Source organism: Lissotriton helveticus, chromosome 9, assembly GCF_964261635.1.
Source record: "Lissotriton helveticus chromosome 9, aLisHel1.1, whole genome shotgun sequence".
In the NCBI taxonomy this organism is placed as follows: Eukaryota; Metazoa; Chordata; class Amphibia; order Caudata; family Salamandridae; genus Lissotriton; species Lissotriton helveticus.
In genome coordinates, this window is record NC_136070.1 from 304929692 (window position 1) to 305001780 (window position 72089).

The 72089-nt window shown below is 43.0% G+C and overlaps 1 pseudogene; it reads right to left on the reverse strand.

Annotated features, from left to right (window-relative positions):
* Window positions 1–15970: 15970 nt before the first annotated feature.
* On the reverse strand, window positions 15971–50639 carry LOC144783178 (small ribosomal subunit protein eS1-like; annotated as a pseudogene).
* Between the last annotated feature and the right edge of the window lie 21450 nt (window positions 50640–72089).

Consider the following 72089-nt stretch of genomic DNA (forward strand, 5'->3'; position numbering starts at 1 on the left):
AACTGTGAACCCTAAACTGGCTGTTCAAAAATGAGAATAAACTGGAACCAATGCGGGATCCAAGGTGGAGGGGACCCACGGACAGGGACCAGGGCCGGTCTTTCTCGCTTTGTACACACCTGAGGCGCTACCCCCTTCAGTTAAATGTGTAAAAGGTGGAATGCACGCAGTCTGGGGCTACATGGAAATAAGGGCAAACCCTTTGACAAATATTCCACTAGTGGAGACCAGATGTAGTCTAACCCCTTTCTTGAGCACTCTGTGATGTCCGTCAAGAGCTCCAGTGCTAACGCTCACCACAACCTGGAGTGCCACTGCGTAATGGATGGGGTCTCAGTAATTTTTCAGGCCACTGCAATAGCCATCTTAGCAGCACCCAGGAATAGCCACTTGATAGAGTGATCACCATACGTTTGTTGCTTCAGTATGGGGTCTCGGAGCCCCAGGAGGGTGTGTTCTATGGTTTCGGGGATGGGGTATCGTAGTATCAGTTTTATCTGTGAGAGGATTTCCTTCCAGAATGACTGGATGGAGGGGCAGTCCCATCAGATATGCTGGAAGTCTCCCAACAGACCACAACCCCTCCAGCATCTGTCCATTGTGTTAGGGAATACTTCTTGTAATTTCTCAGGATGCAGACACCAGTCATCCATTATGTTATAGTGCACCTCTCGTAGGTGCATAGAGCGGTTGTGTTTGGCGATGTCCTTGTACAAGCGGACTCATTGCGTCTCCTCAACTGGTCTAACAAGAGCGTAGTCCCAGAAAGTGCCTTGAAGTCGACCGTGAGCTCATTGCCCTATTAAGGGAGTATCGAAAGGAGATGGTCCCCTTAGAGAAAGCCCCTGATTGTGTGAATTTCTCGATTGGGAGCAGGTCCCTGGTAGCAGCCAGCCACACCAGGGGTTGCTGCACCCAGTGTTTGAGCTGTGTTTAGTGGAAGCTCACTGAGGGCTGTAAATTGAAGGCTTTAGCACACTCCGCAAACGTCAGGCGTTGCCCTTTTCGTATAGATGAGAAATCAGGCTTCCCCCTGATCTCCACTGCAAAAAGAGCCCATCCTGCAATGCTGGGGGGGGGGGAACTCTGGGTTGAAGTGTGCACTGGAATCGAGAGGCCCTGAAAGAGATAGAGAAGTTGCGGTAGGACGTTCATCTTAACTGCGTTTATTCTCTCTATCCAGGAGGTATAGGCAGCCTTCCACCAATTCAACTGTGCTTTGATCTGTCATAGCAAAGTCGGGAAATTGGTTTATAGAGACTGGCGATTTTTGGAGTGAGCTTGACCCCTAGGTATGTAATATATTTGCAGCAGAAAGCGGAGGTCTCCTTTGTTTGATCCATCACCTCACCCGGCAGGTTTAGTTCGAGCAAGAAAGACTTTGAGAAATTCACCCAGAAGCCTAATACTAGTTCAAAGCTATCAAGCTCCTCTTTGATAGCTGGAAGCAAGTTCAGCAGGTCGGTGATAGGGAGCAAGACGTTGTGTTAGGGAATACTTCTTGTAATTTCTCAGGATGCAGACACCAGTCATCCATTATGTTATAGTGCACCTCTCGTAGGTGCATAGAGCGGTTGTGTTTGGCGATGTCCTTGTACAAGCGGACTCATTGCGTCTCCTCAACTGGTCTAACAAGAGCGTAGTCCCAGAAAGTGCCTTGAAGTCGACCGTGAGCTCATTGCCCTATTAAGGGAGTATCGAAAGGAGATGGTCCCCTTAGAGAAAGCCCCTGATTGTGTGAATTTCTCGATTGGGAGCAGGTCCCTGGCAGCAGCCAGCCACACCAGGGGTTGCTGCACCCAGTGTTTGAGCTGTGTTTAGTGGAAGCTCACTGAGGGCTGTAAATTGAAGGCTTTAGCACACTCCGCAAACGTCAGGCGTTGCCCTTTTCGTATAGATGAGAAATCAGGCTTCCCCCTGATCTCCACTGCAAAAAGAGCCCATCCTGCAATGCTGGGGGGGGGGGGGGGAACTCTGGGTTGAAGTGTGCACTGGAATCGAGAGGCCCTGAAAGAGATAGAGAAGTTGCGGTAGGACGTTCATCTTAACTGCGTTTATTCTCTCTATCCAGGAGGTATAGGCAGCCTTCCACCAATTCAACTGTGCTTTGATCTGTCATAGCAAAGTCGGGAAATTGGTTTATAGAGACTGGCGATTTTTGGAGTGAGCTTGACCCCTAGGTATGTAATATATTTGCAGCAGAAAGCGGAGGTCTCCTTTGTTTGATCCATCACCTCACCCGGCAGGTTTAGTTCGAGCAAGAAAGACTTTGAGAAATTCACCCAGAAGCCTAATACTAGTTCAAAGCTATCAAGCTCCTCTTTGATAGCTGGAAGCAAGTTCAGCAGGTCGGTGATAGGGAGCAAGACGTTGCCAGCAAAGAGGGAGATCTTGAGGCAATCGGTTCTAAAGGTTACCCCTTTTATGTCTGGGTTTGCTCTGATCCTCTCCGCCAGGGGTTCAATTCTAAGAGCAAATAAAATGAGGTACAGGGGGCAGACCTGCCTTGTCCCGCGCAATAAAGTAAAAGCGTTGGATGCCAGCCCGTTTACTAGGACTCTCGATCTGGGAAAGAGGTAATTGGCCAGCACCATACCAATAAATGTTTTGCTAAAGCCAAATCGTTCCAAGGTTCGCAGGAGGAAGGCCCAGTCCACCCGATCAAAGGCCTTCCCTGCGTCCAATGAGAGGAGGACCGCTGGAATGCTCTTCTTCTGCACCTTCTCGATTATATGAACTTTTCTTCTTAAGTTATCATGGGTTTGCCTTCCCTTCTGTACCCCGACTGATCGGGGTCAATCAGTGTAGGGAGGAGGTTTTCTAGGCGAGTGGACAGTATTTTAGAGTACAATTTTGCATCCAGATTCAAAAGTCCAATGGGCCTGTATGAGGCGTATACTCTAGGGCCCTTCCTTGCTTTGCGAATTACTGTGACTAACGCCTCTCCCATGGTAATTGTCACCCCTCTGGGCTCTTGCTATGTCATTGAAAATGGTCACCAACTGGGGTGACAGCTCAGAAGCCAACGTACGATGGAATTGGGCATGGAGCCCATCTGGGCCTGGGGCCTTCTGCATTTTCAATGCATCAATCGGTGTCTCAACTTCTTCCTCAGTAAAGGGCCAACTAAGTTCCTCGTTGGTGAGGGCAGGAACCTGAGGTAGGTTAACTGGCGCACAATAGCTTTCCTGGGCTGGGGCCTCCACTGGGTTGGCGGTGTAGAGGTTGCTGTGAAACTTCAAGAAAGCATTTGCTTTGCTCTCCTCATCCACTATCTGATTGATATATTCTTTTTCTTGCTTTGCCCTTAATTGCTGTGCCAATAGAGTACCTATCTTACTGCTACTTTCATATCTTCGGGCCTGAAACCATAGAATGCATTTCTCTGCCCTATTGGTGTATATGGCCTTAAGTTTACCCTTGAGAGAGGTAACCGTGCGGTGAGTTTGGATCGAAGGCGACTCTGGGTAATTTTTATCCGCTGTGTGTAGTGTCTCTTCTAATAAGAGTCTCTCCTACTTTGCTGGTTTCTAAGCGTGATGGCTAATTCTATGCATTTGCACCTAATAACAGCCTTAAAGATGTCCCATTTGGTGGCATATGATGTAAGGGCGGGGTCGTTATTAATAAAGTGCTCAGCGATTGTCGTTATTAGTTCATCCCCAAGGAGTCTGTCACTGCAAAGGAAGTTGGAAAAGTACCACCTTCTGTGTTTTGCACGCGGGACTGGCTAATTTAAGAGTATCTCCATGGGGGCATGACCAGAAAGGCAAATCGGGTGAAGTCTTGTGTCCAATACTGCGAATAGAAGGGACTGACTGAGAAAAACATGGTCTAGTCTAGAGTAGGTTCTGTGGAAGTGAGAAAAAAAGGAGTAATGTCTTGACTTAGGGTGAGTTTCCCTCCAAGCGTCCATTAAGCCCAAACGCTGAAGAGAGGTTTTGAGGACCCTTTTGAATGTCCCTCCCACTGCCCTATGAGGATGGGTCGTGTCAAGAGCTGGGTCACATATAAGATTAAAGTCTCCAAGCAAAATTATGTTTCCCACAGCAAACCCTTCCAGAGTTGCTAAAAAAGCTTCCAAGAAGTCTAACTGCACCATATTAGGTGCGTAGATTATGGCGATGGTACAGGCTTGCCCCCTGATCTCCCCCGCACCATCAGGAAATGCCCTGCCGCATCTGATTTAGTAGCATATTGGTTAATGGGGACCAAAGAATGGAAGAGAAGAGCCACACCATTTTTCTTTGTGGGGGCTGAGGAGCGAAAGATTTGGGGGTACCGTTTGTGTTTCAGCCTGACTTCCTCACTCTTCTTTAAATGGGTTTCCTGCAAGGCGGCTATCAGGATCTGGTGGTCAGTTAGGTACTTCCAAAGGTACTATCTCTTGTTGGGGGGGTTAAGGCCCCTTACATTACAAGAGAGGCAATTAACTGCCATGTGTCACTGACTCAACACCCCCCTTTCATTCTTTCGTAGTTCCCCCTTTGACCTCTCCATATGCAGCCCATCACCCCACCCCACTCCACTCCCTCCACCCGCACGGCCCTGTCATCGACTTTATGATCACCATGATACAAGGAGATAGGAGTGGACGGACCTGCACTTAGTCTTTTAAAATCTTTCCTGGTCTGCCGTGCACAGAGGGTCAAGCTGGGGGATTTTCTTTCCCCTGCTAAACCTGTGCAGTGCGGGGTGCCTCAGGGTTCGTCCCTGAGCCCCACGCTCTTTAACATTTACGTTACACCCCTAGCCAGGCTTGTTAGATCTTTTGGGCTGGAAGTTCTCCCCTATGCTGATGACACTCAAATTATGGTCTCTCTTTCTCAAACCGTTGATATTACAGCCCAAAACTTTAAGAATTGCATGGAAGCGGTTGCAAACCGGATGGTGAGGAATTCCTTTAAACTGAATGGGGAAAAAACGGAGGTGCTGATCTTCGGAGGCAAGGAGGAGATCTGGTCTAAGAGCTGGTGGCCTCCCTCCCTTGGAGCCTGTCCATCGCCCTCTCAGTCTGCTCGGAACCTAGGCGTTATCTTTGATTCCAAACTCTCCTTCCAAAAACAAGTCAGCAGAACGACCTCTACCTGCTGTGGTGTCCTTAGAACCATGAGGAGATTAGTACATTATCTTTCCACCGATGCCCGTAAATTGGTTACGACGGCCCTAATCTCCTCAAGGTTAGATTACTGTAACTCGTTGTACATGGGAATCAATAAATCCCAGATACAGCGTCTGCAAACAGTTCAAAACGCAGCAGCTCGGTTTGTTACTGATGCCCCGAAACTCGCCTCAGCCACCTTTATTAGGAAGGACCTTCACTGGCTTCCTATTCAGGCCAGAATAGAGTTCAAGGTTCTATGTCTCACCCATCGTGCCTTGCACGGGCTCGGCTCTGAAGACATCAAACCCCTGGTGACCCCGTATGCCCCCGGCAGGGCACTTCGTTCAGCTAACAAACATCTTTTGTCTGTTCCTAAAACCAGCAAAGCCAGATGGGGCGACAGAGCTTTCAGCTCCTGCGCTCCTAAAATCTGGAATACTCTTCCGGCTGAGATTAAGGAACTCACCTCCCACCCCCTCTTCCGAAAGGCTCTGAAGACTTGGCTCTTCAGGGAGGCCTATCACTGACCTTCCCCCTGCCTATCCACTATACAGCTTTTCATTCCATCTTTAGCGCCTTGACGCCCTTGGGCATAGTAGCGCTCTACAAATTCTTACTCAACTCAACTCATACACAACTGATCAAACAGGAAAAAATGATAACTGAGAGTTGTGGGGTCTTACCTCTCTGACGAAGACCTCATCATGTCCAACTCTAGGAGCAAGCCCACTTCCGCTCCCAGAAGCCCCTTTACCAATTAGTTAGGGTACTGTCATGCTTACTAGTGTATTCAGTTTGGATACCCTCAAACCCTCGTCATATGAGGACCAAAAGACTCAAAGTGTTTATCAGAATGTTAGTCTCGGCTCTTGATGTGACTAAAGGGAGCTCTTTCCCTTTGTTTCCCCAGCTGTAGCTCCTCTTACCATTACTCTAATGAAGTCCAACTATGAGCGATCTGCTGGTTCAGAACCTAGCCATAAAACCCGGTCTCCCCCAACCCCAGTCCGGAGCTGTTCTACCTCTACGTCCAGTAGCCTGCCATGGGTCACCGCCGCACTGTTCCTTCAGATGCACCGATTCATCGTTCTTTGAAGTGGATGCTCAAGTCGAGAGGGGGGGCTGATTCCCACTAAGACTGCTGCTTCTTCCATCTGTGTACAGTGGAGCTGCTTGTTATCAATTTGGAAGGCAAAACCAAAGGGGTAGGTCCATCTGTTTTTTATTTGACGTTCTCGCAGCGCTTCAGTGATCGGTCGGAAACACTGCTGATGTCCCAGAGTGGCCTGTGCCATGTCCTGGAACAGTGAGCATGAGGTGTTTTGAAAAGTTACTTTATCTGGACCTCATGCTTTTTGGAAAACCAACTATTTATTTTTGAAGGACCTGAATTTCGCCAGGACGTCTCTTAGCCTCCTGTCGGTTCCAGATAGCTGCGGGCCCCTCTCTATGCACCCGCTGTACCTGCACCTCTTGGCCTCCCTCTCCGAGGACTGTGGAGAAGAGGCCCACTATGAACGCCTCCAGGTCAGGGCCTTCGCAGCCTTCCTCCAACCCCTTGACCCATATGTTGTCTCGTCGAGAGCGATTCTCCAAGTCCTCGCACTGGAGAGCTGCAGCACGTAGCTGGTCGCAGAGCTCTGCAGAGCTCTCCTCTACCAGCCACAGGCGTTCTTCCAGAGCCTGGCATTTTGCTTCTAAGTCCATGGTGCGTGTTCCAATGGAGTCCACATCAGCCTGTAAGGCCACCAACTTCACCCTCATCTCTGCTCTTAACACGTCAAAGGAGGCATCCATGTCCACCTTGATATCTTTTCCTAGCTCCTTCCTGAAATCCCTGAGGGATGCCAGCAGATCCTCCCGGGTGAGAGCCATGGTGCCCCTCAATTGCACCTCTCCCTCCTTAGGTGATCCTGTGCCAGACTGTGTAAAGTAGTTGCAGACTTTGTTGGTGCTAGCCTTTTTGCGTGGCATTTGGGGGCAGGGGACCCGGCCAGCTCGTGGCTGCTTCTCCACAGACCAGGTCATAACAAAAGATCAGAAGATCAGACCCACTGCTGGGAATCTAGCAGTGGGCCACATGTTTGCCAGGCCTTGCCTCACCACTGCTCATTAGGAGGCTCTCTCCAGGGCTCAAGACGTCCCAGCTCCCCCACCTCCTCCTCGATGCTCCTCCAGTGGTCGGACCACCAGGTGCGGGGACTGCACACTATGCCCCCGCTGTCTACCGTAGATGGGGGCCGCACTCACTGCTCTGTGTGTTCTCCTGCGCCTAGACGATAGCGCGATGCAGACGGTTGGTGCCATCTTAAAGTCAGGCATCTTTTGATGAATGGCAGGCGTCCCGCTTGAGCCCATCTGGCTCTTCCATTAACTGGGGGGCCCAGCATCTGCCACCCCTCGCCAGTGCACCATGAGCCCTGCCTCACTGACCTTCTGCTGTTATAGACCTCCTGCCCAGGTCTGCTGCGTGGCCCTGAGGAATGTTGCCGCCCCTGGCAGTGCCTTCTGGTGAGAGTGCCCGCAGATGTTGGGTGCGCTGAGTTGTGCTCTCCCCCAGGGGGGGGGGCTCGCCTTGCGACTCCTGCTTGCTGTCCATTCCCTTAGCTACATCTCCTTTCACGATGCCTCAGTCAGCCCTCTGCTGCCATTTTGGTACGTGCTGCAGCGCTCCAGTTGCCGCTCCTCACGACCCCGTTGTCGATAAACACCAGCACCTGGGAGCTCAAACTAACATTCCTGTGCTCCCGCCATGCATGTGCTGCTGACGCTAGGTTCGACGGTGAAGTTAGTACCCTGCTTTCTGCTACATTCACGAGGCCTTGGACGGAGCTGATCGGATTCACATCTGAGCGGCCATGATGGTTGGCCATGCCTGCTACATTCTTTTGATTGGACATGGGCTCTTGTTTATCTGGAGAGAACTGCCTCTATTCACCAGATGGATATCCTTTTTGTCACTGTCGGGGTAGGCAGGCAGGGTCATCGCCCTACGGCTACTACTATGTCTCATTTGGTTAAGTTGGTCATTTCCTTTGCATTTGTTCATAAGGGGATTCCTCTTCCTCCTGTGATTCAGGGAGGTTCCACCAGGGGTGTTGCTTTCCCTTGGGCATCTCTTAAGGACGACTTGCAGCAACATTGTCTTCCCATCATACCTTCATCTGCCATTATAAATTGAGGATGGTGGAGGTATTTTGGTTCTGCTATTCTTACTGCAGTTCACTGATTGTGCACAAAGACAATAACATTTTCTTGGCATCTTTGAAGGTGTTGGTTTTCTTTTAGTTTAATCTGGTGCTTTGGTAAACACTCAGAGGTAACTGTGATGAGGAAGATGGAGGAGGAAGGTAATGACTCAGTTACTTACTGATAATCTTCACTATTCTGAGTCATAGTCTTCCTTGTCACAGTCTTGTATCCCTCCCTTCTGCCTTTGGGAGATGGGGAACAAAAAAAAAGCAAAAACGGTCCGCTCTAGTCACTGCGCAAATTGTTGGGACTTCTTTCAGTTTTCTCATTTTATATGTTTCTTTTTTTTGTTTGTTGTTCTTAATTATCTATTGGGTATTTCAAGATGTGGTGTGGGTTTGCCCCATCCTTAGAGGTCAGGGGACAGGTACTTCCTGTCTGATCACCATAATGGGTGGGGATATTTTTCTTTGTGTGAATGCTGGGCGCCACACATATAGAGCTCAGAGGGGACTGGGACGAGGAAGATATGACTGAGAAATGAAGGTTAACGGTAAGTGACAGAGTCAATATATACATCTGTGTTTATTAATGCATTGGTACTTGGTATAGACATATTAAAATATTATGATATAGGTCTTGTGAAATATGATACTTTTTGTGACACACTTATCCCTCTGATGCAAGTCGCTGTGATACTCAATCTTAGGGAGATAGAGCATTTTCTGATGAAAGCACTCATTTCATGCAATGTGGCAGGATCAAGAGTCATCGCATAAGAGCCAGGATGGAGGGTACTGTGTTTTTGACTTCTTGAATTGAGCCTGGCTGGGAAACGAATCACAGTGATGGCACCTTATTTATTTTGCCAGACATGAATTTCCATCTAGTGCAGAGTGGGACCCCCACTGTAAATCAGGGCACTCCCCCCTCCAAAGCTGCGGGTCTCCCACCTTAGAGGTAATATTATTATAAGACTTGGGATGGTGGGGACTGATAGTGGAGACTCATCTAGATTCCTCTTCAGAAAACTAATGCTTGTGGCAAATCTGCCACATGGGGGTAGGTTCAATGCATCACAATGCCCACACTATTTAGAATGATCCATTCAATGCATAACTTTCCTTTTTGGGACCAACCATCAATCATGGGGATACTGGAGGGAAAAATGATCAGTGCCCCCCACCCCCCCACGGCAATCACAAAGAGAAAACTGCCTGTAGGTCGAGATCATTATTAATTGAAAACAAACAGTGCTGTGGGTTTTTGTTCCTGAAGTACAATAAATTGCAACCACCCATAAAGACATGATGTCAAGCTACCATTAACCTTTAAAAAAAGTGTTCCTACCACCCTTGTAGAAACACTTGTGCCAAAACAATATCCACACAGCCAACAGGAATCCCTTGATTTGGTGCATTGTCTCTGCCAAGCAGGTATTGATGAAGGCCTCAACAACACGAGCCGGCTGGCAGCATTGGCGTTGATTCATTAAAATGCCAGGAGCAGCAATAGTGACATTAGGCACCCGTAGACCTTTATAACATCAAAGGAAGTTACATCATATGTCATTTGACCCTGAATTTTCCCAGAAAGTGAGGTCACATGACCGTAATCCGAATGGTACAATAATAATTGATATCACCAATGATCCATAATTACTGAATGATAAGTGTAACAGCAGAGAAAATTGTCTATTTAAGATCATTGGAAGTGGTGGAAGTGAAATACCTGCCCTGAAGTATAGCGAGCGAGTGAGACTCACGTTTTTTGGGGGTATTCAGGGATAGGTTCTTCTAGTGAGAATAGTCTGCACAAACCTGGGTCAAATAGTGCATTTTAAAACATGATTTTGAGATAAGTTTGCTAAAAAGCCAGTGGCTCAGAATGGGCACTCACAAAACAAGTCATGTACGGTGTTCCAAGCCATTGAAATCTGATGCTCCCCATAATTGACCCCATTTGTTTAAAAATGTGCCTTGGGATCCAACAAATATTAAAAATTGCCTTCATTGTGCCAGATACAGAATTTTTGAACTGGTGCATCCATACCTAAAATAACATATAATATGCCAGTGCTAAAATTGTCTCATTAAGGCCATCCACATATCATGGGTGATCCACTAGTTAAAAAAAGAAATTCTAGAGCATGTCAGGCTCAACATTTTGTCATGGTTGCCACTACCCACATGCCACAGTTTTCCTCACTTATGCCAAGAATTCCTCAAAATGTGCTTATTGCAAACTGAACTAGAATCTGCCTTGTGATGTGATATATGTACAATGAGGTTGTATTGCATATTGTCCATTTACATGGGCTGTAAAAATAAACAAACAAATCAACATTAAAAAGGCATGTTGGATTTTACAACCCCCTGCCTCTGGCAGCAAAATGCAGGGATGTTCGCTCTCAAGAGGCAGTATATCTCTAAATTGGAAGCAGATATTTTTAAGCAGTCCATATCCCTTAAAAATAGATTCCTCTTTGGAAAAACCTCAGGGGGAGCAGGCAGTTGTCCTCAGGGTCTCTACCCAAGGCCACCTAACAAGATTCCCAAAGGAGAAGCTGCCCCACTGCAATTCCCGTCAATAATCACTGACACATATCATGGCAAATCCCAGTTAGAAGAGGACATCCTTTTCATGTCCATCGAATTGCAACTCTCACACAAGAAACTGGCATCATCTCCGATGCAATGTCCACGTTACTAAGAATGGGTTAAAGAACAATTTCTTATCAGAAGACAAAAACAAACTTTCATATAATAGAAATAGTTTCAGGACAGGATGGTAAATAGAATAAGCATTTTCAACACTGATTTTGAAAGTACAGCTTCTGCAAATGCAATACAGACCATATAAGGCACAGTAGAGTTTCAAATGGCGTTACTTCTCATTCACTGCAAAGTAGACGAATGTACTTTAAAACATGAAATGCCCAACTTCTTGATTTATTTAAACCACATTTAATAACCTCATTAAATATAGCATTCTTAACTGCCTCAAAGATATTTGAAGAATCGCTTTGACAATGTACCAGTGAAAATGACCATTGTAAAAAAAATCAGATATGAAAAAATCCTAGAGTTTTCCAAAAATTACATAATTATACATTTTCTTTAGAGGGTTGGTCTCCTCCTTAATGTGGTCTTTCACATGGGAAAAATATTTGTATAAGTATGATTTGATGCTCTTACATGACTTTTATATAGTGTAAGGGTAAACGTTTGCATAAATTGCTGTTGGATGGGACTAAAAACTGCTTGGTCATGGTGGTAATGAAAAATCACTCGATTTCTGGGAGACGTGGTAAGCAGGTACAATTAGAATAATACTCCAAAAAATACTTCAAATCCATATTTGTATACCAACCTCCTACATCCTTTGAATGTCAATCCACTCCTGTTAAAGAACCTTTCAAAGCTCATTCTTTACTATTGTCAAGCACTATCAGTATTTTGTGTCCGAATCTTGATACTGCCATTGGCTCATCTGAATCCACCACCCCTTTATCCAACTTGGGGAATTCACCATAAACCTCAGGATCCTTCTACAGAAGATCATTTTCTCCTAATCACTGTCTAGTCACTTACTATTTAATACACATGTAATCAGGGAAAATCTGTTGACCTTCAAATAATTTGATTTGTACCTGCTATATATTATTTACCAGTTTTGATTGCATTTTAAGTCTCTTTTTTCTTACTTCACAGCAGTTTTTAATATGTAAAATAATAAGAGCTGGTGTCCAAAGTGCTACTCAGAAACCAGTGACTGGCACTATTAAATGTCAATGCACCAAATACCAAGGCTTCGTAGTCCCCAATCCACCTCAGACCTCTTTAACCCACTGCCAGCCACATCCTGCCCCTTTACATTACTGTTCCGCGTTCCTACTTTCTCCCTAGGTTTTGGTTTTTCTGACTTTCTCTTCCTCATTCAATCCACTTTGTGTGCCCCATCAGCAAATACCAGCTCAAATTAAGCACTGCTGCCATCCACAGCATGTGAAAAATAGAAGAAATATGCCAGATGGTTTATAATTTCATCTCCTCCACGGTTCCTTTACATAATTTAGTAGAAAAATGATTATTACTTTGTCCTTTTGAACGGGACTGCTATATGGTGTAAGTCGTTCGTCTAACATGGATTTAAATAGGATTCATTGATTTGAATAGTGTGCATTTTGGCATGTGAGCACTTTTCCTATTGACTTCTCTTATGTAAAAATACTATGAATTGTTCTTTGTATTTACTATATACCGTGATTATTTTCAATATTATTTGTATTTTAATTGTATGTTCGATGTACTCTTTTATGGTTATGGAAATAACCTAATAAATAATCTCGATGATGATGAAGCACTGCTACACAGTGAAGGAGTTGTGATAAATCATATAGATAGATGAGATACATGACATAGACAGAGTAAGGGCCCGATTATGATGTTGTTAGGAAACTCTCCCGAACTAATCGGTTCCGGACTAGTTTCCAAACAAATCGGGTCCTGCAAGTCAAGATGACTGATTACAATGCTTCCTAACATCATTCAGTTAGACCCTCTTTTACTTCAATGGGAGCCTCTGTTCAAAACGAGAACACAGGCTGCCATTGAAAAAAGGGGTGGTTGGGGAAAACCTTGCACCTTGTGACGAGCACCCCATGGTGCCTGACACATTGGGCAGGGTTAGGAAGAAGCGTCTCTTGGGTACCCCCATGAACTACATTCATACATCTCTGCATGAAGGGAGGCCCACAACGGGCCCCCAAAGACTGATTCCGGCAGCTGTTTTGTCTCAGGAAAACCGATTCGGAACTGCTTTTCGAATCAATCATCATAATTGCTAGTCCAGAACCGTGTCCATAGAGCTGTACGAATGGGCTCAGAAAAGGCTTGGACTGTCTGGATGCCTTTCGCAACCAATTCGGGCTGCTTCAATGGTTTCCGGGCATCGTAATCGGTCTTTGGGAAATCTGTATGATTCCGTCAGAAACAAGGGTTTCTTTATCGGTTTCTGCAATGCAGAATCCCCTCTGGAACCTTTCCTAGCAACATCGTAATCAGGCACTAAAATGGAGCCCTATTGCAGAGGATAAGTGCCCATTACATATGTTCTTGATTACGACCAGTGATCTATGCATGCTTCATTGACAAAGCATAGCTAAATAGTTCTGTGCTCAAGTGCTTCCTGAAGTGCTCACAATTGTGTTAATTTCTTAAGATAGTCTCTCCTCTTTTGGTAATTTCAACCGTTTTTAGGTAGATGATGAAGAAACCTTCTCCTTTTCCACCTGAAAATTCTGTCTTAAATCATGCACTCTTGAATCTCTCAGTACCATTTGTTATTGGATGGCTGTCAGGTCTCTTATGCTGAACTTCTCCAATGTGGAGGTCCCCTGCTTCCCTTCCTAACTGCTGCTACCCTCAACTCTCCACTTAGTTCTTCTCCCATCCACACCGTAATTTGACTTTATCATTCTGTACTGGAAATATCCGTGTCCATTTAATCTTTGAAGCATATGTCATAGTTTATTACTACCACTGACAAGGCAACAAAGAGTCAAGTACTAAACATATGAGAAATGTGCCAGTGTTTCTATTATATAGTACCAAGACACTATTATTGTAATAATTCTTAATACATTAAATTATTGCAATGGCCTACTTTTGGTTCCCTCAATATTCTCTCCACTGGATGAGGGTTTTAACTTTGCTACCCAATTGTAATTCAATCGGCCCAGGTAAACATCTAGTGCTCCCTTCTGTCATTAAGTCAGGTAGCTCTTAGTGCTGACAGTTGTACCAGAAGTGGTCCACAGCATTTTTTCCTGAATTATCTTAACAAGCTACTGATATAATACACTCCATACTAGAACATTCTGGCCCTACCCAAGCCATTTTATGAAGTTCCCAGACTCTCAAATCTCTGCCTTGTGGGCACAACTCACTGCAATGTACTACTTCCTGATATTTGAATCTGTCCCTTACACAGTAAGCTAAAAACCATTTCAAATTGCATTGCTGTGAGATCAAGATATGCACGCCACAAATTACAACATTAAAAACAAAATGCAAATAGGCCTTTTGTCAAACGTCTGTGAAACGTTTGTGAAACTTTAATGAAACTTGTGAGAATGTTCTTTTTTGCTCTTAGTGTCTTTCCCTTCTGGAACAGCATCCAGTACATTCCCACAATAAGTATTTTCTCCATTATGTAGATAATAAAGTAAAGGAAATTCAACTGAAGGATTCTCTTTCAGATTTGACACTTCCTCCAAAAATGTGCCGATCTTAATTTGCCACCCAAATCTTAATTAAGCCTTCAATGCCTGAAGCTGGAGACATAGCGGTTCAAACAAACAATAATGTTGATGAGAGAGGCTTCCCAGGTACTTAATGACAAGGGGACTTTTAAGGTTTCTGGGTTTTCTTCGTAATCCAAACTAGTCAGTATAGGACAATAGATATCTTGGACTCACAAAATGTCGTTACTGCTGGGTATTCATCTAGTGATGCATGGATGTTACATCATAATCAGTAGTGTGGGAGTCACTGATTGATTGCTAAATAATTGGAAAATATGTATGTCTTCCTAACTTATTGACAATCTAAAGTAATATTCCTCTGGCAAGCTATGGACCACTAGCCACCAGAGAACTAAGTGAACATAATGTAATTATGCTCTAAAAAGGTGGGTACCTGATATTGTTTCTGAATTAAAAAATAGCAAATACGAGATCAGCTTCACTTCTCATCTAATTTTCTGTGTCATTTGAAGACACTAGAGTACTTCAGTTCACATAGTTCAAAAGGATGTCAGTGCAAAACTAGGTAGCTTTACAGTGTCATTGTGCTTTAGAGCCTGGGTGAGTGTAAGTTACTTGAAAAGCGTTTATCCTTATGAAAAAAAGAATGCATGGATGTTGATGTCCACTATAAAATCAATCAGAGAATGTAGGTTGTGGTCAAAGAATTCAAAGAATTCAGAAGAGACTGGAAATTGTAAACTTCATATCAGAAGGATAATATAATATAAACTAGTGTTCTTCATATCGCACAATATGAATATGAATACAATATCATACGACAATTTAGTGACACTAACACAAGTGAGTTACATTGATAAAGAGACTTAGAAATGAAGAGGTCAATTACAAGTGTTGAAATAGTCATGATGGAGATGACAATGGTAGTTATCAGCCACCTCAGGATTCCAAGATTTACAGTAACTCCATTCATCTTGTGGATCTCAAATTGAAATACTAGCCAGAAATAAGGAAGAACCAGGGAAATCAGGACGAGCATTTCAGATTGCCCTCTTAATTCCTTATTACTAAAGGGACAATCCGATTTTCACTTTAATACCTGTTCTATCAACCCCTGGAGTTGTAGATGCCCACAGTATCAGTAACTCAGAAGGGCGAACAAAACCGCGTTGGTGCAGCAACACTTGTAATGAGGTCTACAGGGGAGCCACAATGGCCAATCCAATCATGCCTAAGATAAAAAACGGACTTATCTGCAGTTCATCCATTCAGGGTGGTAAGGCTAAAATGACCAGATATAATTTATTTGCATACATTTTGTATTTTTTTGTAGGTATTTGAACAATTTAGACTGATTCTTACATAGGGAGCTTATAGACATCAGCCCCTTCCACATTTTCACAAGTTTAATCTCCAGCAGGATTCCTCGTGACACCCCTTTTACCATGCAGCTCCATTAATTTTCCCTGTTCCAACTCTGGCTTTTTAGCCATCTTAACCTTCTGTACATAAACATTATGGCAAGTGTGGGTCGACTGGCAAGCCTTCTCAATGTCTTTGTCAACACTGTCTAGGATTAGCTTGTTGACTACTCTTTTCAAGTCATTTGTGTGCACCTCACTGGTCATAATTGCCATAATTTTCCTGTGAATCTGATGCATCTGCTGGTACAGGTCATAGGGTGCTTTTCTTGGTGAAACCAACAGAGAAGAATTGGAAAAGGTGTATTCACTTTAAAATGAGACATAATCTTAGATTAGCCATGGATCACGTTTTGTCTGGGATGAGATTTATTCAGTGGCAATTGGTGAGGCAGTTTTTGCCTTAGAAATATTCTGAAACAAGAAACTCAAATTTCCAGAAGGCCATGTCATCATTCTGGAAATCAGCAAGACTCACCTCAAAAACACAGCCTTTAAGACCCTCTGAGACAATTGTGGTCTACTGGGTTTGGGTGATTAAAGTCTTTCCAATGTTGCAGGTATTGAACATTGCTGTTGCTATGACATCATACCTATCCTTTTTAGAGAAGGGCTCCACAATTTTGTTAGCACCTTTCTTGCCTCCTGTGATCAGTTTGTTCTTGCCAACTGGTATGTTTGTGCTTAGGGAACTAAAGATATAGATAGCATAATATAAAGAATTAGTGTCCTGTGTTACAATGCGAGATCAGTTTCTCACTGGCAACCTGTGTCAAAAGCGTTATTCCTCATCCCTATATTTGCATTATCCCACAGCTTTAAATGCAATTATGATTCCATCTTTATCGTTTTGTTGTGTAGTTCCTACTAATCCGTAGGATCTATGCATTCTTTGGACAACGTAAACTAGGGGCTTGGTGACAAGACTGATTCCGGACACCACTGCAGGATATGTTGGCCTATAGACCAGCTATCTCACAGTGCGCCTCACTAACCTACCAGGAAGGAAACGGTTTCTGGCAACCACCGAACATGACAACACTGACCCCTCAGGGATCATGGAAACAGTGCAGAACCTTTCGCTCAGTCACTCATGCTCACTTATTCTCAGAGAAGTATACAGAGACTACATAGTGGGACATTTTCAATATATTTAACGTATTCTAGTATAGAATACATGTTCTGCAATGATTCATAGACAGAAGCAGATAAAAGTGATTACAAGCACCAAAAGTGTGACTAGTAGATGTAGTTCTACCACGGTGCTAAAACAATGTATATATGCTGTCATATAGAACAAGACAATAATTGAGTGTACTCCTACTATGTGAACCATATTCTAAGTGTACCTTGTGTGTAGGTGTAGAGCCAAGAATCCCTTCAAGGGACTATCCAACCCCATTACCTGGGAGAGAGAATGAACGACCCCATCTTGGTCATGAACTGGACACGTCTCATGAGATGTCAGACCGCTGTGTGGTGAATTCACAGCATGCATGGACCTCTGGTGTCAGCTGGAGTGCCCCCATGGCAAATCTATTGGGATGCTCATCTTTTATAATAGAAAGTAGCCTTGTGATGTGCATATAGATTAGAATGGTATGGATATGTAGGTAGCTCTGTCGCCCCGTGGATGAAAATAGAGATGACATTTGTACATAGTGCGAAAAGGGACTTTGTACATAATGTTAAAGGCTTTGTGTTTTGCGAAACTATATGTATAAACAAGTTTAGTTTCAGGGAAACAAATCCAACATTCTTGCACAGGCAATAATTTGCAAAAGTTCACAGCTTTAATGTTATTGTGAGGTGAGTGCAAGAAATAAGGTGCTTCGCTACATGGGCCTAACACGGTAATATAACAGTTTCATCTTGCCCAATTTTACCTGATAGTTCAATTGATTACTACTACTTCTAATTCCTGGTGAGGGCAGTATGTGGAAGCAAGTCCTTGTGCCACCTCCCCATACGAAAGCTCTCCTGTCCAGCTTGCATGCAGTCTGCGGCCCTCTGCTGCCTATCTACCTGCTTCCCTCAGTTTGTGCCCCTCTGCTTGTTTGCTGCTTTGTTTAGCTTTTTCCGTTCATTTACTGCCCTCTGTTGTGCCTTTTCAGCTTGTTTTTCTGCCCTCTGTTTGCCATCTTCTGCTCTGTTGTGCCTTTTCTGACTGTTTTTCTGCCCTCAGTGTGTGCCTCCTCTGCTCATTTCTTGCTCTGTTTTGCTGTTTCTGACAGTTTTTCTGTCCTCTGTTTTGCCTTTTCTGCTCATTTTTCTGCCGCCCGTTCTGTTTTCTGCTCATATTTATGTCCTTTATTTTGCCCTCTTCTACTCTGTTTTGCCTTTTCGGCTCTTTTTTTGGCCCTTCATTTTGCATTTCTGCTGTTTTTTCTGCCCTCTGTTTGGGCTTCTTCTGCTTGCTTCTTCCTTCTTCCCGCTGTTCCCCTCCTCCACCCTTAGCCCTCCTTCAGGCACCCAGCACCCTGCCCTTCCTGCAGGACCTATTTAATAAAGGCCGCACCGCGACCCCATTGAGAAGGTCCTCATGCCAGCTCCCTCCGCAACAGTTCTACTGTATAATTTGTCCACCTTCTGCTACTCTCTGCTGCCTGTCTACCTGCTGCCCTCTATTTTGTCTTTTCTGCACTGTTTTGCCTTTTCAACTAATTTTTCTGCCTTCGGTTTTGCCTTTTGTGCTTATTTTTCTGCCCTTGTTTTGTCTTTTTCCACTTATTCCTTCCCCCAGATTTCTTAAGACCTGACTTTTCAACGGAGACCTCACGCCACAGCACCCAGAAACCCCCAGGGGTGTCAGTGTCGTGCTCTACAAATGCTGATAGATTGATTGATACTAATCGGACACAACACGTGAAATTGAGAAACTACTTGCCATTCTTTATAGGTCACACGCGAGGGTGCCTGTTAAGAGAGCTTTGTGCAATCTCACAGTTTGAGCTGATAAAATGCCTGGAGTGTTCCAAAGGCAGCACACTAAACTCAGATGTCAAGAGCTCTGAGTCTGCTTTATTATCATGGATCCTTTGAATGCCATCAACACATCCTTTGGCATAATTTTTCACGCTCACCCACGTATCATCTTAAGCAGCTCTCCTCATGGAGGCACTCTGTGTGTCTGATTCAGATGCAGAACGATGTGAATTATCAGCTTTCCATCACAATGTAGACAGCATTCTAGACACATCGCCAAGAGCCATGGAAATACCCAAGAAATAATGATATGGAAAGGAGTATTCATTCTTGCATAATGCTTGAAGTCCCTGGAAATATAACACTGAACTTAGGGGGGAAACATTAATGCAAATCAGACAGTTGAATGTAGGAATATCACATCTTTAGTGAAAGTGATACTGATGCAAGGATATACTTTAGGAGAAAAATATATACTACTAAAATATATTTACCATACAGACTGCTATGCACTCTACAAGTCCAAGATTTAGCAGATGATTAGTGGTTATGAGACTTTTGGTTTCCACCATATTCACAAGAAACGGTGCAGAGATTTTTCTTTTTGCACTGTAATTAAAATTCTGAACTATTTCATTCAGAATTTGCAATTATAATAATTTGGTTTCCTTTCTCCCAAAAATCCATTGCCACAAGATATAGCCTGACAATGTTGTGAAGCCAGTGGAGCAGGGCGATAGCAATGCAAATACATGGACACACGGACATAGCCTCTAACCCCCATTTTCTTAACCAGGCACTTGCTAATACTGGCCCTTTGGGACTTTTGTAGGCTTTCTTAACTTTCTATCTGGCCCAGACACATCTTAAGCTGTCTCTCCAGTACTATGAGTTTATTTCATGCACCTAGGCAAGTGCTATGTAGTCTCATTTTCCTGGTTGGCTTAATCGACCAAAAACAAGTTACATTTGTCTGAAAGCCAGTATACATAGGGAAGAAGGTGCTGCATAGCCATAGATGGGCCACCTGCAGTTAGGAGTATTGATAGTATAACCATCAGTGTCGGTTCAAGGCAAACCACTATGGTTGCAGAGGCCAGTTGCCAGCGACGTGGAAAATAAGCACCATCAAGCACAAACTGGATTTCGCAAACTCTGCTAGGGCAAGGAACAACTATCCAGCAATTCACTGAATGAACTACTATCACTTAACTTGCTACATCTGCTTTTACTACTGTTGCGATTAAGGACATTAGTAGGCATAAAGTAAATGTACTCACTAACCATAATCGTTGTAAAGCAATGTCTTTAAGTATGTGGTTTCTCCCCCAAAACAGCTCTAAAATACATCCAATATGGATCGATCTCAGGCTGACCTCGTTGCCATCACAAACAAATGGCTCTAGGCTTCTTCCAGGTCTGATATTGTGTTGGCTATCCCCACAGGACACAAAATAATTGAGAACAACAGGTACTTGGGTAGTAGAAACCATGTAGCACTGAATACTTTGAAATTTCAGTTTTGGTTTTCCATTGGACAGAGAAAATAAACTGTCTTGTTATATCCCTATCCTATTGACTCAGGTAACTGGTTACTTTTTAAAAGACACTCGTGCTTAGTATGTTCTCAAATAATAGAAAAATGAGTCTTCAATATATTGCTGACTGCCCTGATAATAGGGATATGCATGTATTAATTGAGTATTGAAGGCTGTCAGTCTTGGAAACATGTGGGAAAGCTGTCACAATGACTGTGCATCTTGAATCTTGTTTCCAGCTACCCACTGGACTACCATTGCCCCTGCTTTCACCACTAGGTAGACCGCCCTATCGGTCCTGCTTTTGAAACCTTCCAAACACAAAGAGGATTCTTGGTGAAAAACGTGCACCAGCTGTACCTCCTCCAGTTGCCAAGCACTAGTGGGAAAGTTGATTTAGTGATTGGTTATTGACGTGTATATCCAGAATAAATAAAGATTTTCACTGTCCCAAAGTGATGCAAAGTCATGCAAAATGGTGCAAGTGGTTTACCTTTCAGTGTAAAAGGTATTTTGCATTTGAAGCAGCCCTTTTTTAAGAGTACGCAGAGCTTTACACAGTTTTGTGTCCATTTTACTCAAGGGAGAGTCACTAAGGCATTACAGTGCAATTACCCATAGTTTGTGATGCAAAGCCCAGTTTACTAAGAATGGCCGACTGGGATTTGCATCAAAAGCTAATTGCTCCTTCAAGCAGCTGATAACAAAGCAAAATATTTTAATTTATCAAAGAACCACACGCAGTGCATTTCTGCTGAGTTACACAGCCCACACCCGGTGTGCGGGATCCTTCGGTGCTTGTCTGGATGTAGGAGTGTACCCTGGAACAGTATACTTCTAGTATAAATCCTATGCTTGATAGTTCAAAGTGACCTCGGCACGGCTGTGAGTTACACAAGGCTGCCTTTAAGAGTACAACTGCAGAGGAACAAAACAGCAGGCCAACTCACCCTTGCTCAACACAGTGCACCAATTTGGTTGCTGCTTTGAGTTGCATTGAAATTAGAATATCTTTTGCGTAGTGTGCAAATTTAACACTGTTTACCATGGACATGGTGAAGTGAACTTTCCTCCTCTCTAAATAACTCAGAGACTTATTTGCAAGCCCCTTGCAACGCAAAAGCCTCACTTTTAATGTGTCAAAAAGTTATGTCTTACACCTGCAACTACAACTCCAATCTTGGAATTGAGTTCAACGTGAATGTTAGTATATGTTTTTCAAAGATGATCAGCATTTACCATCTGCTCCTAACACAATTATATGATTTTATGAAAGACTACATCAAAATATCTACTTATTTTGCCATTTTAGTATGGAATATGCACTGATATCATTAAACAAATCAGTCAGATGAAAAAACTTCCACAGTAGGCATCTATATTTACTACCCCATACACTGCTTCCTGTTTCCAAACCCTCAGAATGCTAAATAAGAATTTTAAATGACTCCCTACCAATGCCAGAAAAACCTTTACCAATATCCTCACCACTAGTAAACTGGACAAGGGAAACACATTCTAAGCTGGAATCACCAAGCAGCTCCCCAAAGTCTGCAAACCATCCAGAAAGCAGCAGCCAGACTCATCTTTGATCTTCCATGCAGGACTCACATGACACTACACCTAAGGCAGCTCCACTGGCTCCCGATACACAAGCATGCACAGTTCCAACTGCTCATCCACACCTTCAAAGCCCTTTCCAACACAGGACCGGTATACCTGAACAGCAGCATCTCCTTCCACCAACCTTCCAGACACCTCCGCTCTGCTGGACTTCTTCTCACAGAAATCCCATGCATACACAGGAACAGAACCAGCGGTGCATACAAAGTAACCAGTGGTGGCTACCACCAAAAAGTACAGATGAGGCGAGGTCGGAAGCGGTGTAGGAGGGTAGAAAAGTAAATCAAATGACTTACCTAGCTGCCGGCCACCACCTTCGCAGAGCTCCGTCTTCTTCAGTTCCTACAGGAAGCACACAAGGGCTCCCCTAAGCCAATCACACCGCTGCTGGCATCATGACAGCTGATACAGAAAACAGTTGGTCCCAACAGGAATTATACAAGTCATGTATCACATAGTACCCAATATCCCACATTAAAAATACTTTAAGACATTGGTAACAAATTTGTATAAATAGAATATTCATTAATCACTTCTTGACACATTAATTCATGTGACACAGAGGCTCCACAGTGAGTGGAAAGTCAGTGTAAATAAGAATGCTTGTGAATAGATAAGAAGAGAATGAGAATTACAAGTGAGAATATATATAGTGTAAGCAATGATTTCAGATAAAGACCGGCTGAGGATACATATTCTAATTAAATTATTCACAAGTCATTAGATGCACCATTAGAATAGCCCAATTCCAAGTTCGCTCCACGTGTAAAACTACAGTGGGTTCAAGGGGAGCCACTGCGCCACTTTGTATCATACCCTTTTACAGGTCTTCCAGAAGAGTTTATTGAGTTATTGATTGATGTCCTCGACCCTCTTTCAGATTGCTCCCTACCTGTCCTGAAGAAGACCCCATAGCAAGGTTCCATTTGTCCTCCCTACCTTTCGGGGATAAAACTTCAACATCTTTAACCCTATCGACCTGGATAGCAAAATTCCTCCGCGTTAAGATAAACACAGGATTCAAATGGTTTATCTAATAACTTGGGGACGCGCAAACAAACAGAGCAGCAGTTTCCCGGTTGTGGGGGCAGGACCACAGCATCCAGCAGGCTGTGCTGGTCATGGCACGTCACACTTTCTGCACCAGGAGGCGCATAAAAGCCATACCGGGCTCCCGCAGCGCGGGACGCGCAAACAAACAGAGCAGCAGTTTCCCGGTCCTGGGGGCAGGTCCACAGCATGCAGCAGGCTGTGCTGGTCGAGGCACGTCACCCTTTCCGCGCCAGGAGGCGCATAAAAGCAATACCGGGCTCCCGCAATGCGGGACGCGCGTGTGCGAAGCCCGGGCAAAGGGCGGGCCCGTCTGTGCCCGTCAGAGCCAGGAAGAGGCGGGGCGGGGCCAGGTTCTTTATCTTTCATTCCATAGCTAACTTCTGAGTGCACTTTTATTTGGTACGTGTTACCCCTAATGTTGGAAAAAAGGGGGCTTGGCTTGTAAACTCATTCACGGTGTGTACTGCACTGCTTGACCGGGGAGCAGTCGTCTTTACCTGGGAAAATGTTGCATAAACGGAAAGGAGGGGGTACAAAGGTGAACACACCGAAGCAATTAACACGTTCAACCCTGGATTGCTATTTACTTAAAGCAACGAAGGCAATCGAAAAAGAAATTGAGTCGGCCGAGTGAGGGATGTCGGTTGGAGGAAGGGTGGTAAACAATCAAGCAACCCTGGGTACTATGAACCTTACCCAATCCACTACGCCAAATGACATTGATATTGATGCCAACATTGAGAGCGAGCCATGTAATCTAAACTTGTGCCCAAAATCTTAACCTTAGATCAACTGGGCTCAAGGGTGGGGGCGACAGTAGATCACAGTGGTGGTGCTAAGAAAAAGAGGAAAGTGAAACATACTGGTCAAGCTTCCTATATCCGTACTAGATCAAGGCATAAGGCAAAAGAACTAGCATCTGATGAGGTTGACACAAGTGATGAATGTCCGGTGACAAATGGCCTACTCACCCCAGTCAACTTGGATGCCTCCGTGACTTGTATAGTGGACGTGCTAATTGTGCGCCTTGATCAATCGATGTCAAAAATGATTTTTCCAATAATTTCGTGATTGGAGAAACTTGAGGCATCTGTAGATCTAATGTATAAATGTGTCAAAGGAATTTCAGGGCATGAGGGAGGCAAGCGTAATAATGGGGGAAGTGGCATAGAGGTCAGTTCAGGTAGGGAGCAAGGTCTCCGAGCACCCCCTAAAAGGGCCAAGGGTAAAACAGGGCGGATGGATACATCAAACAGTAAGTCCATACTAGAGCAACCCACTATACCTCCCAGTGTAAATCACCCAACACAGGGAGGTCTTATCCCTAGTGGAGTACAAGACCAGGTAAATACTCTATTTAGACCAGCAGACATTAGTACCAACCTATGTAATGTATCTGGCAATAGGGGGGAAAGGTGCTCTAATGAACCACCTAAATCCAACCCACAAACCGGGCCTATTGGAAACTCCTATGGCGCTTAAACAAAACTACATCTTCCCCCTGAATGTTCCCTGTATGTGGTTATGCTTGCAAATGTCGTTCCCCCAATGGAAAACAAATGGGAATCTTTTATTGAACAAAAGAACAAAGTATGCCATTGGCTATCTCAGCACACGAACTTCTCAGGTATATTTTTTTTAGGATATCTTGTATGTAAGGCGGGTGGACTGGATTGGTGCTTCTGTGAAGTCTGTTGCTGGTGATTGCATAGTTATAAATTGCAGATCCCCACATATGGCCTCGTGGCTTCTAAGTTGGGGCTCCCAGCTGGAAGCACTCAGGGATGGAAGAGGACCTAAGTTATTACCCCTTGCTTTCTTTCATAGGCACTTTGTACAGGAAGTACGGCAGATTAAGGGAGGTAGGGCTCTCCCACAGCATGAACTTAACCCTAAGCCACCTCATGCACCTGAATTAAGAAATAGATTCCAACTGTTGTCAGGCCTGGATGATCTAGACTGACTAGATACGAGCAGAGACATTGCACCTCCTGAGTTAGAGGGCGCGAGAGGCACAGACCTGACAAAATCGATTGCTTGGCCTACAGAGGTAGCTGTCATCCCTAAATCCCCTACCATATTATGCAACCTTTTGCTGGTACAGCCAGAAGGTGGGGATGAGGGGAGGGCATCCCTCCTTGAAAGGGATCCCCGGGCCATAGGGAAAAAGGTCCAGGATCTGGAAATCATCTCCTGGAATGTGGCAGGTATTACACTGAAACTACACGATCCAGACTGGTGTTCCATGATGGATACATTTCACATTTGCCTTTTGCAAGAAACCTGGGCAGTTGAAAAAGTGTACAGGATTGGCTATACTACTTTTAGTATTGAAGCCAAAAAGGGGCAAATGGGTCGACCTGTAGGTGGCCTTCTGATTTGGATTAAAAACACAATAGCCTGCAAACTTAAAGTTCTCGATTTAGGCTCGGTGGATATTTTAGGGCTGTCATTAGGGCTTGCAAAAGGGAAACCCCAAGTAAAGTTAATAAATTCATATAATCATTGTAGTAATCCACACAAACTTTCTGACACTATAACTACACTGTCAAACCATCTAGAACTAGATAGAGGAAACCATCTATTGATAGTTGCTGGTGATTTCAATGTTTCGTTTGAGCCGGTAGATTATATCCAGGAACTAATATCTGATGAGGATGAAGCGAGAGGCAATTAGAAACTAGAAATCCCGCCAATAAAAAAGAGCACAACAGGTCATGTCCTTGACTATTCATTTTGGTTTTCGGGCCTGTAATGGCCGAACAACATCTGATAGAACTGCGTGCCATACATTCCAGAGAGGGTCAAGCAGATCCAGAATAGACTGTATTTTGGTCGATATCGATCTATGGCCAAATGTAAAGGATATGATGGTCCAGAATAGGTCTGATAGCAACCATAATGCCCTTGTATTAACAATGTCTAACCTAGTAGTGTGGCAAAGGGAAACCATTCAAAAAAGTGCTCCCGTGGCAGTAAGTAATAATGAGAAAAGGATAAGGTGGCTGATGATACTATCTGATGGGGAGTCTCTCCCTAAGATAACCAAAAGGTTGAGCTAGCTCTTTCTGATCTTATGGAGATTAATGGAGAAGTGGCAGATACCATGACAATCTTTTCACGTCTAAATGTCAACCCACTTCTCTAGGGAATATGGAAAAATTATTCCTGTAAGACACAACGCTCCCTGGTTTAGCTGGAACTGTGAACAAGCTAGAACTAATTTGATAACTGCAATTAAAAATAAATCACCACAAGCCATTAAAGAAGGCAGGAAGAGGTATAAGTCTGTGCAAAGGGAGGCAAAAAGGGAATGGGAGGGGGAAAAGTAGAGGTCACTTCTGGTGGCATCTAAAGAGAAAAATAGTCAAGTCTTTTGGCGTCTTATAGCTAAACAGACGGCAAATCCCAAAATAGTGGAAAATTTCCATCTGCAACCTCAAATTTGGGAGGAGCACTTTCGGAACCTGTACTTACATCAGAGTGACCAGCCTGTCATGCCTCTGAGGGTAAATCTATCCAGTTTGACCTCGGAGGACAATAGGTTGATCACTGTGGGTGAGAACATATTGGCTATTAAAACCCTCAAGAAAGGGAAGGCACCTGGCTTGGACAAGCTACCAGGAGACATGTATGGTGCGGAACCTGAAATAGACTTACTTCAGTCTTTAATGCCATTATGGGAGGAGGTGAGATTCCGGAGTCATGGAAAGGCGCCGATATCATCCCAATATACAAGAAAGGCAATAAGGGGTCCCCGGAAAATTATAGGCCAATTAGCCTCATAGCTGTCTCCCAGAAAATCTTTGGTAAAGTTGTCCTAGCCAGAATTCATCTATGGATCGAGGAACATAACATCCTCTCTGATCTCCAGGCAGGCTTCAGGATGTCCACGAGCACAACTGATCAGGTGTTCAGATTTCTGATGTTAGTCTCAAAAGAAGTTACCATCGCTAGAGGCCACCTGTATGTTGTGTTTGTGGACCTTAAGACTGCTTCTATTCCATTGATCGATCCATTCTGTGGTCTGTTCTGAGAGATATGGACCTACCCTCATATTTAGTTGACATCCTGATCCGTCTGCATTTTAATACCTTTGCCAGAGTTAGATGGAACAGTGATGGTGGCCTAACCGGAAAGATCCAGATCCAAAAAGATGTCAGAAAAGGGTGTGTCTTAGCCCCCACCCTATTTTCACTCTTTAATAGGATTATAGGTGATCTCTTCAACTGTGGTGGTGATCCTCCTAAATGGCGGGTAGGGTGGTACCTTGCTTGCTCTTTGCGGATGATACACTCCTAATGGCTAGATCCACAAGGGGAATTCAGAATCTACTAAGTAGTTTTGAAAGGGCTTGTCGAGCTCGGGGACTGACGATTAATTTTAAGAAAACCAAGTATATGGTGTTTAACCCATATAAACAAGACAAGGGGAAATTAATGTTGGATTCCCAAGTCCTAGAGCGGGTTAAGTTGTTCGATTATCTTGGGGTCCGTATCAGTGAGAACCTAGCACGGTCTTATCAAATTGAAAAGAGTACCATTTGCCTCCAACATATAGATAGTGCGATTGCCAAGAGATCCAGAACATCCCCGTTTAGACTCATTTCTCCGCTACCTGGTTTTTTGGATCAGGATCTGGGATAGTAATACACAAGTTCCCACAAAGGAAGCCTTGATAGAGCTCATTTCTCTTCACAAACAATCAGGACGTATAAAATGGCTAAATTTTATCAGGTATTGGTTATTCAGATTAAATCTGGCTTTCCTATGGGAGGATCCTGGCTCGATTATAAGAAGTATGGTTCCTACATTAAAACAAAGGTACTGAGAATTCCAAGATCGATCTAGTCTTGAGTGCAATGTTCATGGCTCCTTGACATCTAGCTTTTTAAATGTGAAGGCTTGTTACAAATTTGAGTTATGTTTGGATGATATCGAGCCGGCCCAAGCTAGAGTATTGTTTCTCCAATTTAGATATGGGACTTTGCCCCTTAATAGTTGGAGATCAAACTGGAGAAACACTGGCTTGACTTCACTATGCCCTGCGTGCCTTTCTGCACCTGAGTCCAACACACATTTTCTTTTTCATTGCTGTGCATACGATGACCATAGGAGACAATGGATTGTACCAGTTTGTAGGTTACTGTCTTGTAGTAGGCCAGCTGAGGCATTTAGAATATTTTCATCTGACACCACGAGGTGGTTGGCTTTTGCTTTTTCCAGATAGTTGTTATTTGCTTGGTGGAGGAGATCCAAGATAATCAAATCTGTTCTGGGGAGTAGATTATGATCTTGATATTGATTATTTAAGCCTTTATTGACGTTGATGTATTGTAACTGTTTCTTTGAATCTGACTATGCCCATATAAGAACACATTTACAGATGAATTATGACTGTTATTTGATTTGTTCATAATTAAGTTTGCTGCTAAAGTGGCTTGGGATCAAATGTTTTTTAACTAGTATTTTTAAATTGTTATTTTATGAAAAGTTTTTATTATCTTAAACTGTATTACTTGTTGCAATGATCAAGTGATTCAACTTGTGGATAATTCAATTAGAAAAAAGTATCCTCATCCGGTCTATATCTAAAATCATTGCTTACACCCTATATATTCTCACTTGTAATTCTTATCCTCTTATCTATTCACGAGCACTCTTAATCTACACTGACTTTCCACTCACTGTGGAGCAACTGTGTCCCATGAATTAATGTTTAGAAGTGATTAATGAATATTCTTTATAAATAAATTTGATACCAACGTCTTAAAGTGTTAAGTAATTTATTTTATCGGGTACTAAGTGATACGTAATTTGAATAATTCCCGTTGGGACCAACTGTTTTCTGTACCAAGTATTACCCAGGTTCTACAGCCCACTGGGTTGCCCCATTATTTTGTAATGTTGTCACCATGACAGAAGCATCGTGATTGGTCTGAGTGCTGTGGTTCAGCACTCAGACGGGGACAATAAGCCTGTGCATGTTCTCTGCAAATTTCTATACCATACAGACGGTGGAGAACAAGATGGCTGGCCAAACCATCATGCACACTTAAGTGCCCCAACCACTCCACCCTTGCTGGCTGTGACTACAGTCATACCCAGCCCCATCCCACAAACCTTCCTCACTAAGAAAAAATAAAATTATAATAACGTTGCGTCCCTATCATTCTATTTTTCCTTTTGTCACTGCTTGCTCCTCTGCCTTAGCGAAGGAGCCACTGCTTACAACAGAATCTAAGATCGATCCTTCTCTTTCATCAAACCTAATGTGTGAAATGACCTTGCAATACATATGAGAGCCTTCTAACTCTCTTTGTGAGTTTTGCAAATAGCTGAAGACATGGCTCTTCGAATAAACCATCCTGCCTTTGAGGCTATACTCCTCACTGTGCACAGCGACAGGTAACCCTCATGGTTGAAAGTGTGCTCTATAAATACAAGTAACTTAATATGATAATATATCATAACATATCATAAAATACACATGTATCTTCTGTTCAAGTTTCTTTTTTTTCACTGAAATATACAATTGATGAAATATAAAACAATCCTACAGCCTGTAATGGGTAAACATCACTTACAATGAAACTTTTACAACGCACAACCATTACAACGCGGTCATTACAACGCAAACTATTACAACGCATTGCGCTGGGGGGCGCTCTAGGATAGGGAATAGGTTAATTTACTATCCAATAACCTTCCCTAGTGTCCACGGGGACTGGAGTTGGAATAGTAAATTAAACTATTCACTATCCAACACCCAAAAGCGCTATGCGTTGTAATGGTATGCGATGTAAAAACCGCGTTGTAAAGGCAGGCGTTGTAATAGCCTGCGTTGTAACGTCATACATCCCCTGTAATGGTATGCCTGGTAGCTGCTATTCGATCACTGTGGATCAATTCCCTTCCACTTACTTCTACAATCAACCAAACAGAGAGAATACACTAAGGCCTCAAGGTCTATAAAACTGAATGATGCAGCATAGATGATGAGAGCAACACCACTACACTACTTCATATTACTTCTTCAGATAAAAACAGAGGTGAGTACATAGAACATGCCCAAATACAATAATACTCAAAATCCTTGTGATATAACCTCTGAAGGCTCACAGTGGTAGCACCAAGGAATATCTGAAAGTAGCTCTACAGAGCAGAACATTCACCTAATCTGCTACGAAAAACGAAAACGTGCAAATAAGGTAACTCATTCTTGACAGCGACGGAAAACCTGGTTCACATGAGTAGGTGAGCATATGGACATTTTTCACAATGGTGCAAAAAAAAACTAAATGCATAATATGAAAAGCCCATCTGATAAGTAGCACATTTTCATAGAATTTCGAAGCTCCCAGTACTTTTAGAAAAGCATGTTCTATGCAGGTTCTCCTGATGGAAATTAGAAACTCAGAATGTGGATGTCAGCAGATAGGGCCACTTTCCATGGTGCCCTCTAACTTCAGTGATGTTAGTAACAGGAGTTACCACCCTCACTGGAATAACGAGTCCTTTGAGAACACCACAGGTCTGTTGCATTTCACCTGGAGTGAAATACCGGAAGTCAAGCAGAATTAATGGGGGAATGAGACTGGAATCATTCTTGCACTGCTAGACCTCACTATTATTTTATTCTCCTGTATCCCTTTAAGAATACACATGCTTTTTTCAAAAGATGATCTAACATTATAACTGAACTAAAGAACCTGACTTCTTTGTGAAATGTGCTATTTCCTGAAAATTTTATTTTTATTTTGCTTCATACCATATGATTTCACTGTGTTTAGATTGTTTCCTCTGCCACATATTCATAATGAACAAGTGTATCCATGAAAGATCTACCTCCATTGGACATTGATGACATTTTCACCTGTTTTTGCAACATGTTTATTGGCCTTCTATATAGTTTGTGTTTCCAGCTAGAGTCAAGGCATTTTAGGCACTCCTGCCATGCCCTTTAGTACTTTATGGTGCTAGCTCCAATCATAATAAGCTATTGCTAACTGTGATGTTCTTCAATTGTCCTTGCTCTAAGTGAGAAGACTTCCTATCCTTATGTCAATTTAGCTACTGCTGTGGTTATTTTCTTCTCCTTGTCTTAATGCTTGCCACTGCAGCTGTTTGGAGAACTCAGCTGAGTCTCAGGAACTGCCCTTTATGGGGTTCTTCCTTTTGTAGTTATCTGACTTTGCTACAGAATTTGCTTGCTCTTTTCCAAAGGGAACTCTTTATGGGTTCTCGTTAGGATAGGATAGGTCCTTTCATTTTGAATAGGGACTACAATTCTGAATGGAACATGCTGTTATTTTCTATGCTTGTTCTAATGATATTTAATTTTGATAATTTATGTAATTGGATCTATTTTGACTAATCTCAATAAAAGAACAAAAATACCCACTAATCTCTTAAAGAGAAAATATACTTTGGAAACTTTATCAAACCTCTCTTAATTGGCTGAACATCAAATGCAAATAATGATGTCTAGTTTGTGTAATGCCCCATTCTACTACAATCTACTTAGGGAGGCATCGAAATTCCAGTTTAGAAAAGTAAGTTTTAAGGTGACGCTATTTCTAAAAAATGTTTTTAAGATTTCCGTTCTCGCAGCATAAACAAGAAGCAGTGGCCTAAGAACAATTGATGTGTGTTCAATTGAAAGCCTTTACATATTACTTTCATATCACATTGATGTTTGCTTCACACTTTGCTCAAGTGATTTTTGTGCTCACATGTAAAACAGAGTGCAATGTTGGAGATGTCACATTATTTAAAATAAAAATGCAATCTTTCAGGCGCTCGAAATAAAATAAATGATTATAAAAAAATTTGTAATTCCTAGCTTTAGGCAATGTTTATGGAGAGTAGGGATTCCAAGCTCATAGCAGAATACATAGCAGCACAAACAAAGGCTGCTTGAAGTACAAGAATGCGATGAAAGACTCTTTCAGGCAGTAGTGACGATAAAAGGTAGACAGAATATTAAAAGCGTTGTTGGCATTTCAGAAAAAACGTCACTGGTCCCAAGTTAATCATTCATCAAAGCAACTGTCAGATAATGTTTTCTATTGACATTAATATGTAAGTGTGTGCATGTAACCTTTGAAGGTTCTTTCAGGAGTCGCATATATTTACATTTCATCCATGATGTCCTACTCAACACACGATTAGCAACCTTTGTTTTTATCTGCCAAGATACAACGGTCTGCGACGTTAGCAAACTATGAACTTAAATCGTGAACAACATTTTGATTTAATGTGTTATGAAGATTGATAAGACACTGTACCTTGAACAAACAGGAGGATTCCTTATGTTGAGAACATACAGCCTGATTCATGAAGCAAAATTGCACTCGCAAAGGGCAAGATTCTCAGAATCTTGCCTTTTGCGAGTGCAATTTTGGCATTTGGGATTCACAATCCCAAATGCAAAAAGAGCTAATGAGGAATTAGCAAATATGCGAGGATTAGCATTTAAGGAATCTCTATTAGAGATTCCTTAAATGCTATTCATGACACTTGCAAAAATTGCGATTTAGCAAAATTGGGCCGCTATTTACCGAGAGGTCAGACCTCTCGGTAAATAGCAAAAACATAGAAAAATGCTTTTAAAAGCATTTTTCTAAGTTGCATGTTGCACACACACATGTCCTTTGGACATGTGTGTGCGCAACACCTGTTCAAATGTGCATTTTAGGGGTGCTACAGGGTGTCCTTTGGACACCCCTGGCCCCCTTAAAATCGCTATCTGATTTGCGAGTAGCAAATTGCTACTCGCAAATAAGGGATACTCCCCATTCATTCCTATGGGCCTTTTGGCCCATAGGAATGAATGGGGAGTTATTCCTTTTTTTGCGAGTAGCAAATTGCTACTCGCAAATAGAGAACATGTAGGAATCGCTATTGATTTAGCAATTCCTACATGAATGCCGTTTTGCGTGTCCTCAATAGCGAGTCGCTATGATTCGCTATTAGGGCCACGCAAAACGGCCCGTACATGAATCAGGCTGATAGTCATGTACTCTGCAACCAACATTATGATTATCAGTAGGTAACTGCAAAGCATACTTAGTCCGGCTGGAATAGAACACTCAACAAGATCAAAAAAGGAGCCCAATAGACCAAACAGAGATGCATGTAGCGCTTATATTGATTAATTGATTAGTAGTAAGGAATCTGCTCATAGGTAATATGGTTGGCGAAGGAGCAGCAAAACTGCATTTTTTCAGTAAGAGAATAAAAAAAACATAAACATATTGAGAACAAGCAATGCCCACTGAAAATGTATTAGATTAAAATAATTCTCAGTAGCTCTCAGCTAAATCTGTGTAGGTAGAGCAAAGAGAAAGATGGCCCAGAACATTGAAATACAAAAAGACTCCTGAATAAACATTGCCTGGGTATGTTATTTGTATCCTGGTGTGGAGTGGGATTCCATACATGCACATGGAATCTTACACAGCTAGATTCTTGGGACTGCTGTTCTGAAAATGTTGATATTGAATTGTGAAACAGTAGAAGGAGCTTGAATAAGCTGGATGAGGTGTTTTAAGGAGTTTACCAATAAAGGATCTTATGTAATCATCACAACTCGAGTCCTTCCCAACCTTATTACAATGGCGACGAGTGGAAGCAACCTTGAAGCAACCCTGAACCAACCATGAAACTTTCACTTCAACAGCTTTGTACATACAGCTGCCTGAGATTTCACCTTCGTTGTGAGTGAAACAGAACTTTGTAAGTACCTATTAGCATACACACCTAACTAGAACCTAACCTTGCGGCACCATCCATATGATCTGTGGATTTTGCTGTTTATGCTGCTGTGTGTTTCTTAATTGGCAACTTTAAACTCTTAGGATTACCTTAAGCACTCTCATGCTAGAGACTGGAACTGGCCTCATTTGCCTCTTCATATTGGTATCCACCTCTATTTTATTTTTTATTTTGTGTCGTTTTGAGATGGGCGGGCAGATCGAGAACAAGCTTGTTTCTATTCACAGACTAGCAACAGCCGGCGTATCCAATAAACGATGCATCATTAACATGTATGCAGCATGGTGAGGCTGCCAGTTGTCTAGTAACAGCATGTGCGTGTTCTACACTCCATATGATTTGTGTTTTGCCTACAGGCATAACAACATGAGAAGCTTCAAGTAGCCTCGCAATGGAAAGGGCGCCCTCACTCACTCCACAATGGATTGGATTGACATTATTTCTACAGTGGGTGTTTCTACTTGTCAAGGATGCTTCATGGCATGCACAGCCTATAATGGCATTTGCTCCCATCAGATCATGACATTCATGGGCTGCAATGCTTGTCTCTAAGTAGACACTTCTGGAAGATTAACAACACAGTGGTTACCTATTGTCTAGCAACGTTATCCAGAGTGGCCATCATGGACTGGGCACTGGCAACTCTTCAGTTTGTCTACAGTGCATGCTTCATCTTCCATTTGATCTTCATGAGTATGGCTGCGCTTTCAATGCTCTGCTCTTCAAGGGGTCTTTAGACAAAGTTCACTTTGCAGTAACTGGATTCCCAATTGCATCAGCTACACCAAGAAATCTCTTCTTTGAGGCACTTCTTGCACTATTCATTGTTTATTGTTTTGCATTATTTTTTCCTTACAGGTTTGGAGATTGGGTATTTATCATGTACGGGTGCATAGTTTTAATACATTGTGGTGTATGATTATATTATTTGATTTAACTTGATTTGCATTATCTCACAAAGAATTGTATGGTACCACAACATTATCACTTTGGGAAGCGAATGCAAAAACCAGGTGACTCTGTTGAAGAGTGTATTGCTTCTTCACAATAATTGGCTTCTATCTGTAAATTTGAGGCTTTATGTGAAGAACGTTTAAGAGACAAGTTCATGTACAGGCTGGGTTGTGTAAATGACAAAGCAAGGGAATATTTGCGGCACAAAGATAACCCCCCCCCCCCTTCTGAGTGAAGTGTTGACCATTAAGAAAACACTAGAACACTCCATAGCATGTGTTGACACTCTGAGGAAAGATTCAGTGTCACAAGAGAGGTGATAGGGACAAGATGTGAAGAACAAAATGTTAAAAAAGAATGGTCCTAATAATGTTAGCAGTAAGATAATTCAAAGGAGTTTAAGAAACAACTCTGTTATTTTCTTTGCATTAGCACTTCTCATTTGGCCAGTCACAAGGATTGCCCAAGATGGGAAGCTACATGTAAAAAATGTGATAAAAAAGTCAGCTTTGTGACATACTGTAGTCTGTGTGGTAGCAATGGGTGAGTGAGTAAAGTAGAGTGAGAGCAGGATGGTAACTGATAATATTTTATTACAAATTGGAGTCAAATGCGAGGATGGTCACTTGGATAAACTGCGAGTAGAAGGCGTAAAAGTAAAAATGTAGTTTGATTCTGGGGCCAAAATTGTTCTCATATCTCAATTGTTTTATGATAAAGAAATAAAGGGAATGTCCGACTTTTTTAGCCTCATTTAAGACCTCTGGGTAATAGAGCTGAACGTATCAATCTCTTAGGTTATTTTTCTAGGTGAAATTGAGTTTAGTGGGAGGTTAACTTCTGGAAAAGTGTGTTACTTTGTGAGGTGATTCTCACATTAGCTGGATCCATCAAAAGGAATTGGGGTGTACCTGGACCCTAATGACTCCACTGCTATTAGGTTGAAAGAGATGCTAGAATAAGTCAATACTAGCAATTCTCCTATAACTGACTGTCCTATGAAGAATCCAAAGTATGAGGATTTATTTCCTTATGACATTAGAGAGGAGTTTGGATGTTTAAAGAATTATAGTAATTTCATAAAAACTAAGCCAGGATCAGTATCCAAGGCCTGTAAAGTGAGGGGTGTTCCTTTACTTGTAAGAAATGTGATAGCCTGCAAATTGGAAATGTTAGAGTCTAGTGGTATAATTGAGAAAATTGAGGGGTCTGACTGGTTGTTGCCAGTTGTAATGGTGGGGAAGGTGAGCAGGAAATTGAGGCTGTGTGTGGACTTGAGGGAAATGAACCAGAGTGTTGTGGTAGATAGATGTCCATTGCCTAGTATTTTTCTTCCCTGGACTTAATGTCTGCAAACCATCAAATCAAGTTGTATCCCTTGTCGCAAGAACTGACATCATTCATCACTCCATTTGATATGTATATATATGTCAGGATGCCTTTTGGACTTATATTAGCTTCTTCTGTGTTTCAGAGGATGATGGAGGATGCTTTGAGAAGGGTCCTAGAAGTGAAAATATATCAGGATGAAGTATTGGTGTTTTGGTGTTCAATCTAGAAACATGATGAACAATTGTGTACAGAGCTTAGGAAGCTAGATTTGAGTGGTCCCATGTTGAAACTGAAAAAATGAAAATTCAAGGTCGACAACATTGAGTACCTGGGTCATCAGATTTCTGTGAACTGCATTTACACATAAAAGGATTTAGTAACTGCAGTTGGTGATATGCCATGCCCGACCAATAAAGACAAGCTGGTAAAATTCGGAGGCATGGCCGAGTACTACAGCAAGTTTATAGCTAGAAGAAGAAGAGTAAGAGCATGTGTGTTCTTCTGAAGAAAGGCATATCATTTTCATGGAAGGATGATTGTGAAAAGGAGTTTAAAGAGCTGAAGGTAGAGTTGAAGAAGGCCCCTAGTATATCAAGCTTTGGGCCGAGTCAGGTGACGTTAATGACTGATGCTAGTTGAAGGGTTAAGGGGCGGTTCTCATCCCCAGCATTAGGTATTTTCTAGGACATGAAAAAGATGAGGACGTTTTTGTGGGGATCTAGTTTTGTGATCAAGACTGATTACAAACCTCTGAGAGAGGTCTTCAGGTAAAAGGAAATTGATGCTATTTCCAGGAGGATATGTAAACTGGTCATTGTGCTGCATGAGTTTGATTATGCTGTAATTTATGTTTCCGTGCTAAGAATATCCTAGCTGATTGTGCTTCGTGCTTGTGCCTGGAAACTGATTCATGCGAAATTGAAGGCGATTCTTTTGGTGGTGAGTTACATAAATGAAGATGAGTAGATGGAGGAGTTAGAGAAGTTTGAGGAGATGCAGCTAGTTATGAGCTTGGTGACTTCTGGATGACCTAATATGTGGGGGCATTGTCAGGTAATGAAGACCTACTGGGAGGCGAAAGAAGAGTTGAAAGTACGAGGAGGTCTTCTCTTGGGAGGTGATAAATTGATTCCTCCAATTGTTTTGATAGCTTATGAGAGTCATTGCAGCATTTTGAAGACCAAGATGAGAATGTGTGCTGATTTCTGGTGGCCAGGTGTAGATATGATGGTGGAAAGTAAAGTGAGGGCATGCACTGATTGTTGTCAGGAAATTGCCAGCTGGTCCTTGGGAGGAGATTTCTTTGGACATTGTGGGCCCTACTCTTCTCTCAAGTGTTGGTCATTATTTAATAGGCAGCATAGATTTGTATTCAAGGTGGCCAGAAGTGTTGATTGTGACATCCATTGAGACACGTGTGGTGATACAATTTCTTAATACGTTATTTGATCATGAAGGCTACCCTTCAGTCTTTCTTATAGATGATGGGATCCTGTTAACATCAAAATACATAGAGAAATGTCTTAAGAACACGGGAATTGTTAATAGAATTTAGCATTATATCATCCCAAATGTAACAGTTTTCTTGAGATGTTCAATAAAGGTATAAAGAAGCTATTCAATAGACAAGTGCAAGTGGAAAATCATGGAAGGATGAAGTGTGTGATAAGGTGAAGGTGGACAGACTCACCCCCCATTTTACTATGGGTGTGACACATTTTGAATTATTTAGATGCAGGAGGTCTAATAGTTCAATGTGCCCTAGTTGGATCAAAAAAAAATATTGATGAAGAAGAAAGGAAGATGGGTGATACGGCACAGAAAGAGTGGAGGAAATATTGAGAGGATGAAGTAAGAGTTTGATAAATATAGATGAAATATAGAGAATTACTTTATAAATAAAGCAAGACCAAATGACAAAAATCCAATCAGCACAAGTCGAGATATGAATTTTTAAAGTTTAAATGCAAAAATAGCACTTAGAAGCAGTAAACGCTTAAAGAGTTAATTGGTCACACTGGAACGGGACAATGTCAAGAGTTCGGGTCAACAACAATGGAGCGTGGGCCAGAAACAGGTCACACGCAGAGCCTGCTGAGCACAAATACCTTGATCCTGGGCGCAAATAACAAGATGTGGGGTGCAGATGCGTGATGTGTCTGATCCCTATGCATTTGGGGGTAATACGCCAGATTTCTTCAAGCACCGATGGTGAGCCTTTAGTTCCAAGTGTGATGCGCCGGTTCCGAGGTGCAGCAGTTCTGAATGTGATGCAATGGGTTTCTCCACAATGTAGAGGTAATGTATTGATCTTCTCCACGCAGTGGCGGCGATACATCGGTTTGGAAGCATGAGTTCAGGCGGTGATGCAATGGTTCCAAGTGCGATCCCGCAATGGTGGCTATGTATCAGTTTCGATCGGTGCAATGATGTTGGTGTGTGGGTTCTAGGAGATGCAGCACTTTATACGTACTTCCAATGGCCCAGGAATGTGCTGGCACCACTTGGCAGAGAAAGACTTGCAGCAAGCAACGTACAGGTGCTGTTTGTAGGTTGAAGAGAAGTGATATCACTGAGGCTTTAGAACAGGAGGCAAGCCAACAAGTTATTTTAGATACTTCGGGGTACTGGGATGTAGAAAGGCAGGTCCAGTTCTTCTCACTCCTGGGAAGAGAGCAGCAGGTCAGCACAACAAAGCAGTCCAGCAGAGTGGCCGTCCCTCCAGCAGCACAGCAGTGCTTCTTGCTGGTATAATGTCCTCAGTTTCACAATTGTTCTGTGTTGGTGGTGTCAGTCGTCCAGTACTTACAGCCAGTTGGGCCTTTGAAGTGGGGGAGACTTCAAAGACATACATTTGAAGTGCACACATCCCTGTCTTTCTTGCCCTTGCTCCAGACTCACTGCAGGGGGGTATGCAGCCCCTTCTGTGGGGACAGGACACAGCCCTTTTTGGTGTAAATGTTAGCTCCTCCCTTCCATCCTGCCAAGATGGCCCATCAGGATATGGATGGCCCATCAGTCATACCTAAGCTTCCTTTGTGTGTGGCTTTCTAGAGGGAATGCACAAAGCCAGCTTTCACCCACCCCTGATGTGTATTCAGAGACAGGCAGAAGCACCAAATGGATACAGTAAGAAACTGCCAACTTTCTAAAAATTTCCTTTTCACAATTGCAATTTAAAATCCAACTTCACCCGAAAGTTGTATTTTTAAATTGTGACTCCAGAGACCTCAAGATTTGACGGTCCCATCTCTTCCCAATTGTAAATTACACTTATAAAATGTAATAAGGCAATCCCAATGTTATCCTATGGGAGAGATGGGCCTTGCAGTAGTGAAAAACAAATTTAAATGAATTTCACTCCCAGGGCATGCAAAACATAAAAGTACAAGTCCTACTTTTTAAATACACTGTACCCTGCCCATGGGGTGTCCAGGGCCTACCTTAGGGGTTATCTATGAGTAATAAAAAGGATAGTTTGGGCCTGGGACGTGGGTTAACTTGCCTGGTCGACATGGCATTTTAAAACTGCACACACAGGCGCTGTATTGGAAGGCCTGAGACATCTTTAAAGGGCTGCTTAAGTCCTTGTCACAATCAGGGCTGCAGGCCCACCAGTAGAATTTAATTTACAGGCCCTGGGTGCATGTAGTGCACTGTACTAGGGACCTATAAGAAAATTAAATATGGCAAACATGGATAGTCAAATGTTACCATGTTTTGACTATAGAGCACATGGACTTAACCACTGATTAGCAGTGGTAATTGTCCAGATTCCTAAAACCAGCAAGAATGAAGTCAACAAAAACAGTAAAAACAGGAGGGCTGAAGGTAAAAGGGAAACCGCACCAAGGATGCCAAGTCTAACAGGCATGATGCAAACTGTGAAGCTATTGCTTGTATACTGCCTTGTTGTCAGACCAAATAATCAGCATGAACTCAGGCAATCTGTCGGGCCAAATATGTAGGGCAACAGAAATGAGGAAGAGTCCCAAGACTGTTGTCCTGGACCTGTGTGTGAAGGCCAGGAAGTAGACCTTTGTTGTTATGTTATGTTATGTTATGTTATGTTATGTTACGTTATGTTATGTTATGTTATGTTATGTTATGTTATGTTATGTTATGTTATGTTATGCTATGTTACATTAGCAGGATTTGTAAAGGGGGACTTATCATTCGAGTGAATCTAGGATCTGGGATTCCAAAAGCGAGTAGGAGTCCCTTATGTGTAGAGGGAGGTCGTTCCACATTGTGGGTGTGAGGTATGAGAATTCTAAGCATCCTGTTCTGCTTTTGCAGGGAGAGGCAGAGCATAGGTGTATGGTAGGCTGGTAGAAGTACAGGCAGCAGTTGAGATAGGGCGGTCCAATATTGCGCAGTGCCTTGTATGCATGTGAGGAGTTTGAATTGGCAGCATTTGTGTATTGCCTGACAGTAGAGATCTCTGAAGTGAGGCATGAAGTGGGTGCACTGAAGGAGGTCCAGGATAGGTTTAGCAGTGGCATTCTGGATGGTTTGATGACGGTGGAAGAGGTGGTTGGAGATTAGGGAATAGAGTGCATTGGCGGATTCAGGTCTGCTGGTGCTTAGGGCTTGAGTGACAATACAGCATTTGTGCTCTTGGGAATCCATAAGGAAGATTTTTTTGGAGGCTGTGTACCATGTGGTTGCAGGCACAGCTAACTACATTCACATGTGTGGCCATATTGAGTTTCACATCTAATATGAGTCATAAGTTACATGCATGTTTGGTTGGGGACGGAATTGGACAACGGTATGAAGGTCATCAGTTGAAGCCCGGGGGGAGTTCTTGTTCCCGAAGATCAGCACTTCCATCATGTCCATGATGAGTTTCAGGCAATTGGTTCTCATCCATCCTGCTGAATATGTGACATTACAACGCGATCAAAATGATCGCAGTTTTTACAATGCAATTCGTTCCACGACTTGCGCTGGAGGGCGCTAGACTTAGGAATAGTATGATTTACTATTCCAACACCAGTCTACGTACAGTAGGGAAGGTGTTGGAATAGTAAATCATACTATTCCTTAGGTTAGAGTGCCATCCAGTGCAACTGATTGCAATTACTTGCGTTGTAATACCCGCAATGTAAGGGCTTTGCGATGCAATGCCCACGTGGTAATGGACGTTTCCCATTCTGCTACATGGATCATGCATTTGGTGAAGTTGACCTGGTCATCGGAGACTTATTTGACATAGAGAGGATGAGCTGGTAATCATCCACAGAGGAAATGCTAATAGATCTAATGATGGCAGCGATTGGTATCATGTAAATGTTGAACAGGGTAGGGCTAAGGAATGATCCTTGAGGGACTCAGCAGATCAGGTCTTGGGCTCCATTGTGTAGGGGGGAGTCTGACTTACTGTGTGCTCCTAATGGGGAAGGAGCTTATCCGGTCAATTACTGGGCCTTGGATGCCTGTAGCATGTAAACATTTCAGGAAGCTGGAGTGTGACAAGGTGATGAAAGCTGCAGAGAGGTCGAGCATTATGAGGACAGCGGTTTCTCCTCACTCCAGGGTGTGTAGATCATCTGTAGTGGCGATAAGTGCTGTCTCTGTATTGTGATTGCTATGAATGCTGGATTGGGAGGGGTCTAGAAGATTGTGGAGTTCCAGGTGGTTAGCAAGCTGCTGGTTGATTTATTTCTTTATCACGTTTGCTGTGTATGGTAGTAGAGAGATGGTTTGTACATTGCTCAGTTTGTTGGGGTCAGCTGATGTTTTTTTAAGGAGGGCTGTGACTGCAACATGCTTCCACTCCTCAGGTAAAGTTGCAGACTTGATGGAGTAGTTGATGATGTTGGTGAAGAATTTGCTGATCGCGGATTCTCCTAGGTTGTAGATATGATGTGGACATGGGTTTGGCCCAGGAGTGGACGGTCTTCATGATTAAGGTGGTGTCTTTCTTGGTGAGTGTTCTCCAGTTGGTTGGGTAACATTAAGAGTAGTAGGTGTGCAGTTTGATGTTGATATCCTCAGGATTTGGTTGCATTTCGGTGTTACTGTAGATCTTCTCAATTTTGTTGTGGAAGTAATTTTAAAGGCCATTCCAGAGTTCCTGGGAGGGGTGATGTGTTTAGAGACGTCTTGAGTACTGAAATCCTTGATGATAACAAATATCTCTTTGCTGCTGTTGGAATTGGCTTTGATCCAATCCAATGGTATCTTCTCTTGGTAACTCTCAGGAGATGGTGGTAGTGCCCGAGGATGGCCCCTTAGGTTGATCTGGTGTATGTATTATGGTTGGCTCTCTACTTTATTTCCAGGTTGTTGCAGTATGGAGTTCCTGAGTTCTTCCATGTACCAAGAGGCCCATTTGTTGATTATGTGATGTTTATGAGTTTTGATGGGTGCAGGAACATACTAGGCAGTTCCCAAAAGGGCTGCAACACCCTGTCTGGTCGAGGCACACGTAAACAGCTGTGCTTGTTGGCTGTACGTCCAGGAGGATTACCATAAATAGGATCCATTGAAAGTTTCTAAGAATGTCATCCACATTCACAAATCCTTCTTCAAGCCTGCATCTAGTCTGATAAAAGTGTGTTCACTGTTGAGACCACAACTGCTCGTAAGAGGTTCTTTAAAAAAAGACTCTACATACTGGAATGATAGGGGCAACAAAATTAAGCTTCCCTATGATAAAGCCTTCAGTGAGGCCTTTTCCTTTGACAATACCACCAACTTGCTTTGGAGAATTACTCTACACGGTCCTGTATATCAAACTAAGGGAAATGATTCAATTGAGGAAGACAGAGGCCAGAATCAAAAATCAAATATTTCAATGGGTGCGTTACCTCTGACACCATCAATCACAATCAATTTTCAATCACAGATGTCCCTTTTACGACTCTGTGGTTGCATACTAAATGCTTCTTTTTTCATCAAAAAACTTTTTAACAGTTAAGTGTCCCTTCGCCAAGTACATAAAAATCTCTTCAATATTTTGAAACTAACATCACATTTGTACACAACACATATATACAATACATGAATTTACTGAACAACAAAGAACATTATTAGAACATTAATACACGGAAAAAAAACATTTTTAAATGTGATTTTCCCATACATCATATGATATTTGATTCACTTCAAACATTACTGTGAGTTACTACACTCGTGTCAGGGGAAATACCTATACTATATGGTTTCCCCAAATCATTAGTGTCCTACTTTTTTAGTGCCAGAACTAAGTCCCACTTTGTTCTCACCACTCTCTATTGTAAGGTCCTGATAGGGGTCAGAGACTATTATACAACTGATCAGTGTGAGTCAGAATGATCCGGCTCTACTAGCTAAATCAAACAGCTTCCTTTGGTGTCTTCATTAGCTCTGAATCGCTAAATGATGCTGATGCGTTTCAACCGTATCGATGTGGGACCATCCCTTTATACAAAGGTCTTCATCAGGGCAGGATAGAATTAGGTTAGGACATCGTTGAATCTGTGTGGGGGATAATCATATAACTGTTTTTAGTGTATATACATTATTGGTTAAAGTGATGTGTAACCAACATGATTAACACCTTACATACCAACTTCTGTTGCAGAATGCAATTGCTGTGGATTTTCTACCTGTTTCAAATTAAATTAAAAAGACAATTAAATTGTCTGACTGTTGACTCTGCTATGGCCGAACTGCTAACAGTTCTCTTTGTCACAAACCTACCGATATTACTTGTAGGTATAACGGCAAATCGTCTTTATTTGTCTTTTATGGCGTGTCTGGACTTGTTGGGTACTGGTAAAGCTGATGAAAGAAAAGATGGCACTATGTTACCCTTTTTGCTAAATGAAGGTGGTCAGGTATAAAATTTAGACGTGTATTTTCAAGGGGAATGATGTGGCAAAAAGGCAAGGTGTGTTCTCATACTCTGTGGCTGGACACGTGCAATTTCAGCCATACTTGTATTGTGGTTTCAGAGGAATATCGAGTGATGCCCCGTGATCTTTATTGTATTGCCAGACTCGAGCTCAGTGTGCATCGGTCTCAAGTGCAGAGAATAGCATGCAGGCATGAAACTTCTTTAAGGACCATGCTATCCCTACCACCAATTAAAGGACACAAGAAGTGTGGAAATTGTGCCTCATGTGACAATACAATATAAGGCAACAAGTTCATCTATGGAAAAAAAGTTCATAAAACATGATGAATTCACAAACTGCAATACCCACAACGTGGGCAACTGTGTAATATGCCCCTGCGCTAAAGCATATATTGGGAAAACCACTCAACCAATAAGAAAACGGATCACACAACATCAGTCACAAATTAAATGTAAGACGCCAAATGCCCCTATGGTCTCACACTGCATTGAAAAGGGCCATGGCCCAAATGTAATGAAATGGACAGTACTGAGGCGCATAACAGGCAGCAACATCGAGAACCTTTTATCTAAAATAGAAGCTAAAATCATATTGTTTATGGGCTTGACTGATAATGTTCTGAATGAAATGTCGGAACTCACACATTGCGGATAACCATCTTATCCCCTCTGGATTACCAGCTTTGCAAAATTTTGACTCGATTTATCAAAATAACTGCATGAATAACAGCTTTTACATCTGATATAACGATGGATCTAGAAAAGTGAACTTTATTTACATTTTCCGACTTTACAGGGAGAAGTATCAATAAATCACAATCGGACCCCCATAGACTCACAGAGGTACATCCACCTTTGCCACCTGGAACTACAGTGAGACAAGAAGAAATGCAGCAGGAAAGAACAAGCATGTTGCGCATTTAGCTCCACAACAGGTAATGCAAAATAAAGTATCAAGCCAACGTTGCCAGATTGATAACATCCGTGTGAATTGACAAAGACAAGGTTGAACTACAGTTAACACGAGTGCCATACTCATGGGCGAGTGAAGAAACATGCTAGGGAAACAGGAAGCATAGGCTGTGAGATGCTGTATCCCATAATTATGCCATAAACAAGCTTTTATTAACTCCCTCTACTACCACCACAACCACAGCATCGAGAAACTGCTGCAAATGTAGCATGAATGAACATGGAAGCGCATTCCGTGCCTCAGCAGGAAACGTTAAATACTTTTATAACTCTAACATGGTCAGCTAAATTATACATTTGAGACATGAGCAAAAGAAAGTATGAACTACAATGATCCAAAGCGCTAGACGAATGCGCAAGACAGAAAATCGCGGCAATAAACAGGCAGCGTTGGCATGGAGACGCTGCGCTCCGCTATGCTGTCACACGCCGGGACTTGTAACACTCCGTGAAACCGCTACTACGATCATAGCGTCGAGATACTGATGGATGGCTTCAAGAAATTTGAACGAGAACCCCTTTTTCAACCAGTATAACACAGCGTACTAAACAGGTCCTGAGCATTTGAACATCTTTAGCAGTAGCTAGCCAAACTTTATTTCTCATGGCGACACCTGCCACCTAACACAGGGTTATGCGGATATCCTACAAAGATCGGTATAACAGTCACAGCTAACAGACAGACACCGCTCATTTTGAATGCCTGCATGCTATTCCCTGCACTTGAGACCGATGCACACTAATCTCGATACAATAAAGATCACGGGGCATCACTCGATATTCCTCTGAAACCACAATATAAGTATGGCTAAAATTGCACGTGTCCAGCCACAGTGTATGAGAACACACCTTGCCTTTTTGGATGTACCCAGTACCTTTGAAACACTCCACATCATTCCCCTCGAAAAGACACGTCTAAGTTGTATACCTGACCTCCTTCATTTAGCAAACAGGATAACATAGTGCCATCTTTTCTTTCATCAGCTTCACGAGTATCCAACAAGTCCAGACACGCCATATAAGACAAATAGAGACGATTTGCTGCTATACCTACAAGTCATATAGGTAGGTTTGTGACAAAGAGAACTCTTAGCAGTTCGGCCATCCCAGAGTCCTACCCTAATTCTATCCTGCCCTGATGAAGACCGTTGTATAAAGTGATGGTCTCACATCTATAAGGTCAAAATGCGTCTGCATCATTCAGCGGTTCAGAGCTAATGAAGACACCAAGGGACTCTGTTTGATTTAGATAGTAGAGCCGGATTGTTTTGACTCATACTGATAAGTTGTATAATAGTCTCTGACCCCTATCAGTACCTTAACAATAGAGAGTGCCGAGAACAAAGTGGAACTTAGTTCTGATATGAAAAAAGTAGGACACTAAGTGATTTGGGAAATCATATAGTATAGGTATTTCCCCTGACACGAGTGTAGTAACTCACAGTAATGTTTGAAGTGAATCAAATACCATATGATGTATGGGAAAATCATATTTAAAATCGTTTTTTTCCATGTATTAACGTTCTAATCATGTTCTTTGTTGTCCAGTAAATTCATGTATTGTATATAGGTGCTGTGTACAAATGTGATGTTCACTTCGAAATATTGAAGAGATTTTTATGTTCTTGGTGAAGGGACACTTAACTGTTAGAAAGTTGTTTGATGAAAAAAGAAGCATTTAGTATGCAACCACAGAGTCAATAAAAGGGACATCTGTGATTGAAAATGTATTGTGATTTGTGGTGTCAGAGGTAACGCAGCCGTTGAAATATTCTACACTGTCCTGTGGCACAGGCCTTCTTAATATGGCCCAGGCTGTAATTCTATGAATAACAGCATGGCTGTGGGACCCTCTGTCTTGTTGGTGAATCAAGAAATCCCTACAGTGGCTGTCAAGGTTGAAAATGTGCCAATCGCAGCACTACAGTTTTTGGTACTACTTTTGTCCACAGACGCCAAATCCAAGTGGTGAACTTTTCATCCTGCAGTCTCTGCCTGGTCTGTGGCCCACTCCAAGAAGGAGTTGAACTACTCAAATATGGCGCATGATATCAAACAACCCAAGGGTATGCACATTCCATAATAAAATTTGAAGTTAAACTAGAATCTAAGAGATGAATGCAGTCAGGGGGAACCGGCAGTAGCATGAAAGTTAACCTAATATCCACCTTTGCCAAAAGAACGCTTTTTCAGCTGCCCTTACGAGCTTCAATGCCTCATTGACAGAGGCAAATGAAACTGAGCAAGAGTTCAGATCAAGACAGTTATTGACCAAATTCCCCTGGTAGTAAGAAGTATGGTATTTGAGGTGGATCTTTCCCTCCTCCCATTTGGGTATGACAGAGGGGGACACAATTAAGCCATGTAGATGCGGAGTGCAAAAGGAACACAGGTTAGGGGTTGACCTCCTGCCTTGGGTCACTGGTTAGGATAAAGACCACTTCTTTAAAACCCTCAAACAAAGGTTCCCGTTCAATGTGTTTGGCTATATATTGAAGATGGTGTTCAGTACATTGATTCTTATGAGTGAATTGCTTTAGTCAGTGTTGCTTCAATAATGCTGAAGATACAAGCAGAAGAGGCACAAATAGAGGACTGCAGGTAGACAGGCAGCAGAGGGTAGCTAACTGCAGACAAGCTGGACATGAGTACTGTTGCAGGGAGAGCTGGCATTATGCAGTCTCCATTAGGTTGCTCCTGGGGGAGTACATGACCCTGGGTAGTGAGAGGAGTGAAACAGCGGAAGGAGGAAAACAGCGGGAAGTTGTAAGAAACAAGCAGGAAAAGGCAAAACAGAGGACAGAAACACAAACAAAAAAGGCAAAATTGAGGGCAGAAACACAAGCAAAAAAAAGCAAAACAGAGCTGAGGAGGACAAAACAGAGGGAAGAAAAACAAGCGGAAGATGGCAAAACATAGCAGAAAAATTAGCAGAAAAGACAAAACAGAGGGCAGAAAAAAGAGCAGAAAAGTCAAAACAGAGCACAGGTGTGCAAAATAGAAGGTAGAAAGTCGAGCAGAAAAGGCAAAATGGGGCCGAAAAAATTAGCAGAAATGGTAAAATAGAAGGCATAGGAAATTAGCAGGAATGGCAAAACAGAGGACAGAAAATAGAGAAGAAAAAGGCAAAATTGAGGGCTGAAAAATAAGCAGATATGGCTAAACAGAGCAAGAAAGGAGCAGAGAAGGCACACACAGAGGGCAGCAGGTAGACAGGTAACAGAAGGTGGCAGACTGAGGGGCAAGCTGGACAGAAAAACTGTCTCAGTGGGAGCTGGCACGAGGACCTGCTCAATGGGGTTGCGCTGCGACCTCCATTCAGTAAACCCTAGGAGGAGGACAGAGCACCTGGGTGGCAGGAGGAGGGAACACAAGGAGATGATGGACGGAGCGCTGAAACTTTCAGACACTCACCTCCAATCACCGATCTGGGTTGAATCCATCATCGTTCTTTAGCTCACTTCACCACCCCAGTTCAGACCCAGTTATATGCAAATCAGTCTTGACCCGGTTCCTTATGGGAACAGTCCAGCCCGAACTGCCAAGACAGTTCTTCCCTGGAACGGAAACAAGCATCCTAGTGGGAGGAGGAAAACAACGGTAGGAGGGAAACAGCGGAAAGAGGGAAAAATGAGCAGAATAAGGCAAAACAGAGGGCTAAATAGCAATAGGTATAGCTACCAAGTCATGACACTATAACATCTTAAGTCATTTATTCATTTGTGATAGATTGTGCCTCGGCACAAAGTTTTGTTCAAAAGCCTGTTGCCAGTTCTATCGAATGTCGGATGCTGAATACAAAGGCTGTGTAGTTTTGATTCCTCGTCATCCCTTTTTAATCCACCACTAGACAGCCCCTACCCTTTAGCTCATTCCTGCAATTTCTTTGCCATCCCTGCTTTCTCCATTTGTCACAGTTTATGTGTATTTCTCTTCCTCCCGCTTTCCCTCTTTTGTGTTTTTCTCTCTCTTGTGCTGGATCAAAGTCTGATGATAAAAAATAAATGCCAGGTCCTCAAAAAGGACTGTGAGTGGGCCCGAACTAGGAGTGTGCGTAACTTGCTTAATTTGCTGTGGCACAATTATGGGAAATTACACCAAAATTATGTGATAGTACATGGAATTATACAAGGGGTGTAACCCAGCATATAATACTATTTTCTACCCTCACATGCAAAATGGACCAGTGGATTCATTTTGTGCTAAGAAAATAGCGCTAAATGCAGCAGAACATGCAGAACAGCAGCCAGGAGACACTTGTGTTGCTGTGTTGTTCCTGTGCTCCTGTAGCAAGGTGTTTGCACCAAATTACTCTTAATTCAGCAAACTGTTGTAATTATGAAAGTTTTAGTAATTTCACATCAAAAGAGTAACACAAAGGGGGTCATTATGATGGCGGACGGACATTAGTCCATCCGCCATCGTCCCAGGGATGGAGACCACCCGCCTATAAGAAAGCGGTCCCGCAAATTAAATTAGGATGCGACCGTCAGCACGGCAGGTGCAAACGGCATGTTTAACATTGTGGTGGGGGCTGCTGGATGCAGCACCTGCCGCAGTGTTAAAAAAAGCACTGTTTACATTTCCCTGCACTACGTGGCAGGCACCATGCGGTGCCTGCCACATGGTGCAGCAAAATGTAGGTGGGCACCATAGGTGCCCCCCAAGTATGCACACCAACTGCCCTAGCACAAGGGGGCCGCCAACAGAGCCCCCAAGTACATCCTGCCAGCCTTTGCAGTTGAACCACCATGGAAAGGCGGATCCAGCATCCTTATCTGGCAGACGGTGCCTGCAAGCACCGCCACCACTCTGCGGATGCAGCGTGGTCCGACAGGCAATCATAATGATTGCCTCTTTCAGATCCATTGTGGATGAGCTTTCCGCCTGCCAGGTACACCGCCTGCCATCCTAATCTGGCGTGTGGTGATTGGCCTTAGGACCGCCATCGTAATCAGGCTTAAAATTACTCTGATTACTCCGGCATAATTAAAATTTCACCCATTGCTAGTCCGACTTGCAACCACTGGTTCGAATTAAGCACTGCTGAAACTTCTCTACCACACTAGTTATACCTCACCATGGATAGACCCAGTACTGGGTACTTTCCAATTGTGACGTCTATCAGCTTGGCAAAGCATCCAGTTGGTGTTGTTTTCCTTAGGACTTACCTCTATCATTTCATACTGCAGATTTCCATGCTACAACTCCAAACTGTTTCTGTCTCTCTCCTTATGTGTTGTAAAACTGTAATAAATAACAATGTCCTGAATGTGCCATGCTTTCTCCTTAGCCTTCCCTCAAGCAGTTCTGAGTATAAAGTCAGTAAAATCTTCATAAAATGGGGTTCAGAGCTAATCTTTTCCAACCTGCATATCACTGTCTGTTTTTTTCTTACCCACTCCAATCACAATCATATCATCATCCTTGTTAACTGCATTATGACATTCAGCCAGCAACTCACCCCAAATTTTGGTCTGATCCACCAAGGGGCTGTTTACGATGGTAACTATCACTTCTGCAATGTTTATGGTTTTCTCCATTTCCACAGAGGAAGAGTGTTCAATCCTGCTGGAGGCAAATTTGTGTGGGATCCCTTTCTCTGCTAAGAAAGATGCCAATTCTTTCATGACCTATTTGTTGTTTTTTTAGGTCTCACCTATGCAGCGTGCATGCGTGGCATAGGAAAAAGACCTTTTGAAATTGATTCTGTTTTGCAGTCAAAAATGTGCATGCATTGCATTGCTTTGAATGGCAACACGTGCATGTTTGGCGATTACCTTGCGGGAGCGAGCTTTCAAACCATCTGTTTGTGATTAACAGATGGTTCCTGCTTGCTCCTGCAAGGGAAACATGCGTAGGCCCCTTCCTCTCTCCCCTCCCCCTTCCGCCTTTCATCAAACTTTTTTTAATGTAGTTTTTTACTTTCAGCGTGAGGCGCACACGCTTGTTTTAAGCAGCACCTACTGCAGGCAGGCTGATGTGCAATTGCATTGCTACGCTAAGGGGCACATCCTATAACGAAATGGGACCGCCCGCCATAAGGGCGGGGGTCCCGTGGGGGCCATTATGATGCGCCCGCCACAGTGGCAGGGGCATCCTGCATTCCTGACACTGTGGCTGGCGGTGCACTCAGCACCACCCGTCACAATGCCAGGAAGGCATGGGGTGCACTTCCATGCACAACATGGCAGGCACTGCGCGTTGCCTGCCATGTTGTGCATGGAACTGCAGGAGGGTACCATAGGTACCCCCATGTGCACCCCCCACTTCCCAGAGTCCCTGGGGGCCCGCAACGGGCCCTCACAAGCAATTCCCGCCTGTCCAACGCCACCACGGAAAGGCATGTCCCCGCCATAATGCTAATATGGATGGCAGCTCCCATGTTAGCAGCTTTTCCGCCTGGTCACCTCTTTGACCGGGCGGAAAACCGGCAGATGGTCTTCCCATCGCCAGGCTCCCTCCGCCATGGTAATGTGGTGGAGGGAGAACTCAGAGCGGGCAGAGGTTTTTTGTGGGCAAATCGCCACTGCCATAAGGGCGGTGGCGAACCGCCAGCAATCATAAGGGAACCCTTAGTATTAACTGTTGTGGAACATTAATTCCATACACAGGAAGCAGATGGTTCAAGTAAAGGTATACTTTAAAAAAGATATAAGATCCTGGGTGAAACAATCGTGGCTCTCCCTTGGCCAGCTCGACTCCAACTGTCCAAGTTTAGAACCAGCAACTAGTCATGGAATGTGGAATGAACTAGGCACTGTGCTCCACACTCCATACAAAACATTAATCATACAAGATGCTTACAACATATCCTCTTCTTTTATAACAATGTGAAGATTTTAAGAACAAAATAAAAGGATAAAGAAAGTAAATGAAAGAAGAACAAATAATACTAAAAGAAGAAAAGAAATAGCAATAATAGGGACTGCACATGCTTAACTCTAAACATACTTAGGTACAAATATAATCTTTCAAATAACCAGGAGGATGACGACCTCTATAATGTCTTACCTCCCTCGTCGGTTGGCAAATAACAGATGAAGAAGGAGTAACATCTCTTACCACTCTTGTTGGCAGACATTCAACAGGAGAAGCAGGAGACACAGGAGCATCACCTCCTCCTTGCACAACCCTTTGAGAAACATTGATAGCTTGAGAATTATGGGTAAGATCATCGTCGGGTATAGACAAAAAAATGTTGTTAGAAGGAACAATATTTTTTTTTTTTTATTTTAGCGATTTGTATAGCGCCTGGTGACCCAAGGGCATCCCCGCGCTGTAAGGAGATTGTTTATCCTGTAAGGAGAGGGAGGGAGGAGGAACAGTTATTTCGGGAATAGGTGCGTTTTCAGTTTTTTGCGAAAGGTCAGGTAGATGGCTTCCAGTCTGAGGGTGCGTGGGAGGGAATTCCATCTCACGGCCGCTTGCACTGAGAATCGTCGGCCTCCGGTGCGGGTCCTTTTGAATTTGGGGACGTTGGCTAGGTGCTCACTGTATATATATATATACTCAATATAAGAATTAGATTTGACATGAACATTTGTGTTACTTTTTTAATACAAAGCTACACGTCTGTAATTCCATTTGTCACCATTGTCTAACACCACACAATATGGTAAAGCCATTTTAACCCTATAGGGACCCAAAAAGTTTGAAAAACGGAAGCCTGACCTCCCAGTACGTATTTTAACCCAGTCACCAGAACATATTCTTTTCTCCAATTTCTTCTTGTTGCTCACAGGAGATTGACAAGTAAATGATGGATTGGAGGATAGCAGATTCTCTGAGATAATATCCTTAATCCATGTGGGAACAAGTTCTGTACTAGGAAGTCTTCCCCGCATCATTTGAAATGGCGTTTTGTTGGTAACACCATGAACATTAGACCGATATGCCCAGAGCATTTCTGAGACCATTACACTAACATCCTTCTTACTCATAATTGCCATTTGGATGGAACCTTTAACTGAGCGATTCGCTCTCTCAACAACGCCATTTCCTTGAGGATTATAAAGTGACGTACGAATGTGTTTTATACCAAAAGAAGACAAACATTTCTTCATTTCATCAGATGTTAGCTGAGTGCCATTATCCGTTAGTAAAACTGAAGGCACACCTTCCTCTACACAAATGTCTTTTAAAGTATCAATGGTGGTTGAAGTGGTGATATCCTTAATGAATTTAACTATTAGCCACTTCGAGTGAATGTCAACAACCACTATACCAAAACGTAAGCTGTCTTTGAGACCATTCATGGGTCCAGTAAAGTCTAGACAGATGATGTGCCAAGGTCAGCCCGGATCCTCAATGTGACCTGAAGAAGCTTGAGCTCCAACTTTTAACCGTTTGTCACTCTCTTGTGACCCAAGAATCAACATCGGCATCCATGCCTGGCCACCACCAATTTGCTCTGAGTCTTTACTTAGTTTTGGTTTGGCCTAAGTAACCTTCGTGGGCCAACTTGATCAGATTATTTCTCAACACAACAGGAGGTATAAACAAATCACCTCTCATTATCACTACATCCCCATAGACAGATAACTCATCATTTTGACACACGGTCTGGTAGTTAAGGAAACAGTGCTTTCTCTTTTACAACCCAATTGAATTAACTTTTTGAGTTCTAACATGGAGTTGTCTTTAGACATTGACATTGCATCAATCCATTCAGTTTTAGTTAAAGCTGGAGAGTCATATACATTTAAAACATCTTGAACACAAGCCACAGCACCTTCATTTTGTTTTTTGAGGACAGCTTTCTTGTCAACCATTTCCCAATCAAGAGATAGCCAAGGCAGACAATCCGCTTGTATATTCTTCCACCTCTGTATCTGCACTATATTATAGCAAAATTCTTGAAGTCGAGAAGCTAACCTAGCTAATCTTGCTGAACATTTTGTTTGAAGTTCCACCCGGTAGTAATACTTTGATAAGAGGTCTACGGTCTGATTTCAGTGTGAATTTGGATCCCCACAAGTACGTCCTAAAATATTCACATGCCCATGCAGCAACTAGGGTTTCTCGTTCTACAACGAATAATTTTTCTCTGAAGTGGTCAAATTTCTAGATGCAAACACCACAGTCTTTTCTTGACCATTGTGTACTTGAGCTAATACAGCTCCAAGTCCTGTTGCGCTAGCATCTACCGTAAGTACTGTTAGGCCTTTGGTGTAAAATGGTGTAAGAATGCCTGCATTGCAAATATCCTTCTTTATGTTGTCAAAACACATTTGTTATGGCGTGGACCAAAGGAAACTAGCACCTTTTTTTAAAAGAACTCTTTATTCAGCGGTTTTGGTGGAAAAATATTGAACATATTTGGAATAATACTCTATTAATCCTAAGAAGGATCTTAATTTGTCCTTGTCAGAAGAAATTGGAGCCAGGCAAATAGCATCTAAAAGATTCTGTTTGGGTTTCACACCACAGCTTGAAATTTCATAGCCCAGATAATCTACTTTATCCACTAAAAATGTGCATTTGTCCCGTCTAAGAGTCAAGCCTGACTCTCTGATTTTTAACAGATCTTCACGAAGAATATGATTATGTTGATCAACAGTATCACCAAAGATTAGAATGTCATCTTGAAAATAAATAATATTCTTGACATCTTTAAAAAGAACATTCATCATTCTTTGGAATACACTTGACGCTGAACATAATCCAAATGGCATCCTTGTAAACTGATAAATGCCATCTGTCGTGATAAAAGCTGTGAGTGGTTTGGAATCATCATGTATCTTTATTTGATTATATGCATTTTTTAAGTCCAACTTGGAAAAGAATTTGACACCACTCAAAGCCAAAATCAGTTCATTAATGTTTGGTAGTGGGAAGGTATCTACTATTACATTCTGATTAAGGGACCTGAGGTCAATGCAGAATCTAAACTTGCCATCAGATTTCTCCTTAATAACTACCGGAGAAACCCACATTGAGCTTTCAACTGGTTCAATTACACCACAAACTAGCAGTTCATGTAACATCTCATTGACAGCTTCTCTAGCTAATAAAGGCGTCCTTCGTACTTTATGCTGGATGGGAACAGCATTTAATTTCAAGATCATTTTATGTACATACCCTTTGAAACACCCTAGCTCATCTCTAAAGACATCTTTAGCTTCATCTAAAATCTTTTCCAGCGAAAGATTGTCAACAACTAATACCTGGGTAGGTGCCCTAGGATCGATGATTATAGAAATATCAAACTGATGCATCCATCTCAGTATAGGCGGACCATCTGCGGAAATGTAAACTTTTCCCTCAGTAGATCTTCCGCTAAATTCAATAGATGAGTTCATATATCCTATAACGTTTATTGTTTCTCCCTGATACCCCCCAGGATTTATGTCCTTAGGAAGAAGTGGAATTTTAGACCACAGTTTGTCCTAGATATCTTTCAGAATAATAGTGTACATAGACCCACAGTCAACCATCAAATGCACAAGCTGCCCATTAATTTTGAACTCAGCCTTAGGTCTACACTTTTTACCTATGAGGTCATCAGGGTCATCAACAATCAAAATCCTGTCAGCCTGTAAGGGAATGGTATTAGAAGTACAAGGTGAACATGTATTTTGCGACATGTAATCAGTATTAACAGTATTGTCATCAATTACGCCTATTCTCTGTTTGAATGATCTCCTACACATATTGGAGAAATGTCCTTTTGGTCCACACTTTAAACTGTTTTTGTCAAATGCAGGACATTTTCAGAAATCAGCATTATGGGAAAAACTCCCAATTGAATTGAATTGAATTTGAATTAGTAGAGCGCAACTAAACCCGTAGGCGTCAAGGCGCTGGAAGATGGTATGGCTGTTTGAACAAGAGGTTGGCAGATCAAAGGTAGGCTTCTCGGAAAAGCAAGGTCTTGAGTGCTTTGCGGAAAAGGGAGTGAGAGGCAAGCCCCTCGAGGTCATCAGGGAGCGAGTTCCACAGTTTGGCTGCGAGGGAACGGAAGGCCCTTCCACCCCACCTGGCCTTGAGGACTCGGGGAACAGTCAACAGATTTTTGTTTGCAGAGCGCAGAGCCCTGCTGGGGACATAAAAAGACACGAGGGGACGAATGTCTTCTGGCCCAGTCCCATTTAGGGCATGGTGCGTGAGGCAGAGGGCCTTAAAGTTAATCCTGGCCTGAATGGGGAGCCAGTGCAGGTTCTTCCTGATGGCAGTGCCTGACGCACGCTTCGGGCATCTACAACAAAACGGGCCTCTGCGTTTTGCACAATCTGAAGGCGTTGGACCAAGCCGTTGTTAATGCCTAGATATAGTGCATTGCAGTAGTCCAGCCGGGAAGCTATAAGAGCTACCGCGACCTGTTTGCGTACTTCTGGGGAAAGATAGTGGGAGATTTTTCTTAGAATTCTTAGGGCACCACAGCAGGTGGAAACTGTCCTGCTGACCTGTTTGTCAAGGGTAAGGGTGGTGTCCAGAATAACACCCAGATTTCGGGCCGAGGTGGAGGGCGTGGGACAGGTGCCGAGAGCAGAAGGCCACCTGTCCGCTGACCAGGTCTCATGTTTGCCTCCAAAAATGAGGACCTCTGTTTTCTTCCCGTTCAGCTTGAGGAAGTTCTGAACCATCCAGCCTGTGACTGCCTCCATACAGTTTTTGAAATTTAAAACCGCTATGTTCACCGATTGTGATATGGAGACCACAATCTGTGTGTCGTCGGCGTAGGAAAGAACTTCCAGCCCAAAGGATCTTACAAGCGTGGCGAGTGGGGCCACGTAGATGTTAAAAAGCGTGGGGCTCAGAACCCTGAGGTACCCCACACTTCACAGGCTTGACTGGAGAGAGAAAGTCGCCCAGCTTCACCCTTTGCTTCCGCTGGTCAAGGAAGGATGTTAGGAGGCTGAGTGCAGGGCCGGCCACTCCCACCTTACTGAGTCGACTAGCTAGGATGGAGGGGGACAGAGTGTCGAAGGCCGCAGTAAGGTCTAACAGCACCAGTAAAGCAATCTGGCCACTGTCGACCTTAGTGCGGATACTGTCGACAACCACTGTGAGCGCCGACTCAGTGCTGTGAGCCTTCCGGAAGCCATGCTGTGAGGGATCCAGAGAGCTGGAGCATCCAGAAAGGCACTTAATGATGAATAAGATGTGCCTCTAGTAGCTTAGCAGGGGCAGGAAGGAGAGAAATGGGGCAAAAGTTTTTCAATGTCCCAGGGTCTAGAGTAGGTTTCTTCAGCAAGGGCTTGACAATGGCCAGTTTCCAGGGAAGGGGATAGACACCTTCCGAGATTGCTAGATTCATAACCTCAACAAGGGGGGGTAGTATTATCTCCCTGCACTCTTTGAAGACAAGACAGAAATTTTCACTCACGGCAGGTTGATACCATTGGAAATTACGGTTTCGGCTTCTTCAATAGACTGATGAACAAGGTACTGTTGTCTTCTCTCAGTAGTTTTTACGCGTGAATTCAGCCACTTTCACCACAGGAATACTGGCCCAAATCGTCGCCAATGTTTTGGAAGATTAATTCCATACTCAGGAAGCAGGTGGTTGAAGTAAAAGTATACTTTAATAAAGATATAAGATCCTGGGTGAAACAATCATGGCTCTCCCTTGGCCAGCTCGACTCCAACTGTCCAAGTATAGAACCAGCAACTAGTCATGGAATGTGGAACGCACTAGGCACAGTGCTCCACACTCCATACAAGACATTAATCATACAAGATGCTTACAACATTAACATTTCTATGAATACCATTTAAGTCCGTGCCACACAACTGATGTGGTGTGAACAGTGGCAGGTCCTTTGCAAAGGTTAGTTGACTTTAAATTGCCTGCTGCAGTAGTCCGGTGTTAAACCGGTAGAGAGGAAGCTTTTGCTCACAGTGTGTGATAAAATGGCAAAATAGTGAAATTAAACTGCAGCACAATGTGTTGAATTAAACCATATAATTAGCCTTTTTGTTGCAAAATTTAGGGACACACACCACAATTTGTTTCTACGTTGCTGCAATATTCCAGTGGCGCAGCACATAATCCAAGGTTCCTTGCTGCATAGTCACCCCGCCCAAGTATTTGGCTCTTAGATGCTGAATAGATCTAGTAGCCTCGATTAACGGTAAATGAGATTAACATTGCAAAACACCCGGCCACGTACACAACTTGAACAAAAAAACTGTGTAAAGGGGACACAGGATCTCTTCAGGGTGGCCTCAACCTTTAACAGTCCCCAGCATAATGCACATTAGAAGTAGAGCACGATAAACATCAGTAGCACCCATTATCATCCCTTCCGAAACAGCAGCAGTGGCCACGGGCACAAGCATCCCAGTCCCCAGCAGAGCACACAGCCCCCAGAGTCCTTCTTGCAATGCCAGTCACAAAGCTTGGCCAGAATCTAATGGATCGTAATTTGGCTCTTTCCCACTTGACTAACAAACACCAGTCCTGAAACCACTGAACTCCGGCGCAATTCTCACCACGCTCCCTTAAAAAATATGTACTTCTATTTATTAGTCTTATGTCTAACATGAATCAAATAAGGAAACTTTCCCCATTAATGAAATCCAATTTATGAGTCAGGCAATATGAACACCAAAATCGATACATATCCAGAAACAACTGCGCCAGAGAAAGGATCTGGTTAACGTTTCGCAAGAGACTTGTGAAATGACATGTTGCACCGGCTAGTTGCACAAAAGTTAATTGCAAAAACACTGTTCCGAAGAAAGCAGAAATGCAATTCGGAGCACTGCAGCTAACAGGGTACATGCACCTAGCAGCACACTGACATTTTTTCATGCTATGGTAGTAGAAGACTGTAACACTTGTGTTTGGCACAACATACCCATTAGGCTGCAGGTACCGGCTCAGGCATGGCTGGTGGTGGCGGTTCTGGTTTTCCTCCTTTCAGCTCAGACTTGGAAGCTGTTGAGAGGATCTCATCCTTGGGCTCAACAATGCCGACATTGCCAGGCAGTGGCATCTTGAACCCAATATTGCCACTTGGGTCCCATGGCAGCATAATTTTCACTTCATATAACTATCCGATACTGCCTGGCAGGTAAGATTTTTTTTCATGCAGAGGGCAAAATGAAGACCTGATAAGGATCTATCTCAGCACCTGGTTTTTTGAACTCAGGACCCAAGACACTTTTTGGGAAACGTGCCACGAGAAAACTTATACTACCTGTTGTGTACTAGCGAAGTCAACCTTCACCAAAGATGTAGACCTTTTTTGCCACTTTGACTGCCAGTGCCACCCTTAATGGCCGTTCATATCAGGCAAGCCCTCAAGCACAACCGCCAGATACCAGAGGAAACTCCCTTTCAGGCTCTCTCTGAGTCGCTACAGCGCTGGAATAAGAGGCACAACTAGAGACAAATTTCGTGGGAGGCTAAGAAAAAATGTTGGGGGGGAGGGGCTAATTCTTCTAGCAATAGGCAGAGACAGAGTGGAGATGCAGGGGCTCTAAGAATGGATTAACAAACAACAAAGCGTCATTAACAAGCAAATGGTCTTTAAAGACCTGTGAAGTACTCTGGTGAGGCTGTGGGTGTGCCCGGGAAGCTGTCTCAGCCCGGACTGCCACACACGATGGGGGGGCTGAAGCCAACTCTAAGTAGTCGCAGGCGAGACCATACCCTGATCTATTAGTACTGACTGACTTAGTACACGTAACGATTGGACGCTACCAAGCGGGGCGGTGGCGTACAATCTATTTACAAGCATTAACACTGTTATTGATGGCTACTTGATTGATGGACCAATGCCCATTTGGCTAAAAGGGCTTTAGCACCCCTCCTCCCTCTGTAACCCGGACGGGCTCAGGACAATGGATTGTTCCAGCAGTCGTGTGCGCTGGTGCTATTGCACTTTGGCAGGCAGTCCAAACACCTTTAAAAAGTAGAGGCAGCTTTGATTTTTAAAACAAATTATGTTTGTGCTCCCTGCTGTGTACCTTTCTTTGTCCCATTTGTAAGGTGTCAAAGAATGTGTAGGGACAGAGAAGATTTGGCTTAACGGCTAGGGCAGCCGACCTTGAAGCAGGTTCGAGTCTGGCAGGAGACTAAACATCCTGTGATGTTGGTTAAATTGCTTTGCCTAAAAATGAATGTGTCCAGCTGATGCTCCAATAAAATGCTCTGATAGATTCGGGTCGAGTTCCGTTAGACAAAAACTGCAAAAAAGATGAAAGGCCTCATCTATACTACTATTATAAAGAGAGAACTGTGAACCTTTGAGGCGGGTAAACTCGGGAACCACAGCGCCAATCAACACACCCAATACTTCATTGGAAACGCCAGGGTAAGCAGATGGACATAGGCTATATACCATAAAAAAATATACCTTAGAAGGGCAAAGTACGTTCTTTCACAAAGTAGTCCCTTGGAAGTAGCGCCATGTCTGAGGTGGGCGTGTGCGTTTTATGCGTGCTGACATCACAATCACGGGTCCGCCATTTTAGTAAAGTAGTAAAGTGGTCGGTGAGGAGCCAAGAGCAGACAGGAGCGTGGCCAGAAGCGGGCAGGACAGGAGCGCAGAACTGACAGCCTCCGGAGTCCGACATGCCAAGAGCGGACAGGAGCGTGGGCAGAAGCGGCGGACAGGAGCGTGGCCAGAAGCGGGCAGGGCAGGAGCGTGGCCAGAGGCGGCGGACAGGAGCGTGGGCAGAAGCGGGCAGGACAGGAGCGCCAAACCGACAGCCTGCGGAGTCCGACATGCCAAGAGCGGACAGGAGCGTGGGCAGAAGCGGCCAGGAGCAAGGAAACGGGAGCAAGGAAACAACACCCTGCACACGTGATGCTGGTGAGTACGCTCTGCTGCTCCCGCTGCTGGCCACTCTGCTGCACGTCTCATGCAGCGGTGCTGCCCCCAGCCCCCTTCTGCCCCAGACAACGTCGGGCCAGGTTGCTAGTTATCTTATATTTCCCCATTGACAAGCACACTGCAGTTGTTACTTGTCACAGCTTCACTTATAACAAGCATTTGCATTGCAATGCAATAGATCTCGCATGACTGATAGTGGGAGCTAATAATAATACAGCGCCAATAGCTCAAACTTTGAGGAATGCGAGACCCATTGCATTGCAAATGCTTGTTTTATTTGGAGGTGCCCTCCTTTGTAAAGCATTTTCCCGAGACTCAGATCGAGCCCCTAATTGGGCTCTTAGCATCTAACGTAATAACCAATAGGCCACAGATAACTCTTGCAGGGTGACAGGAGTTCTAAAGAAACATTGGCATTTTGCTGCAACTTTTTGAATCCTTCACACCAGGATTTCAAAATATCAATGCCAAAGGAGATCAGCAATCACACAGGTATTGTGCTTAACCAAATCATTTTTAAAGAAAACATTTAAAACATTGGCCTGTTTCTGAGACTATTTATGCATGGTATGCTTGAGCTCTATGATAATGTCATGGCTAAGGTGAGCCCAACAAAGCTTTGCTATGGCTTCTAATGAAAGTGCTATTGAAAGGCAATCTTTTGAATAAAGGACTAGCACGTTGCAGAATTTGTGGCAGTTCGAAGACTAACACTAAGACTAAGGGGCATATTTATCAATCTTTTATACAGAGCAACACAGATGCACTGTATTTAACATTATACAGTGCAATCTGGTCCTTTCCTAGTCCTGGGGCACCTTTAGCTTCCTAGTGCTAATGCAGGCACAGCATTTTAGACAGGAATAATTTTGTGCAGGGGGGGCACCTTCCTGCACAAAAACAATTCTAAGAGGAATTTTCCTCTTTCTACATGTGCTGCAGAATGCAGCACACATAGAAAGAGGAAAACACTCAGAGAAATAAAGCTTGTTCTCCTTTCTATGCCTCGCTTCAGGAGGCATAGAATTTTGACGCATGCCCAGGTCTACCATTAATGGTAAATCTAGGAATGCACCAAAATCCATAGGTTAATATGTGGGAATACCCACGCATCCACCCATGAAATGCCTCCTTGTGGCAGAGTAACGCAAAGCAGTGTTGTGTGCTGCTTTGCACTACTCTAGATTTATCAAGGCATTTTGGGACACTCAAGGTGGCTGGGCGTGGCTTGATAAATCTCACTTAGGATTTGCGTCATCCTTGCACCCCTTGCGAGGCACATGGACAACACAAAACCTTGATATACCCCTCAACTAAAGGAGGTCAGCAATGAAAACAAATATCATTCACAATTAACTCACTTTTTGACCCCTTCCCTGCGGGGCTAATTCCCCCACGGTGTAGGGGGCTGGGGGTGACCGTGGCGCTGTGGTGCTCGTGACAAAACCACGCCGTCATGAGTCACGGTGGAGCTGTGCTTTTGACGGCCAGGTCTCCTCACGACCGTGCCCACTCGTTAATTCTCCCGCACAGGCGGGGAATTAACCGGGCGTGGGCGGAGCAGCGCTGCTATTACGAGACCAGGCCCTCATGAATACAGCTCAACTGTGACTCATGACGGCCTGGTCTCGTCATGAGCACACAAGGGGTTAAAAGAAACATTTGAATGAAAAAAATGGCATGTTATTGAGCAGATCTAAATACCTAATACTGGATTTACCTGGCAATTTAAAGGCTGAAAGAAGGTCAGGAGCTTCGCAGGTATTGTACATAATGAAACAGCTTATAAAGGCACATATATCAACTTACTGAATTTGGTCTTACAGAAAATTAAACATTGGCATGCTTACTGAGAATGTTGTGTACTTAATGCAAGGCTTCCATTGTACTATCCAGTGCCAAAGTAGTTAAAAAGTTATTTACTTAAGTAATACGGGAATTCCAGGAAATGTCAACACCAAAGAAGGTAAGTCACAAAACAGATATCATACTTGATAAGCAAAGTATTTAAAGGAAAAATAATGTCATGTCATGTTACTGAGACATTTAAATAAATAATACCGGAATGTCATGGTTATCTCAAAGGGAAATAGAATTCATTAACAAGGACATGTATCATGCATAATGAAGTGGCTTTAAAGCAAGCATTTAAAAGAGAACATTAACATTTTACTAAGACTAGTAAATACATAATACTGGAATTCCACAGTAATGTCAAGGTCAAAGCAGGTCAGGAACAAGTGCAAATTGCTCTCCTCATGAAATTGGTTCTAAAGAAAACCTTTAAATTAAAATATTGGCATATTTACTTGCAATGTTCCCTATATTTTTCCGGTGTGGGTGTACATGGCAATGTCACGGCCAAAGGAGGTCGGAAACACACAGAGGTATCTCCTCCGCTAAAACTGTTTTTAAAGGAAACATTTAAAAAACCTTTCGCATGCTAGTGTGCCTGTTATTTACCAAAAGGTCTGGAACAAATGCTGCTATCACCCCTAACGACGGTGTAAATGAAAAACCTTTAAAATAAGCATTGCTATGTGAACGCGACTCTTTTTAGGTAAAAGTAACTCTGTGCTGTTTGACCTCAACCTGAACAATTGCAGAACTCACTGGCCTCTGGACTTACGCACTATCTCATGGCAGACAAGTACCTTAGAAAGGCCAGTGGAGCAGTGACAGAGCCAGCCCCAGTCGGTTTCTGCTGACATACAATTGTCTGGCCCATCGTTCGGAGACTATATGCCTGACTCATTCTCCAGCTTTTATTGTGTTTACTGGCAGGAGCTTGCATGATATGTGCCTGTCTTTGCAACAAATCAGCTGTTCTCCCTGAGCAAAGGTTTTGCTTGCTGCGAAACATACTACAGTCCCAGGGATCCTTTTGAAATTTTCGGGGTCTCTCCCATCCCCCCTTTACTTTCTGTATGGATCTCGAATTCTAAGTCCAGGTGACAAATATGCTGGAAACTAATTGGGGCTGATGTGTTAACAGTTCACTCGTGCATGGATGATAAGTAAGTCAGTGTCACGTGTGACACCCCCAGTCTGTCTCTGGATTCCTCCACTATTTTAAAATGTTTAATCTACATTTGCATTATTGAAAAAAGTTTGAGTCCCAGAGTGCATTGTGCTTCTGGTTAAAAGTCACAACACTCTGTGTCACTCTGGAAGTAAACAAGACAAGGAACACTGAAACAACACTACTTTGTCCAAACTCACCACCCTGGCAAACCTCTGCCAGCAAATGCTCCTGCTGGAGAGATCCACAGTCTGACCAGTCATAGTTCCAGCCCTTAGAAAGTAGCCCAGAGGGCCCATGTACCCGCTGCCAAGTACCATTTGTAACATGCAGATCACAAATCTGTATTCCCTGTAACTCATTCAATGGGTCGATGCCAACCCCACTTCAGAGATCCTCATGTGGCTTGCAGTCCACCAATTCTTTCCATACAGCACAGTGAGGCATCAATCATGCATTCAAAGTGCTGCAGGGTGCTGGTTCAGAAACCTACTGTTGTCTTCCCTTCTCAGCCCGTCAATACTTCCAAAACGGGTGTCCTTGGCTATTATTTTATTTAGGGGTGGCAGAATTTTGGTCGCTCCATGTTTCTCTTTAACGCTGACTTCTGGCCAAATTCTGCCAATCACCACATTGGTGACATTTTTCTCCAGGTGGCTCCAGAAAATGTGAGCGGGTGACCACTATTGAGATTCGCCATACCCTAGCGTAGTTTTTTAAATGGTTGGTGGCGGGTGATCACAAGCAGTTGCAGTCATTGGGCTGCCACTCGAGTAGATTTGCTGCAGCTTGAGTAGATTTTCTACTTGAATGGCAGCAAAATCAACTTGAATGGCTGAACTGACTTGCGCAACGCATGATACAGTTGGCACTGATTTTTCAGAGCAGCTCGTACTACCAGTGCTAAATTGCAGTGCAAGCTGCATATTCTCTGTCTGTTGGTGAAACTCCATGTAACCTCCAAACTTTTTATGTAACTCCGTGTAATTCCGTGGAGTGAAACTCCACGAATTTTGCCCACCCCTAATTAAATTCCCCCCTGTACAGACCCCACCAATCAATGTGTCGTGTCCCATACACTGAGCTTGGTTTCAATAGAGCAACTACTCTCAAAACAACAAGCCCAGCTGTGGAGATGACATGTGACACCCACACTCTGTGCCCCCACTTTCTCATGCTAAGTTTCCACATATCAATGCACTTATGCGAGATTCATGTCTCTGAATGATGTGTCAATGTGTATGTGACGTAGAGCACTCTGACCCCTTACTTTGGGCTGAGTAGTACCCCAGGAGAAAGTTCAAATGAGAGAGGGGAAAGGAGACCGCTGTAGTGTGGTAGTGGGGGGAATCCATTCATAAGGAAGATGAGAGGAGAGGGTGTGCCAAAAAAGGCTGTTGCATCAAGTGTCAACCCACCAGCGCCAGACTTGGCCTCAAGCCAAAGGCCACTGTGCAAGCAGACTGATGCTCATATTCCATAAGAGACCGATTAAACACAGGTAGGAAGAAATCAAATTGAATGTTAGACTGTTATGGAAGAATTTGCCATTGCACCAGTTGAGGGCCACTGTGTTTTATCATTTTCCTTGGTACATCATGAAGATTCGGACAGGACTAAGTAGTCCACAATCCCGCTGTCAGTCAGGAGTTGGAGTCTAGGACAGTTGTGCCAGTCTGATGCATGAATCAGCATTTTGCAGTCTGCGGCATGGGATGCCAGAAAGATTTGAAGATAGAAACCCATGATCATGCTGTCAGCCAGGAGATGGGTCCATAATACATTCCCCAGTTGGGAACATAAATTAGCACTTTGTGGCCCCCGGCATGGGATGCCAGGAAGATTCGGGCAGGATTCGGAAGGCTGCAATTCCGCTCTCAGCCAGGAGGCGGGACCATGACAGATGGGCCAGTCGGGTGCGTAAATTGCAATTCTCCTAATAACATGACAAGAGATTCTGGATTTCATTAAAGACACGGAGGCTAACATTATGCATATTTCTCCTCTTTTAAATGCGGCTTCAGGCAGGCAGATAAGTAAATTTTCTCTTCACTTTGATGTATGACATGTATCTTCTAGAATGAGCAACTACATGTGTATGTATGTTTTCTCAATTTCACTTTCATGTATGATCTGTATCTTCTAGAATGGGCAACTTCATGGGTATGTATGTTTTCTCAACTTAATTTGTATACCTTCCTGAATAGACTTGTACCCTTTTTAAGTTAATTTGTATACCTTTCTGAATAGACCTATGCCTCTTTGAACTCAAACTCCTCTTAAATTTCGGCTCATACCTAACTGATTTCCAATTTATGGAAATTCTGCCCCCCCCCCACTCTCCGCCCTCACCCCAGACCTCACATTGCATTTCCACCCAATAATGTGCTATCCCAAAATTCAGACAAGTAGGGAACTCATAACAAAAATCAATAATTAAAATAAAAAAATAAAATATCTTTACCCTGTCTGTAGTCGAGGGACTACCTGGGCAATGCAGTAAATCAACAGCTGATCGCTCACAAGCATATCCGAAGACTGGCAGTTGGACAGGAACCTGGATTCCCTTGAGGCACCTATTGTTAACATAGTTAACTTTCTTGGCGAACAATTTGATAGGGGTCTCAGCTATAGAACTTTCAATTGCTATAGATCAGCTGTTTCTGCTGGACACATCCTCGTGAATGGTAAAACTGTAGGTAAAAACTCTATTATTTGCAGAGTTATGAAGAGCATTCGTCTAAGAAGGCATCCAAAGCCCAAATACGAGTCTCTTTTGGACGTTAAGTTAATTTTAGAAATTTTTACTAATTGGCCGGATAACACTCTCCTAAATAGAAAAAAACTTTCAATCAATCTTGCTCCTTTATAATGCCCAATTTCTTGTCGAAGAGTCTCCGACGTCAAAGCTTTAGAGGTTTCTAATAGATCTTATAGCCTGTTTAGCGTTAAATTTGAGATTTATAGAAGAACAACAACTATGTCCGATTAAATATTCTACCAATGCTTTGATTCTTGCCCTAAACTTAGTGTAGTTGATTGCTTGAGAGAGTACGATTGGGGACTGTCTGTTTTTCGCCCCTTTGACGTAAACCAGTTACTCATTTCCTTTGTTAAGCCCCATAAAGCTATATCCTCAACCTCCATTGCTAGATGGGTTAAAACCATCATGAACTTAACAGGTGTTGATTTAAGAAAAATGTCAAGCTCATTCTCTTAGAGGTGCTATGGCCAGCAAATCTCTCTGGTCTAGAGGTAATTTGGATGACATCCTCAAAACGGCTGACTGATCGAATGCTAGCACCTTTGCTTGACACTACTGCAAGCCTATCAAGCATATGCCTGATGTAGTCTTACAAAGCTACCAACATGCATAATGTAGCCTCTGTTCTTGTAATGAAATTGCAATTCTCCTATTACCATGACTAGAGAATCTGGATTTCATTAAGGACATGGAGGCTAACATTATCCCACCCATCCCACCCTGAGATGTCTACTCTTACAGTACTAATTTGCTTGTTTATTAACAGTTCTAGCATAATTTGTGATATGCCGTACTACTATGTTTTTCTGATGTTTTTTCATGCTATGTATTTCCTCCAGGAATTACTTCTCTCTCTTTTCAGGGAACCCTTCCTAATTACGACATGTTTGGATCCTTCTTCGCTTCTTCTCTCTTCACAATGTGCACCTGAGGATCCTTTGGAAGTTCTTTGGACATTTTCGAGTTTATTTTTATTTCTTGGATTTATTCTTTTCTGCTATCCACATTTAAAAGAGGCAGATTGTTGCTGGCACATGCCCTGTATGTATTTTCAATCTGCTATTCTGGAACCTTTAGAAATACTGACAATTGAATGAAGGGGACACAGAGTTCATTCTTTCTCAACATCTTCCTTGCGGAAACAGCAGTATAGATGAATCAGTTACGTCAAGTTATCTGAAATTATAAAGAGTATAAGTGCTCTGTTATCATGTAACTGAGAAAGGTGTAATTTCAATGCAGGCAAGTTATATGACATTTTTAACAATCATTTGAAAAAAGGTTGAATGAAACTTTCAACAATACATTGAATAAAGGTTGTATCACAAATTATGCATCTATTGTTCAGTAATTCATGTATCCACCTACGGGAGTGGAAGGATGGGCTAATGTTAGCCTCTGTGCCTTTAATGAAATCCAGATTCTCTTGTCATGTTATTAGGAGAATCGCAATTTCATTACAAGAACGGAGGCTACCATTATGCATGTTGGTAGTTTAGTAACATTACATCTGACATATGTTTAATAGGTTTACAATAGTGTTTAGCAAAAGTGTTGGAATTTGACCATACAGCTGTTTTAAGAATGTCATCTAGTTTACCCCCTTTCCAAAGTGATTCGCTGGCCAAAGCCCCCCTTATGAGTGTGCCTGGAACCTTTTTAGGTCATCATCAGCTGATTGCATTGCATATTTAACCCATCTTGCTATAGAAGCTGATGTAATGAGTTTCAAGGGTTTCACAAAAGAGATAAGTCATTGGTTAACATCATTCGCATGATGTTTGCTCATTCTTGCATCATATTCTTTCATACAATCTATCACAAGTTTTTTGCATGCATGAAACTTTGTGTTGAAAATTGTATCTGACAAAGACTTAGTTCTCCTAATAATCTCGAAATTGACACCATATGTGTCATAGACTCTGAGTTACTTCTAGTGCTTTAACATTTGATAGTCTATGGCAGGAGATTAGGCAGCGAAGAAATGCTAGTTTTATGGAAAGTCTCTTCTTATCTAAGTATCTGTTCTCAGGTCAGATAGTGAAAGGGTATAGTAGTAACTTTACATCCCATAGGATTTCATATTTAGATTTAAGTAGTTTCCTTAGTTTCATACTTTTCATAATTCAGCATTTTGTGGCATTTTTCCCTGTGGTCTTGCCATTTATTAGAACGTGGCCTGCTGAAATAGCTGATCTGTAGCAATTAATTGATCTGTAAGTAAGCCCTCTCTCATATTGTTAAACTAAAAAACTTGCTACGTGTACAATAGGAGCCTCCACGGAATCCAGGTTTCGCTCCAGGCACCAGCATACCCAAGTTCTCCAGATGCTATTGCATCTAGTGGGTTCCAGGATCCCATGACTCTTGCAGGAGTGTAGCAGCTTGTCTCAAAAGATCTGTGATTTCATTAGATTTCCTGACACTTTCCAGGCAAGAAGGTTCAAAGTCACTGTCTGGACTAGGGGGATGTTCCCTTCCATCTACGTCTCTTAAAAGGCCTTCTGCGTGTGGGAGTAGAAAGGGTATTTTACAGGCTAATTCCAAGCTCATCGGAAACCACGCCTGGGAGGGCAGAGAAGGGCATTGACTCCTTGAGCACTCGGGTCTGGCATACAGCTGAAATATTTATGCAGTTGCAATATCAGTCTGCTTGTGAAGAGATCTACTTTCAGACGGCCCCAGAACTGATTTAAAGTTCTGAAGGCTTTCACTTTGAGTTTCCAGTTGCTGTGGTCTAGGAGGAATCTTGAATTCCAGTCAGCAGTGATGTTACTTTTTCTTGGTAAGTATGCTGCTTGCTGCTTTTAGGGCTATCTTGTGTTCTAGACTGAGCATCCAGAGTTTTTGGGCTAGATTTAATAGGTCTGAGGATTGTGTACCCCATAAGCAATTTATGTATGCCACAGCTGGTATGTTGTCCATTTTTAGAATAAACAATCTGCCTTGTAGGGATAGTTTGAAGCTCATCAGAGCGTAAAGGCAAGTAGTTAACTCTTAGTAGTTTATGTGTTGTGAGCTCTCTGTATAGGACCATAGACCTCCTGTGTTCTGGTTCTGTAAGCATGCTCCCCAGCCATGAAGGCTCGCATCTGACTCTAGAATGAATTCTGAGGAGTTTTCGAAAACGGCTTTGCCGTTCGAGGCATCTAGATTCTCCGACCACCAGTTCAGTTCTGATTTGGCTTTGGCTTTGTGATCTAGGGTTACTTTGTCTCTGTACCATAGTTCAGCACAGAAGGTTTTTGCCTTCACTCTTTGAAGGGCTAGATAATGTAAAGGTCCTGGAAAGATAGCTTGGATAGAGGAAGATAGGAGTCCCAGGAGTCTCTCTAGTTCTCGCAGGGACAAGAGGTCTCGTTTTAATACAAGTCGTATTTCTTTGAGTATTTTCATGGTTTTCTTCTTGAGTAGTAGCAAAAGTGTCAACAGTGATTCCCAATAATTCCAGAGATTTTGAGTGGGTCATGATAGATTTTTCTTTGTTTATTATGAAGCCAAGGCTCTCTAGGAGATTTACTGCTGCATTCAGGTCTTGAAGAATCTGAGAGTGGTGCTGGGACATAATGAGAATGTCGTGGCAATAGACTATCAATCGAATCCCTCTTTCTCTCAAGAAGGATGCTATAGCTCTCATTACCTTGGTAAAACAACAGGGAGAAGAATAAAGCCCAAAGGGGGAGCTTAGAATTGGAATAGACAACAGTTCCATTTGAATTTGAAGTATGTTTGGAACTCTGAGGCCATGGTGATTGTGAAGTAGGCACCCTTAAAGTCCAACTTCACTAGCCAGTCCTTTTCTAGAGGACGTCGCTCAGGAAGTAGATATCCTTCATTTTGAAGTATCTGTAGATGAGAGATTTGTTCAGTTCTCTCAGGTTTATGACTGGTCTTCAACATTTGTCTTTTTTCTCTACCAGAAAGAGAGTGCTTACGAATTTCCTACATTCCCATGGTACTTATATAATTGCTCCTTACTCTATCATGGACAATGCCTCTTCCTCTGCTTTTTTATGTTGTTCTGTGATCAGTATTAGGTTTCTTGGGGGTGAGGATTGTTTCAGTGTTTTTGAAAATTCTATTTTGAAGCCTTGAATGGTTTCTAAAACCCAGGGGTCTTGTGTAATAATTTTCCAAGTCTGTAAAAAGCAAATCTGAGTCAACCTAATCCTCATTGTCTGTAGTAGGGCATTTGGTAGACACGGCCAGGAGAGTGGCCCCTTCTGCCGGCCCTGGCAATAACACTATGGTTCAATACTCGACGCATGCTGTTCCGAGCTTTGTCTAGGGCTGTGAAGGTTTCGACATATTTGCCTAAGATCTTGATCATGTCCTCTCCAAATAAGAGTCTTTGGGGTTTGATGAGGGTTCTTTGTCAGCCATGTCGCTCAACTTAGGGTTGATCTTGGTTAGGACTACTCTTCATCGCATGCATTTATCCCTGCTTTCGCGTTTCCTAATAGGATCAGAGTTTTCTGACTCCATCCTCTTAGCTTAGTAGATCTTAGTCTAACGGGGTACCCTTAATGTGGCTGTCTTCCACCATATGAATTATTTTAGTCAGTGGGCCTAAAATATCAAGCATGCAATCCTGGCAGGCCTTCAGTGACCTTTTCATGCCCTTCCTGGGGTCTCTACCCAGTTTGAATAGGAATTTGATTAATTCTGGGTCGATGTTCGGTGTCAGGCATACCTTTTCTTGAACCACTGGATCTTGGGGCCACCATTCTGAGCTCCTCTGGTGTCTGATATTATGTGGAGAGAACGTCTCCCCACCTAGTGGGTTGATTATGATTTTTTTAGAGGATGACGGGAGCTCTTCCTCTGACAGAGGACTCTCGAAGTCTAGATCATCCTAGACTAGGTCAAGGATATATTCATCCAACGGGTTCATGTTTTGGTCCCCTTATGGTTCAATTTCAAGATCTTGTATATCATGACGAGCACTTAGATATTGTGTGCCGCTTTGGATACCTTGATAGGTTCTGTCGCTAAGAACACCTGATACTTTTGAGGTACGTAGACCTCCCTTATAGTTTGAGGTACTTAGACCTCCTTAATATGATGAGGTGCGTAGACCTCCCAAATTATTTGAGGTGCTTAGACCTCCCAATGTGTACTTGGGGCTTGCTCTTTCAATGTTGTTTTTTCTCTTTAATATTTTGCCCCTTTTTTATTGCATTCCCCGTTTTGGCCTTTCTGTGTTTCAATAGTGCCATCTTCTTCCACCATTATGGGTTTTTTGGTTGACATGACCTGATTGAGTGTTTTGGGCATGCAGGAGTGCATCTCTAGTTGAGTAATCTTTTTAATTTCTTCATTATTGATGTTAAGGGTAGGTACCTCAAGACCATCTGGTTCTACATCAGACATGTTAGATTTTTTACTCCTTTATGGGTTGTAGTACTCAGTAATCTATATAGATGGCTTAGAAGGCAGGCAATCTGACTTATTAGTAAGGTTCAGAGGAGCCTATGTAAATTAAGGCTTTGTTAGAAGAGCT